Source organism: Salmo salar, chromosome 17, assembly GCF_965601325.2.
Source record: "Salmo salar chromosome 17, fSalSal1, whole genome shotgun sequence".
In the NCBI taxonomy this organism is placed as follows: Eukaryota; Metazoa; Chordata; class Actinopteri; order Salmoniformes; family Salmonidae; genus Salmo; species Salmo salar.
The window spans coordinates 80,115,946-80,184,118 of record NC_138307.1 but is presented as its reverse complement, the minus strand read 5'-3'; the positions used below and the strand labels follow the sequence as shown (position 1 = coordinate 80,184,118).

Sequence of the window (68,173 nt, the reverse complement as noted above, 5' to 3'; positions counted from 1 at the left end):
AAACAAATTGAGACCCTTCATGCAGAATTCTGCAAAAATATCCTCCGTGTACAACGTAAAACACCAAATAATGCATGCAGAGCAGAATTAGGCCGATACCCGCTAATTATCAAAATCCAGAAAAGATACGTTAAATTTTACAACCACCTACAAGGAAGTGATTCCCAAACCGTCCATAGCAAAGCCATCACCTACAGAGAGATGAACCTGGAGAAGAGTCCCCTAAGCAAGCTGGTTCTGGGGCTCTGTTCACAAACACAAACAGACCCCACAGAGCCCCAGGACAGCAACACAATTATACCCAACCAAATCATGAGAAAACAAAAAGATAATTACTTGACACATTGGAAAGAATTAATAAAAAAACTGAGCAAACTAGAATGCTATTTGGCCCTAAACAGAGAGTACGCAGTGGCAGAATACCTGACCACTGTGACTGACCCAAACTTAAGGACAACTTTTACTATATACAGACTCAGTGAGTATAGCCTTGCTATTGAGAAAGGCCACCATAGGCAGACCTGGCTCTCAAGAGAAGACAGGCTATGTTCACACTGCCCACAACATGAGGTGGAAACTGAGCTGCACTTCCTAACCTCCTGCCAAATGTATGACCATATTAGAGACACATATTTCCCTCAGATTACACAGATCCACAAAGAATTAGAAAACAAACCCGATTTTGATAAACTCCCATATCTACTGGGTGAAATACCACAGTGTGCATCACAGCAGCAAGAATTGTGACCTGTCGCCACAAGAAAAGGTCAACCAGTGAAGAACAAACACCATTGTAAATACATTGTAAACATATTTTCCTTTTGTACTTTAACTATTTGCACATAATGGGTCATTTGAAATGTCTTTATTATTTTGTAACTTTTGTGAGCGTAATGTGTACTGTTCATTTTTATTGTTTATTTCACTTTTGTTTATTATGTACTTCACTTGCTTTGGCAATGTTAACATATGTTTACCATGCCAATAAAGCCCTTAAATTGAAATTGAATTGAGAAAGGGAGAGAGAGAGAGACAGAGACAGAGAGAGAGAGATCAATCTACCATGCTCTATCAAGGGCCTCCATCTAGTGGCCTTTCTGTTACATTGCAATGTCAAACATTTACGAGAGAACATTTGCCTTGTCTCATTCTTCCACAACACACTGAGTACTGAACACTCCGTCACTTTAAGTGACCTGTTTCTGAGTGCAAAGCACCTTTGGCCGAGGCCACAGTCATGTGGTCTCACAGGTAGAAGGCAAAATGAGCCTAGGGCAGTGTTTCTCATCCTCGGCACCGGTCCGTACAGGATGTTGCCTACGCCTAGAGGTTATAGGGGCTAGGTGTTAGGTGATAGGGGTTGTTTCTGGACTGGTCCAGAGGTCCAGAGATCCCTTACGTTGAGATGTGTCCCTCAGTGTTATCATATACAGTTCATCTCTAGACAGTATTGTGGCTCAGTTGGTAGAGCATGGTGTGTGCAACGCCAGGGCTGTGGGTTCGATTCCCAGGGGGGCCAGTACAAAAATAAATATATATATTTTTTTAAAGAATGCATGAAATGTATGCATTCACTACTGTAAGTCACTCTGGATAAGAGCGTCTGCTAAATTACTAAAATGTAAATGTTTTGTTGTACATTTATTTGCCCATAATGAACTGGAATAGGATGACAAGGCTATGCAGTACAGACACGCTCAGTATTTCTGGGTGTCAACACAACACTCCTACGCTTTCTACATTGGAATCACAAGGTCACTGACAGACATGTGGGTGGAACAAATACTTTTTAACCATCAGCAATGTGCCAGTTCCCTTATCAGAGCTTGGTTCCAAACTATGTTGATTTAAGTATTGGCATCAGATCCAGTTTATTTCACAGCTGAGGGCTAGCTTTATTGTTTGTTTTCTCATACAAAACTAAATATCAAGCAAATAGTCGTTGGAAATGTACAATATATACGCCTTCGCTGGTAACAGACAACATAAATACCCTCTGGGCTTTCTTTTAACAAACCTAATGCAATGTTAAATCTTAGCACTGGCTGTAGCACTGTAAGTCCAGTGGTGTGTCAGAAATAGTTGTGCTATTTTCACTGCGGGAATTATGGGAGCAGTAGCTGGCGGTGGCGCGAAAGGGTTGAATTTTGATGAATAAATAAGTTGGAGGCTTGACCCCTCACTGGCCAATCAGAACGTGCTCCATGGATAAATATGTGGTTGCTTTGTTCTCATCATAAAGCCAGGACGGTGAATCATTCTAATACGTTTGTTTTTTAATAAAATTAATCGAAAAACTAGCAATCTGTTTTTTTCTCTCCGCAATATGCAAAAATGTAAATGTATGGATGTTCACATAACTTGAGTCTGATAATTATCTGTACAAAACAGCTAATCTGATAATACTTGTGGAATATAAATATATCGCTATATGTTTTCCAGTTTCTTGAAATACTTTGCAAATGCAACTTATTGCTACGTGAAAGCTGAGATGGTCTACTCATTCCTTTTCCAATTTAGTAGACACAATTATCCAGAGCACCTTACAGTAGAGAGTTGTCATGACGTTGCCCTCTTTGAGTACAGGGAGGACAGTTGACCCCCTCCCCCTTTCACCATCCCCTAACCTACCTCCCCCCACCCAGGCCCTGTGTGAAGGGGTTGTAAAATTCTAGGAGGAGAATCTCCTACCACATGGCCCAGTTGAGACACAGAGGGGTTTCAAAGAGAGACACAGGAAATTCTTCCAACTCACAGAATTGGGGAACCGAACGACATTTATGTTCTGGAGAAGGTATGGAAGATTGGTGAAGAATCCAGCTACGAACTGGTCCGCTTGGTACAATTTTGTGATACTCAGAAGAGACAATATAGCCATATTACCATAAAACTGTTTATATAATAGCCTCAGCTATGGGACTTGCATCCAAATGGTTGTATAGAATGTATTAATAAGGATAAAGCTATTTTGTGATACATTGAGATGCTGTGTACTGATGTTAATGTGATAGAATGTATTTATGTTCAAAGATTAAATCAGTCATCGGCACGCCCCCAGGGACACAGACAGGACAAGGCGTCATGTGACAAGCCTGTTCTACGTTCACATATAAAACCCCACCTAGAAGTTATTTCTTGAGACCAGGCCTCCACTGCATTGCGAGTTGGCCAATATGTTTGACCATCCAATTCCTCTACTGAAAGTGAACCACGTGGTTAACTTTTAGACTATCGATACCGACAGAATAAGAACAAGTCTTTGATATTAATTATTAGTCTGCAGCTAAGTAAATTATATAATTGAACGTGAAGACCAACGAAACATCCATTCTATAACGACATTAATGAATGTCGCTTTGAAAGATCCATTCTAACCGAGAGAGAGAGAGAGAGAGAGAGAACTCTCCAACAGAACGACTCTCCAACAAGGATCCCGACGACACACTGAGCGTAAATATATATTGATTGCAATTGTTCCCGAATGAGTGAGCATTCATGTGCAAAGGCTTAGTATATCAATTGTTAATATTAATGAACTCTGTGTGCCTTCTCAGCTGACCTTTTATGACCCTTTGTGTAACAGGCCGCCATGCCTGTTTAGCCCACTAGGGCACATTACTCTACCAATCCTTTGTGACGATAATTACTGTTTGTATGCTTTCTGTGAATTACTTAGTTTAGTAAATAAATGATTTTAAGACAATTGATGTATGGATGACTCTTAGTAAAGGCTGGGTTCGTGCAGATACAACAATTTACGACGTTTGGAATGAGACTGGACGCGAGGTAAAATACACCATTTAAACCAGAAGATAATCGGCCTATACTATAATAGAATATAATATATAATGTTATAATATAGGAAAGTTATATTAGGAAAATTATAACTTTGTAATCTGAATATTTTCCTTGGTACCCCGATCTCCTAGTTAATTATAGTTAAACGATTAATCAGTTTAATCGCGTGATAATAATTACAGGGAGTTATTTCGATAAACATGTCTTCAGTTTAATGGTGACCCAAAGACACGACAGAGTGCATCCATTTTCATAATGGTCCATCACGGGCATTAAATCCACCACTCCGGCAGAGCACCATACCAACTGAGCCACGTCATCACATCACATCATCACAAACCGCTTGATGTCTCAATGTGCTCAGTTACTGCACTGTGTTTTTCTTCATGCTGATAGAAAGTCTGCAGGTACAAACCTAGATGACCAGCCTATGTACAATTCACTAACGTACAATTACATTAAGTGGTTTGTAAGGATGGTAAATGAATACTGCACAAAAAATATATTGTTTTTCCATGTTATTTGATCAAGACAACTGTTTCATTTGATGTGTATGTTTTGTCTTAGCCCACAACTTTGCACTTTTTGATGTAAATGTTTGAGAACAGGGTTTTGTTCTTTCTGGATCCCATTAGAATGACAATTGCAGAGAAATGGACAGAGCAACAACAACTTACAATTCCAACTATTGAATCCTGCAAGATACTGTTCTTAATTATACTTAATTAACTACCTTTTTTTAGCCAAAGCAGAGATGCTGCAAAACATGTTTGTCACACCCTGATCAGTTTCACCTGTCCTCGTTATTGTCTCCACCCCCTCCAGGTGTTGCTTGTTTTCCCCAGTGTATTTATCCCTGTGTTTCCTGTCTCTCTGTGCCAGTTCGTCTTGTATGTTTCCAAGTCAACTGGTGGTTTTCCCGTTCGCATGCTTTTTGCAGTCTACTTTTTCTAGTCCTTCTGGTTTTGACCCTTTCCTGTTTCTGGACTTTGTACCCGCCTGCCTGACCAGTCTGCTGCCTTGACCACAAACCTGTCTGCCACTCTGTACCTCCTGGACTCTGATCTGGTTTTGACCTTTTTGCCTGTCCAAGACCATTCTCTTGCCTACCCCTTTGGATTAATAAACATTGTAAGACTCCGATCATCTGCCTCCTGTGTCTGTATTTGGGTCTCGCCTTGATAGTTTGCCCACATTACTGACATCTACAGTGTATTGGTCTGCTAATACTAGTAAAGGTCCAGTGCACTACTTTTGTGAAACAACATTTTGGGGGAAAAATAATATATTTTCAGGGGTTGCTGCAGCACCCATACATCCTGCAGCTATGGGCCTAAACAATATATAGATATAAAGGGACGTTCACTCACTGTTTTTCTGCTCCCAAACTGTATCTTTTACTAGGGCTTTGGTGATTAAGATTTATTTCAAAGCAGTCTGACGAGCCAAACACCTTTATTGATAGGCTTGGCTACATGGAGAACGGATTGGGCAGGACAACAACAAAAACAGCCTTCATTTAGGGGAGCCTATACTTCTGTGAAACCAAATGGGGGGAAAAAATGTTATTGGCACAAAAAAACACATATCCTCTCTTGTTCCATGAGCATAAAGGAGCTTTACATCATGACTGGATAGGGTGGCTTCTGCTCACAAAATCCAAAATGTATTTACGACGGCAAACTTCAATTTACAAACACACAAGAAATGACTGTGTTTTCATCTTTTGAGGTTTTAGTCATGAACTCTATGCAGCCTCTTCAATTACTGTTTACAGCTACTGTTTCATCACAGTTCATAAATTAAACACTCATCATTTTCCTTCAACTCACAGTAGATTTAGGCCTACTCAAATTTGGCGCGCAGGTCCCGTATTTATAGGCACACCCACGGCAAACGCCCCCTGTAACATTCAACAGGAGGGAGAAACCAAACACATCCACATACTGAACGCTCTAAACAAGACATTGGGGAATTTGGCAAAAAACTCTCAAATGAATTAACCAAAACATCTTACACTCACAAGTGTCATGTAGTTTGTGAGCTCTGCAAACAACGTTTCCACTCCAAGAATGAGAACGGTAAAATAAAGTGAAAACATATTTCATGAATGAACAGACAATAGGCTACAAATGTAACTAAACATTAACTGGGAAATGTGATGGGGATTCACAGTAAATTCATTCATGGTGATATATTAAGCAGGGAATTGATAAACATATATACTTTTTAAGTTGTTTGGATTGAGAAACATTTAACAAAGAGCCAACAATTCACACAATTCAAACAATTCACACAATTCAAACAATTAACACAATTCACACAATTCAAACAATTCACACAATTCAAACAATTAACACAATTCACACAATTCAAACAATTCACACAATTCAAACAATTCACACAATTCAAACAATTCACACAATTCAAACAATTCACACAATTCAAACAATTAACACAATTCACACAATTAACACAATTCACACAATTCAAACAATTCACACAATTCAAACAATTCACACAATTCAAACAATTCACACAATTCACACAATTAACACAATTCACACAATTAACACAATTCACACAATTCAAACAATTCACACAATTCAAACAATTCACACAATTCAAACAATTAACACAATTCACACAATTCAAATAATTCACACAATTCAAACAATTCACACAATTCAAACAATTAACACAATTCACACAATTAACACAATTCACACAATTCAAACAATTCACACAATTCAAACAATTAACACAATTCACACAATTAACACAATTCACACAATTAACACAATTCACACAATTCAAACAATTAACACAATTCACACAATTCAAAGAATTCACACAATTCAAACAATTCACACAATTCAAACAATTCCCACATTGAATGAGTCTGAATTTGCGGGAGGAGCATACGCCTAGTGAGAGGAGCCTAGCAACAGGACTACAATGATTTACAAGCTTGTTTAATGTGTGTGAGTTAACAAACAACTATTATAATAGGCTATAACTCTGTCTGGAACCTGAACCCAGCTTTTTCTCTGACCCTCTTTAATTCTGAGATTCACCTCTCCTTGATGTATTGAGTCATTCTCTCTGACTTGAACCTACACTAATGAATGTAAATCAAACAGAATCCACCAGACAAACGCTGAGTGAGTGAGAAAGAGAGAGAGAGAGAGAGAGAGATAGGGAGAGAGTGAGTGAGTGAGAGTGAGAGAGTGAGTGAGTGAGTGAGTGAGTGAGTGAGTGAGTGAGTGAGTGAGTGAGTGAGTGAGTGAGTGAGTGAGTGAGTGACTGAGTGAGTGAGTGAGTGAGTGAGTGAGTGAGTGAGTGAGTGAGTGAGTGAGTGAGTGAGTGAGTGAGTGAGTGAGTGAGAGAGAGATAGGGAGAGAGAGAGAGAGAGAGAGAGAGAGAGAGAGAGAGAGAGAGTGAGTGAGTGTGAGAGAGAGAGGAACATTCCCCCACCAGGTGTGCTATAGTGGAGATGGAGGTACCTGCTACAACCATTCAGTTTGTGTACAATACTACACCTCACTAATCATTGTTTTGGGAGTGGCCTACTGCACGCCTACACACACAGCTACGCAGCATGTTGAAATCACATACATTTTGGGTAGGGTTGCAATAGAGGAGCGGGAGGGTTTGTTCACACTTCAAGGCATTGAAGGGCCAAGAAGGTGAAGAGAAGCATGGAGAGGCCAGAGATAGCCAGGAGAGGCCAGAGATAGCCAGGAGAGGCCAGATATATCCAGGAGATGCCAGAGATAGCCAGGAGAGGCCAGAGATAGCCAGGAGAGGCCAGAGATAGCCAGAGATAGCCAGAAAAAAAGATAAAACGCAACATAGAACAATTCCCAAGATTTTACCGAGTTACAGTTCATACAATATAAGGAAATACATCTATGGATTTCACATGACTGGGAATAAAGATATGCATCTGTTGGCCACAGATACCTTAAAAAAGGTAGGGGCGTGGTCACCATTTTGCCTCATGCAGCGCGACACATCTCCTTTGCATAGAGTTGATCAGGCTGTTGATTGTGGCCTGTGGAATGTTGTCCTACTCCTCTACAATGGATGTGTGAAGTTGATAGATATTGGCGGGAACTGGAACAAGCTGTCATACACGTCGATCCAGAGCATCCCAAACGGGCTCAATGGGTGACCTGTCTGGTGAATATGCAGGCCATGGAAGAACTGGGACATTTTCAGCTTCCAGGAGTTGTGTACAGATCCTTGCGACATGGGGCTGTGCATTATCATGCTGAAACATGAGGTGATGGTGGCAGATGAATGGCACGACAATGGACCTCAGGATCTCGTCATGATATCTCTGTGCATTGAAATTGCCATTGATAAAATGCAATTGTGTTCATTGTCCATAGATTATGTCTGCCCATACCATAACCCATGGGGCACTCTGTTCGCATTGTTGACATCAGCAAACCGCTCGCCCACATGATGCAATACATGTGGTCTGTGGTTGTGAGGCTGGTTGGGGTACTGCTAAATTCTCTAAAATTATGTTGGAGGTGGCTTATGGTAGAGAAAGTAACATTCAATTATCTGGCAACAGCTCTGGTGGACATTATTGCAGTAAGCATGCCAATTGCATACTCCTACAAAACTTGATACATCTGCACATTTTAAAGTGGCCTTTTATTGTCCCCAGCACAAGGTGCTCCTGTGTAATGATCATGCTGTTTAATCAGCTTCTTGATATGCCACACCTGTCAGGTGGATGGATTATCTTGGCAAAGGAGAAATGCTCACTAACAGGGATGTAAACAAATTCGTGCACAACATTCTTGAGAAATAAGCTTTTTGTGTGTGTGGAATATTTCTGGGATCTTTTATTTCAGCTCATGAAACATGGGACCAAGACTTTCCATGTTACATTTATATATCTTTTCAGTGTAAATTGGGCTAAAGAACAGAAGTTGGAAGCAATCCACCAGATAAAGACGTGACAAGAGCGTGGCGAACGGAGAGACGTGGTTATGGACAGCGAGGAAGAAGAAGAAGAGTGGAGAAGATGTGTGTTGAGGAAAAATGGCGCCAATTACGAATCGTATTCTGCTGTCTCTGATGGCTCCAAAATGTAACCTGACGAGAGTGAGGATGAATTACAAGACCTCTGGGTCTGAGCCTCGCCCCAATGGTCATACAAAGGACGATTCGTCCTAGCGGGAGTGACATTTTGGGAGAAAGCCTTTTAGTTGATCCATATGTAGTCTCAGATTGGGTAGAAAATAAGTTGGGTACTTTTAAATCGGTGAAAGTAACTCAAAGTGTCACACGACTAGGGACAAGACCTGTGACTTGCTTTTCTCTCCGGAGCCGGGTGCCTTTGAAAGGAGTGATTACTTGGGTGGGGTTGAGGTGGAGCAACTGAAATCGAAAATTCACCTGTGTCTGTGACGCGCACCGTTTGGTGTGATGCAGACCAGGTGGCAACCGTTGTGAAACTAAGACATTGTCTGTCCTTTTGAGTTTTGAAGCAGAGTCTTTACCTGATAAAGCCATTTTAGGATATGTCAGTTATCCAGTGAGAGCTTTTGTGCCGAACCCACTAAGGTGTTTCAGATGCCAAGCTTATGGTCATGTTGCAGCAGTGTGTGGGAGGGAAATTCCTAGATGTGAGAAGTGTGTAGGAAAGCATGGGACAAAGGAATGTGCTTGGCTTTGCCCACCTTCTTACTTGTTCTGCCCACTATGCTTCATTTGCTGCCACTGTAAACAGATGAGGGTTAGTTATATATATCTTTGGTGATCCCCTACTTGGTGGCAGATTTAAAGTTAATGTCCTGCTATTCTCCACGTCTAGATGTCTAGATGTTTTAGGGACTACAGATGGAAATGTGCTATCTACTAAATCTGGTCTGATATGTTTTCTCAGTGCTCTGTGACTTCTGTATTTGTTGTGTATTGCTCTTGCCAAATAAACTGAATAAATTAAAATGTATAAATACATTGCCATGGGTGTAGAGAAAATGTTCCACATTTCCTGTGATTCTCCTCATTTTGCCATGGGGTGTAGAGAACATTCTGCAGTTTTAAAGGGACAATCTGCAGTTCCTACATATGTAAAAATATATGTTTGTTTACTCCAATGTTTGTAAACAAAGTAAATGTAAACAAACACCGTATAGCCTCAAAACATGTTTCAAACTATACTTTTGATATGATATCATGGATGGTCAGTCCTTGCATCCATAGCTCTGCTATGAATTTGAGAGTGGTTACATTTCTCCTGCCCCATCCATCAGCTTTTTACTGAAACAGTGGTGGGCTGTCCGCTTTGTTATTGTTCCCACTGTGTATTACCCCTCTAAAGCAAATTTCCTGTAATTCTACACATTTTGCCATGACTTATGTCATGTTCATATTATATCTGAGTGAGAGTGACTATCAAAATCAATGGGGGCCCACTCCTCCATGATTACTGCAAGGTTAAGATTGCTGGCTAGACTAACTTACCTAGCAATCCAGGGACACAACTTTAACTGGGGACGGGGGACGGAGACATGTACATCCCCCCCCACACACACATTTTGAAATTGCATTTTTGTCCCCCCATGTTTTATCATTGGAATGTGCTAGAAAACGAGGCAACGGTTGCTTTAGGACCATGCGTCCTCCGGAACACAACCCTGCCAAGCCACACTGCTCGCTTAACCCAGAAGCACCAATGTGTCTGAGGAAACACCGTCCAGCTGGCAACTGAAGTCAGCTTGCAAACACTCATCACTAATGGTGTCTTTTTGTAGGTAATAACAGAGGCTAACTCTGCCATGGCTTATTTTTTAACTTTTTTCAATAAACTCCCGAAAATAAGGTCTGTGGTGAACACAGGCTTAGGAGATCTTATATTTTTTCATCAGTTGACATCACTTTTTAGGAATTTTTTAAGCATTTATGTAATCAAAATAAGCACATAAATCACATAACTGTGTGAGAGTCTTGCATCTCGCTCTTCTCAATATCTGCGGCTCTGCTCATGGCAACATCATTTAGCTGAATCTACCTTTAACTGACTGATATTATCACATAGAACAAAAGCTATAAGATCTCCTAGGCCAGTGTTAACCTCAGACCTTATTGTCGACGTTTAACCCAAAACCCCATTCTTTCCCCATTCATTTCCCCAATAGGAATGGCTGAACGAACCAGAGGTAGAAAACACTTCTGGTTTTTAGGACTACTGTCTGGCGAGCTCTGTTGAGTGACTCTCAGTGATTGACATAACAAGAGGAAAACTGCTGATGCAGAACCAAATAAAACACGTCGCCTACTATCCTTTCTAACAGTAAGTTGAGACTCTGACTTCCTTAGTTTGGTTTGGGGGCCCCCTATCGGCGTCTTCTTATGTCTATTATACCCATAAACTGCACTGGCTTCCAGGTTTCTGCACTGACTGGCCCTGTTGTTGCTCCATTATCTGCCTGCTATCATGTCAGATCTGAGATGGAACTCCTGAATCCCTGACTCACGCAGCCCATGTCTCAGAGAACATTCCCCACAAGGGGTTGTATAGTGGAGGTGGTGGTTCCTGTCACAAGCCATTCAGTCTGTGTACGCTCGCTACACTGACTACACTACACACTGTTTAGGGAGTGGCCCAATGCCCAAAACGCAAACACACACACACACACACACACACACACACACACACACACACACACACACACACACACACACACACACACACACACACACACACACACACACACACACACACACACACACACACACACACACACACACACACACACAGAGACGCCACTCAAAGGAGGGCCAGGCTGAATGCCCTGTTGGAGTGGGTAAACAGGGCTGGACTAATACCTCAACCTCGCCTCAGGTCGTTCTCCCTCCCCTACCAACTAATACCTCAACCTCTCCTCAGGTCGTTCTCCCTCCCCTACCAACTCATACCTCAACCTCTCCTCAGGTCGTTCTCCCTCCCCTACCAACTCATACCTCAACCTCGCCTCAGGTCGTTCTCCCTCCCCTACCAACTAATACCTCAACCTCTCCTCAGGTCGTTCTCCCTCCCCTACCAACTCATACCTCAACCTCTCCTCAGGTCATTCTCCCTCCCCTACCAACTCATACCTCAACCTCTCCTCAGGTCGTTCTCCCTCCCCTACCAACTCATACCTCAACCTCTCCTCAGGTCGTTCTCCCTCCCCTACCAACTCATACCTCAACCTCTCCTCAGGTCGTTCTCCCTCCCCTACCAACTCATACCTCAACCTCTCCTCAGGTCGTTCTCCCTCCCCTACCAACTAATACCTCAACCTCTCCTCAGGTCGTTCTCCCTCCCCTACCAACTAATACCTCAACCTCTCCTCAGGTCGTTCTCCCTCCCCTACCAACTCATACCTCAACCTCTCCTCAGGTCGTTCTCCCTCCCCTACCAACTCATACCTCAACCTCTCCTCAGGTCGTTCTCCCTCCCCTACCAACTCATACCTCAACCTCTCCTCAGGTCGTTCTCCCTCCCCTACCAACTCATACTTCAACCTCTCCTCAGGTCCTTCTCCCTCCCCTACCAACTCATACCTCAACCTCTCCCCAGGTCGTTCTCCCTCCCCTACCAACTAATACCTCAACCTCTCCTCAGGTCGTTCTCCCTCCTCTACCAACTAATACCTCAACCTCTCCTCAGGTCGTTCTCCCTCCCCTACCAACTCATACCTCAACCTCTCCCCAGGTCGTTCTCCCTCCCCTACCAACTAATACCTCAACCTCTCCTCAGGTCGTTCTCCCTTGCACACATTTTAGGGAGGGTTTGCATTGTTTTACATCACATTCTGCTTTTGACCCTTCTGACCCGTTGCTCCTCTGTCTGCCTACCAACAGGCCTCAGCTGAGAGTTGAGATGGACCTATCATCATCTAATCTAATGAGGGTTTACATCTAATCACGTTCATAGGCAGCTGGCCTGGGAAACATCAGAAACCAGCAACAGTTCCTCCCTGAGCCATGACGTCTCTCCTGGGTTATTGGATCTGTGCATATTCCTGGCTAGGTCTCTGTATATGGGGACAGACAGAGACAATGGGTAGGTCTCTGTATATGGGGACAGACAGAGACAATGGGTAGGTCTCTGTATATGGGGACAGACAGAGACAACGGCTAAGTCTCTGTATATGGGGACAGACAGAGACAATGGGTAGGTCTCTGTATATGGGGACAGACAGAGACAATGGGTAGGTCTCTGTATATGGGGACAGACAGAGACAATGGGTAGGTCTCTGTATATGGGGACAGACAGAGACAATGGGTAGGTCTCTGTATATGGGGACAGCCAGAGCCAATGGCTAGGTCTCTGTATATGGGGACAGACAGAGTCAATGGCTAGGTCTCTGTATATGGGGACAGACAGAGACAATGGGTAGGTCTCTGTATATGGGGACAGACAGAGACAACGGCTAAGTCTCTGTATATGGGGACAGACAGAGACAATGGGTAGGTCTCTGTATATGGGGACAGACAGAGACAATGGGTAGGTCTCTGTATATGGGGACAGGCAGAGACAATGGGTAGGTCTCTGTATATGGGGACAGACAGAGACAATGGGTAGGTCTCTGTATATGGGGACAGACAGAGACAATGGGTAGGTCTCTGTATATGGGGACAGACAGAGACAATGGGTAGGTCTCTGTATATGGGGGTTGCTTTGTCAAACAAAGATTGACAAGTTGTACAGAGCAAGGCTTTAACAGGTATAATGGTTGTTATTTCCTGTGGTACAGCTTGTGAGCCTTGACAATGTAATGCATTAGCATCAGGTACAGCTTGTTAGCCTTGATAATGTAGTTCATTAGCAGTAGGTACAGTTTGTTAGCTTTGATAATGTAGTTCATCGGCAGTAGGTACAGCTTGTGAGCCTTGACAATGTAATGCATTAGCATCAGGTACAGCTTGTGAGCCTTGATAATGTAGTTCATTAGCAGTAGGTACAGCTTGTTAGCCTTGATAATGTAGTTCATTAGCAGTAGGTACAGTTTGTTAGCTTTGATAATGTAGTTCATCGGCAGTAGGTACAGCTTGTGAGCCTTGACAATGTAGTTCATTAGCAGTAGATACAGCTTGTGAACCTTGATAATGTAGTTCATTAGCAGTAGGTACAGCTTGTTAGCTTTGATAATGTAGTTCATCAGCAGTAAGTACAGCTTGTTAGCCTTGATACTGTAGTTCATTAGCAGTAGGTACAGCTTGTTAGCCTTGATAATGTAGTTCATCAGCAGTAGGTACAGCTTGTTAGCCTTGATACTGTAGTTCATTATCAGTAGGTACAGCTTGTTAGCCTTGATAATGTAGTTCATTAGCAGTAGGTACAGCTTATTAGCCTTGATAATGTAGTTAATTGGCAGTGGGTACAGCTTGTGAGCCTTGATAATGTAGCTCATTAGCAGTAGGTACAGCTTGTGAGCCTTGATAATGTAGTTCATTGGCAGTAGGCGTAATTAGTTAATTGGACTCAGATGATAATTGTTACTGGCTGATTACACTGATGAACGAGCCAGCAGAGGACTTTGAGAGGTTGGCTGAATTCCAAACCGACCACTATCACCTACTCCCTACTGCCTAGCCACTCCTGTAGATCTGAAATGATTGGAAAGGTGTAAGCAAAATGGTGTAAACTCAACCCAGCCTATCATAAGGCAAGGTGAAGCAATTAACATATTATTGCCATCACCTATCTGATAATTTAACCTATCCAAGAGGGCCTAGGTCACGTGTCAAATTAATTCCACGGAGGGCTGACTGTCTGTGGGTTTTCACGCCTCCCTTGTACTTGATTGATGAATTAAGGTCACTAATTAGTAAAGAACTATCCTCACCTGGTTGTCTAGGTTTTAATTGAAAGGAAAAAACAAAAATCACAAGACAGGAGGACCTCCATGGAATGAGTTGGACACCCCTGGCCTAGGTACTAGAGGTTGATTTGGAATTCATCCCTTTGCCAAATCAAGCCCTTACACCAGGACTTTCCAATCAATCTAATGAAGGAAAATAGCCTATTGTTGTTCAGAAGGCAGGTGATGAGGAGTATACAGAAAGCATATTCAGGGCATGATCCAAACTATTTGCCCAGGATATAGCTGGTGTTGTTTTAGTTTGCATAGTCTATGTTTTGGAGGTCAGTCTGTTTTGGAGGTCAGTCTCTCTCAAGCGAGAGTCAGAACTGCTCAAACTTGAACTAGTCTAACTTTATTTAACTACAAACAGAGGAGGGTGTTTGCTCTGGTATTTCACTATATAGAAGACTGAGAGTCAGGCTTTCAGAGGAGGGTTTTTGCTGTGGGGTCTTTATGTAGGAGACTGTTGGTGCCTGGACTGGACTGAGTAGTCAGTAACCACACCCACAGCTTTTAAATACGGGCTAGAGAGAGGGGACTGGTAGGAGACTGTTGGTGCCTGGACTGGACTGAGTAGTCAGTAACCACACCCACAGCTTTTAAATACGGGCTTGTGAAAGAACCCTCACACACACACGGGCAACACCAGGAACAGAGGAATAGGGATTAACTTAACATTGGTCTGTCACATCACATCTTGCCTGGCTGTTGGAAGGTTAGAAGATGGCTGTGAATAAGTGTATCAAGTACTTGCTCTTCCTCTTCAATCTACTGTTCTGGGTGAGTCCTATGAACCTACATGTTTTACTTTAACTATAGTGTCCTTGATTTGATGTAGGTTTGTAATCGTGTGTGTGTGTGGCTAGTGATGTTTGTTAGTTTAGTGATAAACTAGTAGCCTAGTACACATTGTAATCCATTTTAAAAATCGGTTTACATGTCTGCTATGGAAATGAGATGATATTCAAATTTCTATGGAAACAATGTGTGAACATCACATGACTAACTTTCATGAATCCTTGATGACAAAATAACTCTGACCACTCCCTCCTTTGTATGGTTTCTGCTCCATAGAGCCATACTGGCTTTTTCCATCTTTCTAAAGACATGATCAAATCAATGATAATCCCATCTCGTCACTCTCTCAGCCCGACCAGAGGAAGGTTACAGCCAGGTCATAGCAGGCTAATGTATAGATGCACTTCTCAGATCTAAACCCTTCAAAGAATAATAACATGAATGACTTTCTCATTGGTCTCTGTCCTGAGTTTTACAAGTAGTTTTTTTGGAAGACACGACATGGTGATTTAATCTGTGTGTAGGAAAAAAAGCTTATAGCCATTCACAACTCCCTATCTCTGTTTTACAACTTCTTAAACTAGTCTCCCAATCATAGCCTTGACAGGAAACATACAATAGTCTTCTACTGTTGATGTGGAAAATACCACTTTAAGTGTAGTGCTTCCTGTTTATCTGTCCTCAGCCTGTTGCCAGGACTGGTCCTGAGTTTTTCGTCTGTTTACCGAACCTTAAACAAACCAGAAACAGTAGTTCTAATTCTGTCTCGTCTCTGAAACAGCCCCCCCCCCCCCCCCCCCCAGGGGTATTTAGTGGAGCTCTAAAATATTGGGTAGATATAGAGCCTAAGAAGTATGTCACAAGACTCCATCTAGGTGATCAGATGGAAGGCTGGAGCTACTCGAAGGAATAAATAAATAAAATATACTATTCTGTTGCTTTTTCTAGAGCTGTTATCATTTGTTATACTATTGTTTCTCTATGTCCTGTACATATGTATGTTCAGTAGCCTAGGGGTTGTTTCTAGATGGGGTAGTGTAAAGTGTATTAAAGTCATGTGTTCTTATTAGCTAAACACTTTTGTTATGGGGTGAAGAGGTGCTAACCTGTAGTGGGTACAGCACTGTAATGTAGCATAACAGGTTGGAGAGGTTCATCACTAATGTAATGTAGCATAACAGGTTGGAGACTTGCAGCACTGTAGAGACTCACAGGTTACAGCACTATGTACAGTTGCAGTCCGGAAGTTTACATACACTTAGTGTGGAGTCATTAACTTCTTTTTCAACCACGCCAAAACTACAGTTTGTTAACAAGAAATTTGTGGAAAGTCGGTTAGGACATCTACTTTGTGCATGACAAAAGTAATTTTTCCAACAATTGTTTAGACAGATTATTTCACTTATAATTCACTATCTCAATTCCAGTGGGTCAGAAGTTTACATACACTAAGTTGACTGTGCCTTTTTAAACAGCTTGGAAAATTCCAGAAAATGTCATGGCTTTGGAAGCTTCTGATGGGCTAATTGACATCATTTGAGTCCATTGGAGGTGTATCTGTGGATGTATTTCAAGGCCTACTTTCAAACTCGGTGCCTCTTTGCTTGACATCATGGGAAAATCTAAAGAAATCAGCCAAGACCTCAGAAAAAAATTGTAGACCTCCAAGTCTGGTTCATCCTTGGGAGCAATTTCCAAATGCCTGAAGGTACCATGTTCATCTGTACAAACAATAGTATGCAAGTATAAACGCTATGGGACCACGCAGCCGTCATACCGCTCAGGAAGGAGATGCCTTCTGTCTCCTAGAGATGAACGTACTTTGGTGGAAAAAGCACAAATCAATCCCAGAACAACAAAGGACCTTGTGAAGATGCTGGAGGAAGCATGTACAAAAGTATCTCTATCCACAGTAAAATGAGTCCTATATTGACATAGCAAGGAAGAAGCCACTGCTCCAAAACCGCCATAAAAAAGCCAGACGGGTGGGTCCGCCAAATGGGTCTTCCAAATGGACCATGACCCCAAGCATACTTCTAAAGTTGTGGCAAAATGGCTTAAGGACAACACAGTCAAGGTATTCGAGTGGCCATCACAAAGCCCTGACCTCAATCCTACAGAATTTGTGGGCAGAACTGAAAAAGCGTGTGTGAGCAAGGAGGCCTACAAAAGCTGACTCAGTTACACCAGCTCTGTCAGGAGGAATGGGCCAAAATTCACCCAACTTATTGTGGAAGGCTACCCAAAACGTTTTGACCAAAGTTAAACAATTTAATGCCAATACACTCAGTTAGTATTTGGTAGCATGTAAACTTCTGACCAACTGGGAATGTGGTGATAGAAATAAAAGCTGAAATAAATCATTCTCTTTAATATTCTGACATTTCACTTTCTTAAAATAAAGTGGTGATCCTAAGACGGGGCCTTTTTACTCTGATTAAATGTCAGGAATTGTGAAAAACTGAGTTTAATGTATTTGGCTAAGGTGTATGTAAACTTCTGACTTCAACTCTATTTGCATTAGGCCTGAGGACATGTTTCAGTACATTCCCATACTAATCTGTGTTTGGCCCTGGTCTCATTAACTTATGAAACTGGTGGTAGGGGAGTACTGGGCTAGACTACTACCTCTGACACTTAGTTGTTGGATAGAAGACATTGGTGCAAGTATCACTTAATCACTTAGTCAGTGTTCTACAATGTGCATGTACTGCCCTAACTGGTTTTCTCACTCTCGGGTGACTGGGGAGGAGAACTAATTCTACCTCCCATTGCCTCTGGAAGGTGTTGTCTTTGCGATGATAGCTTAACAAGCCTTCTCAGTTCCCACAGTTAATGCAGGGTCGTATTCATTAGTGCACTCCATAGCTAAACATTTTGCAACATGAAAAAGGAATGTTTCTCAATGGACAAGCCTCTAGCCCTCCCTGATTCGGTCAGTTTTCTTCAGTTTGGTGTAATGAATGCAATCCAGATATATGGCTAAATGTCACCAGGCACAGTGATGTTTAGTGTGTGTGTGTGGTTGGAACTCCAAATTCTATGACTGATGTAGGAAATGTTGCCAGAATTGAATTATGTGAATTGCAGAAGCGTATTCTAAAATGGAACACTTGTGGTGATTGACTCCGCTGTCCTGGCGTCGTGAGGGAGCTTGTTCCACCATTGGGGTGCCAGAGCAGCGAACAGTTTTGACTGGGCTGAGCGGGAACTGTGCTTCCGCAGAGGTAGGGGGACCAGCAGGCCAGAGGTGGATGAAGGCAGTGCCCTTGTTTGGGTGTAGGGCCTGATCAAGGGCACTGTGTAAAGTGGTTGTTCCACTGGATATCATAAGGTGAATGCACCAATTTGTAAGTCGCTCTGGATAAGAGCGTCTGCTAAATGACGTAAATGTAGAATGGGAAGACTTGTTGCTCAGTGTTCCTAGCATAGCACTCACTAGTCATGTATCTAGACATAACTGTACTCTATGGTTTAGACTTGTGATATTTTCAGGCAGCCAATGTTGCCTCACTGCAATAACTGAACGCTTGGCATAGTACGTTTTGTGGTGTTCGTTTACAAAGGGTATTCAGTCTAAGGTGTCACCTGCCCTTTGGACTGGTGCAATTACTATTAGGTGTCCCAAATGGAACCCTAGGATTCCCTATAGTGCACTACTGTTGACCAGAGGGGTATACTACGAAGCAGGATCAGTGAGTTAGCCAGCAACTTTGAGAAACGAACAGAAAAAAGAAAAAAAAATTCTGGTTCATTTAACATTAAGAAGCTAAACCTAGATGTGTGGATGAGGGTATCTCTAATCACATTCCATTTGGGATGATATTCAGGCCAGTTAGCTGGCTAACTCCTTGATCTTGATTTGAAGCATACTACTCTGGGCCAATGGGTAATCAGATACCATTCGGGATGATGTCAGGGCCAGAGAATGACCAGGCCAGTCAATAGCTAGGATCTGCTCACAACCTGTTCTTTGTCAAAGACTTGTGTTTGCTGCCAGTCCAGTCTTGGCAAGGTGACCGTGTCTTCTTTATCTCAAGAATAAAACAAAAGATTTGTTAGGTTGTCTTGAGTTGCTTAGCAGCAATCTGATAGGAAAAGCATTAGGTGGAAATGATACCCACCCTGCATTCTATTATTTGTAATGTGGTCTATTTACACGTCCTGGAAATCTAATTCCATTAAAAGGGATGTAACTGTTCATTGCATTTCCCATAGTTGTCTTACCACTCCATGTATTTGACCAGATGACTGTACCGAGGCTATAGTGTAATATATTAACCAGAGATGACTGTACCCAGGCTATAGTGTAATATATTCACCAGAGATGACTGTACCCAGGCTATAGTGTAATATATTCACCAGAGATGACTGTACCCAGGCTATAGTGTAATATACTCACCAGAGATGACTGTACCCAGGCTATAGTGTAATATATTCACCAGAGATGACTGTACCCAGGCTATAGTGTAATATACTCACCAGAGATGACTGTACCCAGGCTATAGTGTAATATATTAACCAGAGATGACTGTACCCAGGCTATAGTGTAATATACTAACCAGAGATGACTGTACCCAGGCTATAGTGTAATATATTAACCAGAGATGACTGTACCCAGGCTATAGTGTAATATATTCACCAGAGATGACTGTACCCAGGCTATAGTGTAATATATTCACCAGAGATGACTGTACCCAGGCTATAGTGTAATATATTCACCAGAGATGACTGTACCCAGGCTATAGTGTAATATACTCACCAGAGATGACTGTACCCAGGCTATAGTGTAATATATTCACCAGAGATGACTGTACCCAGGCTATAGTGTAATATACTCACCAGAGATGACTGTACCCAGGCTATAGTGTAATATACTCACCAGAGATGACTGTACCCAGGCTATAGTGTAATATACTCACCAGAGATGACTGTACCCAGGCTATAGTGTAATATATTAACCAGAGATGACTGTACCCAGGCTATAGTGTAATATACTAACCAGAGATGACTGTACCCAGGCTATAGTGTAATATATTAACCAGAGATAACTGTACCCAGGCTATAGTGTAATATATTCACCAGAGATGACTGTACCCAGGCTATAGTGTAATATATTCACCAGAGATGACTGTACCCAGGCTATAGTGTAATATATTCACCAGAGATGACTGTACCCAGGCTATAGTGTAATATATTCACCAGAGATGACTGTACCCAGGCTATAGTGTAATATATTCACCAGAGATGACTGTACCCAGGCTATAGTGTAATATATTCACCAGAGATGACTGTACCCAGGCTATAGTGTAATATATTCACCAGAGATGACTGTACCCAGGCTATAGTGTAATATATTCACCAGAGATGACTGTACCCAGGCTATAGTGTAATATATTCACCAGAGATGACTGTACCCAGGCTATAGTGTAATATATTCACCAGAGATGACTGTACCCAGGCTATAGTGTAATATATTCACCAGAGATGACTGTACCCAGGCTATAGTGTAATATATTCACCAGAGATGACTGTACCCAGGCTATAGTGTAATATATTCACCAGAGATGACTGTACCCAGGCTATAGTGTAATATATTCACCAGAGATGACTGTACCCAGGCTATAGTGTAATATATTCACCAGAGATGACTGTACCCAGGCTATAGTGTAATATATTCACCAGAGATGACTGTACCCAGGCTATAGTGTAATATATTCACCAGAGATGACTGTACCCAGGCTATAGTGATGTTTTGACAGTGCGTAGAAGCTCATTTTAAAGTGTCCATGGCTTAAGAACAAAAGTTGGCATTGTTTGCTGAAATTACACTTTACAATAGCGCTCTTGTCGAAGACTACACCCCAGTGTTTATTTTGGAAACGGCCCTCATTGCATTTAGCTTAAGTGCTGTGAGGTTTTTTCTTGCCATTCCAGGCCACATGGGGGGCTGTGTGAATATGGGGACTCATATTTGGAGTTAATCTCAATCAGAATCATTTTTTTTTTTTTTTTTTTTTTAATCTTGAAGGGAATCTTTACACTTTTTGAAAGCCAAAATAATACAAAATTCATAGTCCAGTCATCGCAGAACGTCTTCAACATAAATTTTGGTATACGTTGTAATCTTTCTAAATGAGCGTTCATTCATATGGCCCTGACATTTAACCTGATGTCCACAGGCACATAATGTGTTAGTATGGAATGCTTTCAAACAAATCATTCATCAATGGCTTCAAGTTACTGGCAAAAAAAATGTGTTTAGTCAACACAACTCCAATCAAATATTCAATGTATGTAACCTGTCACTATCAGTTCTGACCATGGGAGAATCTATTTAATTTCCTGGATTCCTCACATCCTCTCCCCTCTGGATTTAAGAGGAGAGGATCTGAAAATCAACTTAATGCAATTGAGATTCTCCCATGTGGTCTAGAGTTTACTGTTAACCCAGTAAAGATGTCTTCATGTGGGGGCTGGATGATGCTGTATCTCCTCCATTGTGGTGGTTCAACTGTAGTTCCTCAGTTGCCACCTGATGTAGCTAGTGTTGTGATTGTTTGAAATGAATCCACATTCATGTTGAGTTGATATGCAACAAGACCTGCTCATTTAATCCCAGTGACATTGAAATGCACAAATTTCTAAAGTTGATTCTAGATAAAACATTCATTTCATCTCATTTTGTTTTCCAGATCAGTGGCTGCATCATTCTTGGTGTCTCCATCTACCTAAAAGTGAGCAAGAATGGAAACGTGGTAAGGAAATGTCCAGTGTGACACTAAATTAATGCCAACACCATCAAAAGCCGTCTTTACACAGTAAAAATAGCAAATGTATACCCACCACCTTGAAACAAATGGATCCAGTCATATAAACCTATTTAGCACATATCTACATGTAAAATGACTGAGTAACTGTCTGTGACCCTCTCTCTCAGATATTGGATCAGGCAGTGCCGTTTGTAGACCTGCTGATAGCTGTTGGTGTCATCATCATGGTACTGGGCTTCCTGGGCTGCTGTGGAGCCATTAAGGAAAACCGATGTATGCTCATTCTGGTGAGGGGGAAACACACTCCCTTACAACAGCCAACGCTCACATTTACATTTAAAATGCTGCATTATTGTACACTGCATAGGTTAATGCTGTCCCAATAGCCAACCACTGAAGCGGTTCTAGGTTCTAACCAAACCAGTCTCTTCATGTGCAGTCGGAAACTATTCAGGCCTATTGACTTTTTCCACATTTCATGCTAGTCTTATTCAAAAATGGATTGATGGAGAAAAAAGTTAATCTACACACAATACCCAATAATGACAAAGCAAAAACAGGATGACATGTTTTTGCAAATGTAATATAAAAAAAAATCACTGTTACATAAGTCTTCAGACCCTTTACTCAGTACTTTGTTGAAGCACTTTTGGCAGCGATTACAAACTTGAGTCTTCTTGGGTATGACGCTACAAGCTTGGCACATCTGTATTTGGGGAGTTTCTCCCATTCTTCTCCGCAGATCCTCTCAAGCTCTGTCACTTTGGATGGGGAGCGTTGCTGCACAGCTATTTTCAGGTCTCTCCAGAGATGTTTGCTCGGGTTCAAGTCCGGGCTCTGGCTCGGCCACTCAAGGACATTCAGAGACTTATCCGGAAGCCACTCCTGCATTGGCTGTGTGCTTATGGTCGTTGTCCTGTTGGAAGGTGAACCTTTGCCCCAGTCTGAGGTCCGGAGCGCTCTGGAGCAGGTTTTCATCAAGTATCTCTCTGTACTTTGCTCCGTTCATCTTTCCCTCAATCTGGACTAGTCTCCTTGTCCCTGCCACTGAAAAACGTCCCCCACATCATGATGCTACCCCCACCATGCTTCACCATAGGGATGGTGCCAGATTTCCTCAAGATGTGACTCTTGGCATTCAGGCCAAAGAGTTTAATCTTGGTTTCATCACACAATAATTTTTCTCATGGTCTGAGTCCTTTCGGTGCCTTCTAGCAAACTCCAAGCGGGCTGTCATGTGCATTTTACTGAGGACTGGCTTCCGTCTGGCCACTCTACCATAAAGGCCTGATTGGTGGAGTGCTGCAAAGATTGTTGTCATTCTGGAAGGTTCTCCCATCTCCAGAGGAGCTCTGTCAGTGACCATCGGGTTCTTGGTCACCTCACTGACCAAGGCCCCTCCCCAATTGCTCAGTTTGGCCGGGAGGCCAACTCTAGGTTGAGTCTTGGTGGTTCCAAACGTCTTCCATTTAAGAATGATGGACGCCACTGTTCAACGCCACGTTTTTTGGGCTATCCTTCCCCAGATCTGTGCCTTGACACAATCCTGGATCGGTGCTCTACGGACAATTCCTTCAACCTCGTGGCTTGGTTTTTGCTCCGACATGCACAGTCAACCATTGGACCTTGCATAGACAGGTGTGTGACTTTCCAAATCATGTCCAATCAATTTACCACAGGTGGACTCCAATTAAGTTGTAGAAACAAATCAAGGTAAACAAGATGCTCAATCTCGTCTCATAACAGTCTGAATACTTTTGTAAATAAGATTATAGTTTTTTAAATAAATTAGCACAAAATTCTAAACCGGTTTTCGCTTTGTCATTGTGGGGTGTTGTATGTAGATGTAAGAATGTGGAATATGTAAAGGCACTGTACCTACACACAATCATTTATTTAACCTTTTTATACATGTCAGAGATGGCATCTCTTTTGCAAGAGTGACAAGTATGAGACGGTTTCCCAGTTCACTCATTGGAAAAGACTTGTATGGCCAGTTTTTCACAACTTTTAATCTGGATCAGAATGATCCAGAGTCTGTAAATGATCTGATCCCGGATAGCAAAAACAGACAATCTGGCTGTTTTTGAGACATCTTTTTCCCCCTCCAGAAAATAATTGGATAGATGCCAAAATATCAAAATCACAGAATCCAGATTTTCAGTGGTTTGAACTGGCCCACACCACGCCAATGTAATGGACAGCTTGGGGTACTACTTCACTATTACAGGGACACAGATGAGTAAACTATATTAATTAAAATAAGTCAAATTTAAAATGGAGCCTGCAAATCCCTTATACTGTACCTTCAGAAAGTATTCATGGGGGGTGGATACTTTGGTAAATGTGATTTCTCTACTTCATTTTCAATAAATGTCTAGAACATATTTTTGCCATTATGCAGTATTGTGCATAAATGGGGGAGGGAAATATGTTCACTCCATCTTGAATTCAGACACACAAATTGGGTAAATATGTTTTCGGTATCAAAAATAGCCTCTTCACTTGAATCCTGATTTTTAAAAGGTGATATTGGATTACCAAATCTGTATCTGAAGGATCAGAGTATCATTTCAGTTTGGAAAACCCCAAATCAGATTAAAATGTTAGATATGTTAAATCCAGATAACTGTCCCCTGGGCTCGATGGGACTTCATGGACAAATATCATGTGAGCGGTTATTGTTTTGTTTCAGTTCTTCATCGGGCTGCTCCTCATCTTCATCCTCCTGTTGATCGCCGGAATCCTGGGAGCTGTCGGAGAGAAGAAGGTAAGAAGGAAACCCTCACTGGTTGAATCAACGTTGTTTCCACATTTCAATGACATACGTTGAACCAACGTGGAATAGAAATTGCATTCTGTGCCCAGAGGGATGTCTCACACACCCACTGTTAGTGAGGGGAAGGTAAGGAGGATGTCATCACCCATGATGACACTTGGTGCGATCAGATTTTTACATTTTATTCATTTAGGAGATACTTTAATACAGAGCGACTTACAGGTGCAATTAGGGTGCCTTGCTCAAAGGAACAGCGACAGATTTGTCCCTTGGTCGGCTCGGATTCTAACCTTCGACCTCTCGGTTACTGGCCCAACGCTCTTAACCGCTACTGTACCTGTTGGGACAATTGAATTCCTACCATTTTAAGCCCCTCGTATACCGTCAGTAGCTTGACACTTCTTGAATGTGGTAATAAAACATGCTTTCCACACCTGTTTCATGTGTGACTCCCCTACTGTTCAATGACTGTAAATTGCCTCTTCCAGTCTCAGGTGTGGGTGAAGGAGAGTCTGGCGAAGCTGCTACCACTGAGGGACCAGAAGCCTGAAGTTCAAACGGACATTCAGAAACTGGAAGTTGAGGTACCGTAGAGAATTATGTATAAAGAAAATCTGTCCAATTATGGTGTCTGTGAACACACAGGCAATGCCGTTGAGGTACTCGCTGTTTTGATGTAGTACACTTCATCACAAGTTAAATGAGTTCTTTGATCTCTCCTGATGACCAACAGGGCCATCAGGAGAGATCAGCCAATGAAGTTGAAATCCCCCCATAATTCAAAACTCCTCAATGCCACTACCATGATAACACAGGCTTTTGGACTCAAGTTTTCTATCCATTTCTATCCATGTAACAAGGCAAGTCAGTTAAGAATAAATTCTTATTTACAATGGCAGCATAGGAACAGTGGGGTCACTGCCTTGTTCAGGTGCAGAACGACAGATTTTTTTATTTTTTATCTTGTCAGCTCGGGAATTTGATCTAGCAACCTTTCAGTTGCTGGCCCAATGCTCTAACCACTAGACTACCTGCCGCCTCCGAAAAGTGGTGGTTTCACAGGTCCCAAGATGAATCACCTGGACATAGGATGCGCCACAAATTGTACCAATTCCCTGTAGTGAACTACTTTTGAGCAGGACCCATAGGGCTTTGGGGTGCAATTTGGGATGTAGAAATTGATGGTCCTGTCATGAATGTATGAATAATTATTGGTTTAATTAGTCGGGTCCAGATTAATTGTTCTAATCGGCAACGAATGTTATTTGATAATTTTGTCGACTAACTGAATAACATTAATAAAATGTTAGATGGGCTGCAACCTAAACAGATTGTAGTAAAATGTTTTGCAATGGGAAAATGACAGTGTGCCTTTATTGAACACAACCCCTGTGTTGGTGAGAGGGAGGGTTAACTCCTTTGTTTTTCAGGCAAAGTGCTGTGGACTGATCAACGGACCCTCTGACTGGGGCTCCGCTGTCCCCAGCTCCTGTAACTGTGTTGACACCACTCAGGTGTGCCAAAGTGCAGGAGGACGCCAAGTGTACACAACGGTAAGCAGAGAAACACTAATAAAATACTATTTAGAAAACTCTTTCAAGGAAGGTGGATTTACTTGATATGAAGGAAACATCAATAAATGCACACTACATTACCGCTGCACTACACTACCATTCCACTACACTACCATACACTACCATTCCACTACACTACCATACATTACCATTCCACTACACTACCATACATTACCATTCCACTACACTACCATACATTACCATTACACTACACTACCATACATTACCATTACACTACACTACCATACATTACCATTACACTACACTACCATACATTACCATTACACTACATTACCATTACACTACACTACCATACATTACCATTCCACTACAGTCCTATAAACAGAACCTGTACAGGGAACTGATCTACAGCACATGAAACCATAGAGGGTTCCAGGATGATACAACCATGAACCTCCAAGTAGCGTCTTCATACAATTAACTTGACCTGGTGTTCACTAGTGTTGACTGTTTGCTTTGTCCTCCACAGCCTTGTGTCACATTTGTGACTTCCTTCATTGAGAAGCACGCGATTATCGCACTGGGGATTGCATTTGGTATTGCAGTCTTGATGGTAAGAATCCAAAAGTCCAATCTCTATAACAAAGACTCTATTAATACATTATATTATGCACTGTACTGGTCATAGAAATGGAATACATTTTTATTGTTCTAGTCACTGTTCAGTACTGGTCTGTTTCATCTTCACTAACTCTTACTTTATGGCTGTTGTCATTGACATTAAGATGGATATGTGCAATTCACTGTTCAATACTTAGTGAATGTATCCTGGTCCCAGATCTGTTGGCACCTTCTTGGCGACGCCGATGGCTGTTTGTCATTGCCAATTAACAACCTGTTGGCAAGACTGTACAAATGGATCTGAACCAGGCTAGACACCACAAACTGATGTGGGCCTGGGCTATAGCCTGGTAGTTAATGGGTTGTGACGTACCTTTTTTTTGTGTTTCAGCTCTTTGGAATGGCCTTCGCCATGACCCTGTACTGCCAGATTGGGAAGAAGGACGCCAACACTACCTAATGCAGCAACACGTGATACACTTGATCTAGGGTTGTGGTCAAGTTGAATTGGAAGTCATCAATTCAGGAAGTCAACTGAAATTCCAATACAATAATTGAAAAAAACAGGATCTATTTTCAATGATTTCTCAAACTGAAAAGCAGAAGTTATTTATTCCAAGTTTTTACATTAGCAATGTTAAATACAATTCACTTCCTCAATTGACTGACTTCAATTCAAATTGACCCCAATCATGACTTGATCAAAAGCTGGCTTTGACATATCCCATACAGCATGCATTCAACATGTACTTTATACTGAAGTTCAGGGTTCAAATCCAGTCAATTCAGGAAGTACACTGAAATTCCAATTCTCTTCAATGAGGAACATGTGGAATGGAATTAGGTCTGCTTTGTGAATTGACTGGACTGGAAATGGAATGGACCCCCAACCTGCTGAACATCACTATGGACCGCATTGCATCATGCGTTTCTCGATCATATACCTGCATCAAACGATGCTCTTATTTGGGTTTCAGATCTTTTTAAATTACGGCAGTTTCTTCACTTGTGAAGTTGATTGATCCATATCTCATTGAAAATGAATTTGTGTATTTTTTTAAGGACCTCTGTTTCATTGTCTACTGCTCTACGTCTCTCTCTGAAGTAGAGGGCTTTGCTGTCCATACACTGAACTTGGTATTATTCATGCTAAAATGTTTAACATTTATCCCGTTATATTGCTATCTTCTCGTAGATATTAAAGTCTGATGGTAATATTGATCACGCTGTATATACATTTCCCTGTTATATATTTGAGTTGTATAATGACTGCAGTACATGTCAGAATGTCTTCTGTTCAAGGCCTGTGACCAAAGTCTTTATTGCTGTTCCCCTTTTTGAGTCACATCAGAAATAAAGATGTAGTAATTCACTTGGTTGCCTCATTTGCTTCCCTGCCTCCAGCCCGCCTCTTCAGAGAACAACTTTGACTCATTACTTAAACACTTTTTTTCCAGCTCAGACTCATTAAGAAATCCGGTCCCATATTCATAAAGCCTCAGAGTAGGAGGGCTGATCTAGGTTCAGTTTTGTAATAGATCAGATTACATGGACGGTGGTGGGAGATCTGTTCCTAGGTCAGATTACATGGACGGTGGGGGGAGATCTGATCCTAGGTCAGATTACATGGACGGTGGTAGGAGATCTGATCCTAGGTCAGATTACATGGACGGTGGTGGGAGATCTGATCCTAGGTCAGATTACATGGACGGTGGTAGATCTGATCCTAGGTCAGATTACATGGACGGTGGTGGGAGATCTGATCCTAGGTCAGATAACATGGACGGTGGTGGGAGTTCTGTTCGTGGGGTCATGGACTGTAACACAACCTTATGAATCAGGAACAGTGCTGGGTTGTATTCGTTAGGCACCAATCTGAAGACATAACAACCTGGGAGGGACTAACTGAACCTGTCCAATAAGAAACACTTTTTTCTATGATGTGCACCAATGAATACCATCCTGATGTCTGAGGAACTCAGTAAAATCACTGTCAAGACACCTGTCAGTTACAGGAAATGACATAAAACCCAGAGTTCTTCTTTCAATGCACATTCTCTCAGAGAGCGAGTCAGAGGTGAGACCAGAGCTACAACGTGTTCCTGCTCTGCTTGAGGCTGGCTGCTTTTCTTCACAATCCTACAAGTGATAATGCAACACTTAAATATCATGTTATTGTATTGTATTGTATTTTAATCAATCTATAACGGACACTTAAAAAAATTATAAAATTCGTGTCCAATATTATGAATATATTTAGTTTATAATAGTTTTTCTCCCTAAATTAATTTTTCTTCAGATTGATGGCATGAGTTTCATTGTCACCCCTTGGAAGTATTACAGGAGTAGTGAAAATGTAAGCAACATTTTCTAACCTGATATTTTCATCTTGTAATAACTGTATTGTAACAAACTACAAGTGTTGATTTCACTGTGTGTTAATGTTGAAGGACCTAGATGAACGTCTGTCTCCAGTCAGATGGGTGTGTGTTAATGTTGAAGGACCTAGATGAACGTCTGTCTACAGTCTGATGGGTGTGTGTTAATGTTGAAGGACCTAGATGAACGTCTGTCTCCAGTCTGATGGGTGTGTGTTAATGTTGAAGGACCTAGATGAACGTCTGTCTCCAGTCTGATGGGTGTGTGTTAATGTTGAAGACCCTAGATGAACGTCTGTCTACAGTCTGATGGGTGTGTGTTAATGTTGAAGGACCTAGATGAACGTCTGTCTCCAGTCAGATGGGTGTGTGTTAATGTTGAAGGACCTAGATGAACGTCTGTCTCCAGTCAGATGGACTATCTTCACAGCAGGTGTGGTCTCCATTATCCTTGGCATCACGGGTCTGCATGGAGCTCGTAAGAAGAACAAGAACTTCCTGATCATGGTACGTTCAGTTCTTAAAGGGGCAATCTGGGATTCAAACATTGCCATCATCCTGCTGCTATTTTGTAAACCGCTGAGGGATGGGGCTTGAAAAATGTAACCACACTCAAACCCTAAGATGGTTGAACTAAGCTCATGAGGCCTTTATAAATTACATTCTTCAAGAATAAATAGCTACATATCATTAATTTGAAAGTCCAAAATCTGGTTTATCAATCCCAGATATCCCCTTTAATAAAGCCCAAATTTCATTGGTAATGTCAACAAATGAAATACTTTATTATTTGACCCATTTATAACTAAGACCAAGTCATGTATATGACAGTGTACAGTGTATTTCCCCCAATATGTTTATTATTTACTTTATTCATTGGGTGATGTAGTATTCAGCTGGATCTTGTCTTCGATGCATTGGACTCGGGTTATTGGCCTACTACCTTCCACCACAATTAGGACAGAATTACAAGTTCATGTCCATAAAAATGTAATTAAACTAATATTTAAAAACATTGGTATTTATTGAATCTCCAGCTTCCAAATATGATGAAAGCCTGGTATGAAGAGTACATCCCATTGCACACAAATGGAAGAGATTTGGTACAAGAACTGACAGACCTGCAAACCATTGTAAGTTATTTTCTAACAGGATGTGGTTTTATATGATCAGTTAAGTTGTCCTGCCCAACGCTTCACCGTGGGCAAACTGCCTGCCCTCCAGGACACCTACAGCATCCAATGTCACAGAAAGGCAAAAATAATCATCAAGGACAGCAACCACCCGAGCCACTGCCTGTTCACCCCGATTCCATCCAGAAGGCGAGGTCAGTACAGGTGCATTAAAGCTGGGACTGAGAGACTGAAAAACATCTAACTCAAGGCCATCAGACTGTTAAACAGTCATCACTAGCACAGAGGGGCTGCTGCCTACATAGAGACTCAAATCACTAGCCACAATAATGGTATCACTAGTCACTTTAAATAATGCCACTTTAAAATTGTTTAGATATCCTACATTACTCATCTCATATGTATGTACTGTACTCTAATACCATCTACTGCATCTTGTCATCTTGATGTAATGTATCACTAGCCACTTGAAATAATGCCACTCTAAAATTGTTTAGATATCCTAAATTACTCATCTCATATGTATATACTATATTTTATACTATCTACTGCATCTTGCCTATGTCGAATGGCCAGTTCCACAGAGGGGCTGGTTCAATTGTAGTTCCTCAGAGTTGCCACCAGATGTAGCTAGTGTGTTTTTTGTGATTCTTTGAAATGAATCCACATTCATGTTGAGTTGATATGCAACAAGACCTGCTCATTTAATCCCAGTGACATTGAAATGCACAAATTTCTAAAGTTGATTCTAGATAAAACATTCATTTCATCTCATTTTGTTTTCCAGATCAGTGGCTGCATCATTCTTGGTGTCTCCATCTACATCAAAGTGAGCAAGAATGGTAACGTGGTAAGGAAATGTCCAGTACAACATTACATAAAAGCCATCGCCATCAAAAGCCCTCTTTGCACAGTAAAAATAACACATGCATACCCATCACCTTGATACAACTGGATCCAATCATCAAGACCTAAAATGGTTACAGAACACCCGCAGCATATCTTAGTAAATATAAATATTTAGATGTTGTGGCACAGTTGGTAGTGCATGGTGTTTGCAACACCAGGGTTGTGGGTTCGATTCCCACGGGGGACCAGTATGAATTTTTTTAATAATAATTGAAAAAAAAGAAATGTATGAAATGTATGCATTCACTACTGTAAGTTGCTCTGGATAAGGGCGTCTGCTAAATGAGTAAAATGTAAAACATTTAAAATGTCATATCTACATGTAAAATGACTGAGTAACTGTCTGTCCCCCTACCTCAGATAATGGATGAGGAAGTGCCGTTTGTAGACCTGTTGATAGCTGTTGGTGTCATCATCATGGTACTGGGCTTCCTGGGCTGCTGTGGAGCCATTAAGGAAAACCGATGCATGCTCATTCTGGTGAGGGGAAACACACTCCCTTACAACGGCCAACCCTCACATTTACATTTAAAATGCTGCATTATTGTACACTGCATAGGATAATGCTGTCCCAATAGCCAACCGCTGAAGCACCAAACACATTCAGTAGAGGCGGGAGGCAGCCACAGTCAGCCGCAGGTTAGCAGTCAGCTGCTTCCCAAATTGCACCTCATTACCTTTATAGTGCTCTACTTTTGACCAGGTCCATAGGGCTCTGGTCAAAAGTAGTGCACTATCTACAGTGCATTGAGAAAGTATTCAGACCCCTTGACTTTTTCCATATTTTGTTACGTTACAGCCATATAAAAAAAAATATATGAAATAGTTTTTACCCTCAATCTACACACTTTCGCATAATGAAAAAGCAAAAACTGGTTTCGAGATTTTTGCTAGATTATTAAAAATAAAAAACTGATATGACAAGAATCCTTTACTCAGTACTTTGTTGGAACACCATTGGCAGTGATTACAGCCTTGAGTCTTCTTGGGTATGACGCTACAAGCTTGGCACACCTGTTTTTGGGGAGTTTCTCCCATTCTTCTCTGCAGATCCTCTCAAGCTCTGTCAGGTTGGATGGGGAGCGTCGCTGCACAGCTATTTTCAGATCTCTCCAGAGATGTTCAAGTCCGGAATCTGGCTGGGCCACTCAAGGACATTCAGAAACTTGTCACGAAGCCATTCCTGTGTTGTCTTGGCTGTGTGCTTAGGGTTGTTGTCCTGTTGGAAGGTGAATCTTCACCTGAGTCTGAGGTCCGCAGCGCTCTGGAGCAGATTTTCATCAAGGATCTCTCTGTACTTTGCTTTGTTCATCTTTGCCTCGATCCTGACTAGTCTCCCAGTCCCTGCCGCTGAAAAACATCCCACCACCATGCTTCACCGTAGGGATGGTACCAGGTTTCCTTCAGACGTGGAGCTTGGCATTCGGGCCAAAGAGTTCACTCTTGGTATCATCCGACCAGAGAATCTTGTTTCTCATGGTCTGAGAGTCTTCAGGTGCCAGGACTCCAAGCCGGCTGTCATGTGCCTTGTACTGAGGGTTGGTCTTCGTCTGGCCACTCTAGCATAAAGGCCTGATTGGTAGAGTGCTGCAGAGATGGTTGTCCTTCCGGAAGGTTCTCCCAGCTCCACAGAGGACCTCTGGAGCTCTGTCAGAGTGACCATCAGGTTCTTGGTCACCTCCCTGACCAAGACCCTTCTCCCCTGATTGCTCAGTTTGGCCGGGCGGCCAGCTCTAAGGAGAGTCTTGGTGGTTCCAAACTTCTTCCATTTAAGAATGATGGGGGCCACTGTGTTCATGGACCTTCAACGCTGCAGAATATTTTGGGGTACCGTACCCCAGATCTGTGCCTCGACACAATCCTGTCTTGGAGCTCTACGGACAATTCCTTTGACCTCATGACTTGGTTGTTGCTCTGACATGCACTGTCAACTGTGAAACCTTATATAGACAGATGTTTGCTTTTCCAAATCATGTCCAATTAATTCAATTTACCACAGGTGGACTCCAATCAAGTTGTAGAAACATCTCAAGGATGATCAATGGAAACACGATGCACCTGAGTTCAATTTTGAGTATCATAGCAAAGGGTCTGAATACTTATGTAAATAAGATGTTTCTGCAACAAAATATATATATATATATATATATATATATATATATAAACATTTCTAAAAACCTGTTCACTTTGTCATTATGGGGTATTGTGTGTAGATACATGAAAAACATTAAATGAATCCATTTTATAATAAGGCTGTAACATAACAAAAAGTCCAGTGGTCGGAATACTTTCCAAATGTGTGTCATTTGGGCTGAAATGCCTGTAAAGGGAAGAGGAGCAGTTAGCTGCAGGATGTGGGGGAGGTCTTGTTATTTGTCCCATTGTAGGTCAGTGGTGTTTTAATCTTCATGTTTAGGGTGTGGTTTGGCCCCTGTGGGTTAGTGGCTTGTCCCATAGTAGGACAGTCATGTTTTAATCTTCATGTTTAGGGTGTGGTTTGGCCCCTGTGGGTTAGTGGCTTGTCCCATAGTAGGACAGTCATGTTTTAATCTTCATGTTTAGGGTGTGGTTTGGCCTCTGTGGGTTTAGTGGCTTTAGAAATGTTCTGTGACACTTTCACTCAGTGGACCTTTAGTTCTAGGATCTCACAAAACCAGTCTCTTCATATACAGTGGACCTTTAGTTCTAGGATCTCACCAAACCAGTCTCTTCATATACAGTGGACCTTTAGTTCTAGGATCTCACAAAACCAGTCTCTTCATATACAGTGGACCTTTAGTTCTAGGATCTCACCAAACCAGTCTCTTCATATACAGTGGACCTTTAGTTCTAGGATCTCACAAAACCAGTCTCTTCATATACAGTGGACCTTTAGTTCTAGGATCTCACCAAACCAGTCTCTTCATATACAGTGAGGGAAAAAAGTATTTGATCCCCTGCGGATTTGTACGTTTGCCCACTTACAAAGAAATGATCAGTCTATAATTTTAATAGTAGGTTTATTTGAACAGTGAGAGACGGAATAACAACAAAAAAATCCTGAAGAACGCATCTCAAAAATGTTATAAAATTATTTGCATTTTAATGAGGGAAATAAGTATGTGACCCCTCTGCAAAACATGACTTAGTACTTGGTGGCAAATCAAAGAGGTCAGACGTTTCTTGTAGTTGGCCACCAGGTTTGCACACATCTCAGGAGGGATTTTGTCCCACTCCTCTTTGCAGATCTTCTCCAAGTCATTAAGGTTTCGAGGCTGACGTTTGGCAACTCGAACCTTCAGCTCCCTCCACAGATGTTCTATGGGATTAAGGTCTGGAGATTGGCTAGGCCACTGCAGGACCTTAATGTGCTTCTTCTTGAGCCACTCCTTTGTTGCCTTGGCCATGTGTTTTGTGTCATTGTCATGCTGGAATACCCATCCACAACCCATTTTCAATGCCCTGGCTGAGGGAAGGAGGTTTTCACCCAAGATTTGACGGTACATGGCCCCGTCCATCGTCCCTTTGATGCGGTGAAGTTGTCCTGTCCCCTTAGCAGAAAAACACCCCCAAAGCATAATGTTTCCACCTCCATTTTTGACGGTGGAGATGGTGTTCTTGGGGTCATAGGCAGCATTCCTCCTCCTCCAAACACGGCGAGTTGAGTTGATGTCAAAGAGCTCCATTTTGGTCTCATCTGACCACAACACTTTCACCAGTTGTCCTCTGAGTCATTCAGATGTTCATTGGCAGACTTCAGACGGGCCTGTATATGTATTCTTGAGCAGGGGGACCTTGCGGGCGCTGCAGGATTTCAGTCCTTCACGGCGTAGTGTGTTACCAATTGTTTTCTTGGTGACTATGGTCCCAGCTGCCTTGAGATCATTGACAAGATCCTACCGTGTAGTTCTGGGCTGATTCCTCACCGTTCTCATGATCATTGCAACTCCACGAGGTGAGATCTTGCATGGAGCCCCAGATTGAGGGATATTGACAGTTCTATTGTATTTCTTCCATTTGTGAAAAATGCATCAAATGTTGTCACCTTCTCACCATGTTGCTTGGCGATGGTCTTGTAGCCCATTCCAGCCTTGTGTAGGTCTACAATCTTGTCCCTGACATCCTTGGAGAGCTCTTTGGTCTTGGCCATGGTGGAGAGTTTGGAATCTGATTGATTGATTGCTTCTGTGGACATTTGTATTTTTTACAGTTAACAAGCTGCGGTTAGGAGCACTCCCTTTAAGAGTGTGCTCCTAAGCTCGTTACCTGTATAAAAGACACCTGGGAGCCAGAAATCTTTCTGATTGAGAGGGGTCAAATACTTATTTCCCTCATTAAAATGCAAATCAATTTATAAAATTTTTGACATGCGTTTTTCAGGATATTTTTGTTGTTATTCTGTCTCTCACTGTTCAAATAAACCTACCATTAAAATTATAGACTGATCCTTTCTTTGTCAGTGGGCAAACGTACAAAGTCAGCAGGGGATCATATACTTTTTTCCCCCACTGTACAAGCAGAAATAATGTATTCCAAGTTTACACTTCCTGAATTGACTGACTTCAATTCAAATTGACCGCAATCATGACTTGATATAAAGGTGGCTTTGACATATCCAATACTGCATGCATGAATGCAACATGTACGTGATACCGAATGTCAGTATTGGGGTTCAATTACAGTCAATTTAGGAAGTCAAATTCCAATTCTCTTCAACGAGGAACATTTGGAATGGAATTTGGTTTGCTTTGTGAATTGACTGGACTTGAAATGGAATGGACCCCCAACCTGCTGAACATCACCGCATTGGATCATGGCAGCTTGTTAGCCTTGATAATGTAGTTCATTAGCAGTAGGTACAGCTTGTTAACCTTGATAATGTCGTTCATTAGCAGTAGGTACAGCTTGTTAACCTTGATAATGTAGTTCATTAGCAGTAGGTACAGCTTGTTAACCTTGATAATGTAGTTCATTAGCAGTAGGTACAGCTTGTTAACCTTGATAATGTAGATCATTAGCAGTAGGTACAGCTTGTTAGCCTTGAAAATGTAATTCATTAGCAGTAGGTACAGGTTGGGAGCCTTGATAATGTATTTCATTAGCAGTAGGTACAGCTTGTTAGCCTTGATAATGTAGTTAATTGGCAGTAGGCGTAATTAGTCGATTGGATGATAATTGTTACTTGCTGATTACTCTGATGAATGAGCCAGTAGAGGACTTGCCTTCACCTATATGGTCATTTAAAATATCCAAGAGGGCCTAGGTCACGTGTCAAACTCATTCCACGGAGGGCCGAGTGTCTGCGTATTTTCGCTCCTCCCTTGTACTTGATGAAGGTCGCTAATTAATAAGGAAGTCCCCTCACCTGGTTGTCGAGGGCTTAACAATTAAAACCAGCAGACACAAGGCCCTCCATGGAATGAGTTGGATACCCCTGGCCTAGGTACTAGAGGTTGATTTGGAATTCATCCCTTTGCCAAATCAAGCCCTTACACCAGGACTTTCCAATCAATCAAATGAAGGAAAATAGCCTATTGTTGTTCAGAAAGGCAGGTGATGAGGACCATACAGAAAGCATCTTACATTTACATTTACATTTACGTCATTTAGCAGACGCTCTTATCCAGAGCGACTTACAAATTGGTGCATTCACCAGTGGAACAACCACTTTACAATAGTACATCTATATCTTTTGGGGGGGGGGGGGGGTAGAAGGATTACTTTATCCTATCCCAGGTATTCCTTAAAGAGGTGGGGTTTCAGGTGTCTCCGGAAGGTGGTGATTGACTCCGCTGTCCTGGCGTCGTGAGCTTGTTCCACCATTGGGGTGCCAGAGCAGCGAACAGTTTTGACTGGGCTGAGCGGGAACTGTGCTTCCGCAGAGGTAGGGAGGCGAGCAGGCCAGAGGTGGATGAACGCAGTGCCCTTCTTTGGGTGTCGGGACTGATCAGAGCCTGAAGGTACAGAGGTGCCGTTCCCCTCACAGCTCCGTAGGCAAGCACCATGGTCTTGTAGCAGATGCGAGCTTCAACTGGAAGCCAGTGGAGTGTGCGGAGGAGCGGGGTGACATGAGAGAACTTGGGAAGGTTGAACACCAGACGGGCTGCGGCGTTCTGGATGAGTTGTAGGGGTTTAATGGCACAGGCAGGGAGCCCCGCCAACAGCGTGTTGCAGTAATCCAGACGGGAGATGACAAGTGCCTGGATTAGGACCTGCGCCGCTTCCTGTGTAAGGCAGGGTCGTACTCTGCGAATGTTGTAGAGCATGAACCTACAGGATCGGGTAACCGCCTTGATGTTAGTGGAGAACGACAGGGTGTTGTCCAGGGTCACGCCAAGGCTCTTAGCACTCTGGGAGGAGGACACAATGGAGTTGTCAACTGTGATGGTGAGATCATGGAACGGGCAGTCCTTCCCCGGGAGGAAGAGCAGCTCCGTCTTGCCGAGGTTCAGCTTGAGGTGGTGATCCGCGAATCGCAGAGATGCGATTCGCCACCTGGTTATCAGAAGGGGGAAAGGAGAAGTTTAATTGTGTGTCGTCTGCATAGCAATGATAGGAGAGACCATGTGAGGATATGACAGAGCCAAGTGACTTGGTGTATAGCGAGAATAGGAGAGGGCCTAGAACTGAGCCCTGGGGGACACCAGAGGTGAGAGCACGTGGTGCGGAGACGGATTCTCGCCACGCCACCTGGTAGGAGCGACCTGTTAGGTAGGACGCAATCCAAGAGTGAGCCGCGTCGGAGATGCCCAACTCGGAGAGGGGGGAGAGGAGGATCTGATGGTTCACAGTATCAAAGGCAGCAGATAGGTCTAGAAGGATGAGAGCAGAGGAGAGAGAGTTAGCTTTAGCAGTGTGGAGAGCCTCCGTGACACAGTGAAGAGCAACCTCAATTGAATGACCAGTCTTGAAACCTGACTGATTTGGATCAAGAAGGTCATTCTGAGAGAGATAGCAAGAGAGCTGGCCAAGGACGGCACGCTCAAGAGTCTTCAGGGCATGATCCAAACCATTTGCCCAGGATATCAAATAAAATAAAATTTTATTAGTCACATGCTCCGAATACAACAGGTGTAGACCTTACAGTGAAATGCTTACTTACGAGCCCCTAACCAACAGTGCAGTTTAAAAAAATACGAATGAGAATAAGAGATAAAAATAACATGTCATTAAAAAGGAGCAGTAAAAATTAACAATATATACCGCTTGGGTGCTGGTACAGAGTCAAGGTCCGGGGGCACCGGTTAGTTGAGGTAGTATGTACATGTACAGTTGAATTTGGAAGTTTACATACACTTAGTTTGGAGTCATTAAAACTCGTTTTCAACCACTACTCCACAAATTTCTTCTTAACAAACTATAGTTTTGGCAAGTCGGTTAGGACATCTACTTTGTGCATAACACAAGTAATTTTTCCAACAATTGTTTACAGACTTATAATTCACTGTATCACAATTCCAGTGCATCAGAAGTTTACATACACCAAGTTGACTGTGCCTTTAAACAGCTTGGAAAATACCAGAAAATTATGTCATGGCTTTAGAAGCTTCTGTTAGGCTAATTTACATCATTTGAGTCAATTGGAGGTGTACCTGTGGATGTATTTAAAGGCCTACCTTCTAATTCAGTGCCTCTTTGCTTGACATCATGGGAAAATCAAAAGAACTCAGCAAAGACTTAAGTCTGGTTCATCCTTGGGAGCAATTTCCAAACGCGTGAAGGTACCACGTTCATCTGTACAAACAATAGTACGCAAGTATAAACACCATGGGACCACGCAGCCGTCAAACCGCTCAGGAAGGAGACCCGTTCTGTCTCCTAGAGATGAACGTACTTTGGTGCGAAAAGTGCAAATCAATCCCAGAACAACAGCAAAGGACCTTGTGAAGATGTTGGAGGAAACAGGTACAAAAGTATCTATATCCACAGTAAACGAGTCCTATATCAACATAACCTGAAAGGCCGCTCAGCAAGGAAGAAGCCACTGCTCCAAAACCGCCATTAAAAAGCCAGATTACGGTTTGGAACTGCACATGGGGACAAAGATTGTACTTTTTGGAGAAATGTCCTCCGGTCTGATGAAACAAAAATAGAATGGTTTGGCCATAATGACCATCGTTATGTTTGGAGGAAAAAGGGGGAGGCTTGCAAGCCGAAGAACACATCCCAACCGTGAAGCACGGGGGTGGCAGCATCATGTTGTGGGGGTGCTTTGCTGCAGGATGGACTGGTGCACTTCACAAAATACGTGGCATCATGAGGAAGGAAATTGATGTGGATATATTGAAGCAACATCTCAAAACATCAGTCAGGAAGTTAAAGCTTGGTCGCAAATGGGTCATCCAAATGGACAATGACCTCAAGCATACTTCCAAAGTTGTGGCAAAATGGCTTAAGGACAACAAAGTCAAGGTATTGGAGTGGCCATCACAAAACCCTGACCTCAATCCTATAGAACATTTGTAGGCAGAATTGAAAAGCGTGTGCGAGCAAGGAGGCCTACAAACCTGACACAGTTACACAAGCTCTGTCAGGAGGAATGGCCCAAATTCACCCAACTTATTGTGGGAAGCTTGTGGATGGCTACCCGAAACGTTTGACCCAAGTTAAACAACTACCCCCAGGTTAAAGGCAATGCTACCATATACTAATTGTGTGAATGTAAACCTCTGACCCACTGGGAATGTGATGAGAAATAAAAGCTGAAATAAATCATTCTCTCTACTATTATTCTGACATTTCACATTCTTAAAATTAAGTGGTGATCCTAACTGACCTAAGACAGGGGATTTTTACTAGGATTAAATGTCAGGAATTGTGAAAAACTGAGTTTAAATGAATTTGGCTTAGGTGCATGTAAACTTCCAACTTCAACTGTAGGTACAGTTAAAGTGACTATGCATAGATGACAACAGAGAGTGGCAGTGGTGTGGAGAGGGGAGGGGGGCAATGTAAATAGTTTGGGTAGCCATTTGACTAGATGTTCAGGAGTCTTACTGCTTTGGAGTAGAAGCTGTTTAGAAGCCTCTTGGATTTAGACTTGGCGTTCCGGTACCGCTTGCCATGTGGTAGCAGAGAGAATAGTCCATGATTAGGGTGGCTGGGGTCTTTGACAATTTTCAGGGCCTTCCTCTTACACCGCCTGGTATAGAGGTCCTGGATGGCAGGAAGCTTGGCACCAGTGATTTACTGGGCCGTTCGCACTACCCTCTGTAGTGCCCTGTGGTCAGAGGCTGAGCAGTTGCCATACCAGGCAGTGATGCAACCAGTCAGGATGCTCTCGATGGTGCAACTGTAGAACCTTTTGAGGCTATGAGGACCCATGCCTTTTCAGTTTCCTAAGGGGGAAAAATGTGGTTGTGCCCGCTACACGACTGTCATTGGACCATGTTAGTTTGTTGGTGATGTGTCCACATCACCAAAAAGGAACTTGAAGGAACCAAGGAACTTACAGCTCTCAACCTGCTCCAAAGCAGTCCAGTTGATGAGAATGGGGGCGTGCTCGGTCCTCTTTTTCCTGTAGTCCACAATCATCTCCTTTGTCTTGATCACGTTGAGGGAGAGGTTGTTGTCCCGGCACCACACGGCCAGGTCTCTGACCTCCTCCCTATAGGCTGTCTTGTTGTTGTCGGTGATCAGGCCTACCACTGTTGTGTCAATGACACATGTAATGATGGTGTTGGAGTAGTGATCAGGGAGTACAGGAGGGGACTGAGCACACACCCCTGAGGGGCCCCTGTGTTGAGGATCAGCATGGCGGATGTGTTGTTATCTACCCTTACCACCTCGGGGCGGCCCGTCAGGAAGTCCAGGATCCAGTTGCAGAGGGAGGTGTTAAGTCCCAGGGTCCTTAGTTCAGTGATGATTTTTGAAGGTACTATGGTGTTGAACGCTGAGCTGTAGTGAATGAATAGCATTCTCACATAGGTGTTCCTTTTGTCCAGGTGGGAAAGGGCAGTGTGGAGTGCAATAAAGACTGCATCATCTGTGGATCTGTTGGGGCAGTATGCATATTGGAGTGGGTCTAGGGTTTCTGGGATGATGGTGTTGATGTGAGCCATGACCAGCCTTTCAAAGCACTTCATGGCAACAGACGTGAGTGCTACGGGTAGGTAGTCATTTAGGCAGGTTACTTTCGTGTCCTTGGGCACAGGCACTATGGTGGTCTGCTTAAAACATGTTGGTATTACAGACTCGGACAGGGAGAGGTTGAAAATGTCAGTGAAGACACTTGCTAGTTGGTCAGCGCATGCTCGCATTACACGTCCTGGTAATCCGTCTGGCCCTGCGGTCTTGTGAATGTTGACCTGTCTAAAGGTCTTACTCACATCGGCTGCGGAGAGATTGATCACAGTCTTCCGGTACAGCTGGTGCGCTCATGCATGTTTCAGTGTTATTTGCCTCGAAGCGAGCATAGAAGTAGTTTAGCTCGTCCGGTAGGCTCGTGTCACCTGGCAGCTCTCAGCTGTGCTTCCCTTTGTAGTCTGTAATGGTTTGCAGGCCCTGCCACATCCAACGAGCGTCAGAGCCGGTGTAGTACGACTCGATCTTAGTCCTGTATTGACGCTTTGCTTGTTTGATGGTTTGTCGGAGGGCATAGCACGATTTCTTATAAGCTTCCGGGTTAGAGTAACATGAAAGCGGCAGCTCTAGCCTTTAGTTCAGTGTGGATGCTGCCTGTAATCCATGGTTTCTGGTTGGGGTATGTACGTACGGTCACTGTGGGGACGATGTCATCGGTGCACTTATTGATGAAGCCAATGACAGATGTGGTGTACTCCTCAATGCCATTTGAGGAATCCCGGAACATATTCCAGTCTGTGCTAGCAAAACAGTCCTGTAGCTTAGCATCTGCTTCATCTGACCACTTTTTTATTGATCTAGTCACTGGTGCTTCCTGCTTTAATTTTGCTTGTAAGCAGAAGGATAGAATTATGGTCAGATTTGCCAAATGGAGGGTGAAAGAGAGCTTTGTATGCATCTCTGTGTGTGGAGTATAGGTGGTCTAGAGTTATTTTTCCTCTGGTTGCACATTTAACTTGTTGATATAAATTAGGTAAATCTGATTTTAGTTTCCCTGCATTAAAGTCCCCGGCTACTATGAGCGCCACCTCTGGGTGAGCGTTTTCTTGTTTGCTTATGGCAGAATACAGCTCATTCAATGCTATCTTAGTGCCAGCCTCTGACTGTGGTGGTATGTAAACAGCTACAAAGAATATAGATGAGAACTCTCTCGGTAGGTAATGTGGTCTGCAGCTTATCATGAGACACTCTACCTCAGGCGAGCAATGGCTCGAGACTTCCTTAGATATTGTGCACCAGCTGTTGTTTACAAAAATACATAGCTGTTGTTTACAAAAATAGATAGACTGCCGCCCCTTGTCTTACCAGACGCCACTGTTCTATCCTGCTGGTACATCGTACAACCAGCCAGCTGTATGTAGATAGTGTCGTCGTTCAGCCACGACTCCGTGAAGCATAAGATGTTACAGTTTTCAATGTCCCGTTGGTAGTTAAATCTTCCTAATAACTCGTCCATTTATTGTCCAAAGATTGCATGTTTGTGGGCAGAATTGAGGGGAGTGGGGGTTTATTCGAGCGCCTCCGTCTCCTCAGATGGCAGCCTGCCCTCCGGCCTCCCTTTCTCCGCCTCCTCTTCGCGCAGATCACTTGGGTCGGGGCCTGTTCCTGAGGGAACCGTATATCCTCCACCTTGGGCTCATCAGAGTCGTGAAAGAAGAAAAAGGATTCTGCTAGTCCGTGGTGAGTCATCACAGTCCTGATGTCAAGAAGTTATTTTCGGTCATAAGAGACGGTAGTGGCAACATTATGTGCAAAAATAGTAAAAACATTAATTACAAACAATAGCTGGTGGTGTTGTAGTTTGCATAGTCTATGTTTTGGCGGTCAGTCTGCCACTGTTTCACCCTGTGCTCTGAGTAAATTGTGCCTCTCAAGCGAGAGTCAGAACTGCTTGAACTAACTTTAACTACAAACAGAGGAGGGTGTTTGCTCTGGTGTTTCACTATATAGAAGACTGAGAGTCAGGCTTTCAGAGGAGGGTGTTTGCTGTGGGGTCTTTATGTAGGAGACTGTTGGTGCCTGGACTGGACTGAGTAGTCAGTAACCACACCCACAGCTTTTAAATACGGGCTAGAGAGAGGGGACTGGTAGGAGACTGTTGGTGCCTGGACTGAGTAGTCAGTAACCACACCCACAGCTTTTAAATACGGCTAGAGAGAGGGGACTGGTAGGAGACTGTTGGTGCCTGGACTGGACTGAGTAGTCAGTAACCACACCCACAGCTTTTAAATACGGGCTTGTGAAAGAACCCTCACACACACACGGGCAACACCAGGAACAGAGGAATAGGGATTAACTTAACATTGGTCTGTCACATCACATCTTGCCTGGCTGTTGGAAGGTTAGAAGATGGCTGTGAATAAGCGTATCAAGTACTTGCTCTTCCTCTTCAATCTACTGTTCTGGGTGAGTCCTATGAACCTACATGTTTTACTTTAACTATAGTGTCCTCGATTGGTTTGATGTAGATTTTGAATCATAAATGTGTGTGTAGTTAGCGATGTGTTTGTTAGTTTAGTGATCAACTAGTAACCTAGTACTCATAGTAATCAATGCTATGGAAATGAGATGACATTCAAATGTCTATGGTAAAAATGTGTGATTATCACATGACTAACTTTCATTAAGCCTTTGACTCTGACTCTGGAAGGTGTTGTCTTTTCGATGATAGCTTAACAAGCCTTCTCAGTTCCAGGGGTTTTATTCATTAGTGCACTCCATAGCTAAATGTTTTGCAACCTGAAAAATTGCCACAACCTTTACTGCATGGGCATGCCACTCCAGGCCACATGGGGGGGGGGGGGGGGGGCTGTGTGGATATGTGGACTCATATTTGGAGTTAATCTCAATCAGAACCTCAAAGTTATTTTTTTTAATATTGAAGGGAATCTTTCAACTGTTTGAAAGCCAAAATAATCATCAAATTCATAGTCCAGTCATCACAGAACGTCTTCAACATAAAAATGTGGGTATACGCTGTTATCTCTCTAAATAATGAGCATTCATTCTTATTGCCTTCGGCAAAGTTTTTTCAATCAAATATTCAATGTGTGTAACCTGTCACTATCAGTTCTTAGACCACGGGAGATTCTCTAATTTCCTGGATTCCTCGCATCCTCTCCCCTCTGGATTTCCCATGTGGTCTAGAGTCCACTGTTAACCCAGTAAAGATATCTTCATGTGGGGGCTGGATGATGCTGTATCTCCTCCATTGTGGTGGTTCAACTGTAGTTCCTCAGAGTTGCCACCTGATGTAACTAGTGTGTTGTGATTCTTTGAAATGAATCCACATTCATGTTGAGTTGATATGCAACAAGACCTGTTCCTTCAATCCCAGTGACATTGAAACGCACAACTTTCTTAAGTTGATTCTAGATAAAACATTCATTTAATCTCATTTTGTTTTCCAGATCAGTGGCTGCATCATTCTTGGTGTCTCCATCTACCTCAAAGTGAGCATGAATGGAAACGTGGTAAGGAAATGTCCAGTGTGACACTAAATTAATCCCAACACCATCAAAAGCCGTCTTTACAGAGTAAAAATAGCAAATGTATACCCATCACCTTGAAACAAATGGATCCAGTCATATAAACCCATTTAGCACATATCTACATGTAAAATGACTGAGTAACTGTCTGTCCCCCTACCTCAGAAAATGGATGAGGAAGTATCGTTTGACCTGCTGATAGCTGCTGGTGTCATCATCATGGTACTGGGCTTCCTGGGCTGCTGTGGAGCCATTAAGGAAAACCGATGCATGCTCATTCTGGTGAGGGGAAACACACTCCATTATAATGGCCAACCCTTACATTTACATTTAAAATGTTACATTATTGTACACTGCATAGGATAATGCTGTCCCAATAGCCAACACCTGAAGTGGTTCTAGGTTCTAACCAAACCAGTCTCTTCATATGCAGTGCATTCGAAAAGTATGAACACATATGTAAATAAGATTAGATTTTTTTTTATAAATGAGCAAAAAATTCTAAACCTGTTTTCTTTTTGTCATTATGGGGTGTTGTATGTAGATGTTAGTGTGGAATATGTAAAGGCACTGTACCTGCACACAATCATTTATTTAACCTTTTTATACATGTCAGAGATGGCATCTCTTTTGCAAGAGTGACAATTACAAGTATATGATGATAAGGCTTTTGGTGAATCTAATGGTTTCCCAGGTCACACATCGGAATAGACTTCTATGGCCAGTTTTTTTTTAGACTTGATCACAATAATCCAGAATCTGTAATTGTCTTTTCTGCTATCCAGGATCAGATCCATCTGCCTGTTTTTCAGACATTTTTTTCCCTCCAGAAAATAATTGGATAGGATCATTCTGATCCAGATGCCAAAATATCAAGGTCACAGAATCCAGGTTTTCAGTGCATTGAACTGGACCACACCTCACCATCTAATTGAGAGCTTGGGGTACTACTTCACTATTACAGGGACAGAGAGATGAGTAAACTACATGAATTAAAATAAGTCAAATTTTAAATGGAGCCTGCAAATCCCTTATAAGGTGCCTCAGAAAGTATACATTGGCGGGAGGGGGTGGATAAATGTGATTTCTGTGTTTCATTTTCAATAAATGTGCAAATGTTAACATTTTTTACTTTGCCATTATGCCGTATTGTGCATAAATGGGTGGGGGATCTATTTAATCCATTTTGAATTCAGGCTGTAACAAAAAATGTGTAAATATTATTTCGCTATCAAAAATAGCCTCATCACTACATTTGAATCCTGATTTTTTTTTTAAAGGTGATATTGGTTTACCAAATCCTTATATGAAGGATCAGAGTATAAATTCAGTTTTGAAAAACCCAATTCTAACACTTTAATCTGATATGTTAAATCCAGGTAACTGTTCCCTGGCCTCAATGGGACTAACTGGACAAATAACATGTGGTGGGCATATCATGTGAGCGTTTGTTTTCTTTCAGTTCTTCATCGGGCTGCTCCTCATCTTCATCTTCCTGTTGATCGCCGGAAACCTGGGAGCTGTCGGAGAGAAGAAGGTAAGGAGGAAACCCTTACTGGTTGAATCAACGTTGTTTCCACATGTCAATGAAATTACATTGAACCAATGCTTTTAGTGAGAGGTCTAATGGTTTAATATTTAATCATTTCTGCCTTACGAATTCATATTTGTTATATAAATAGGCCCTTTAAATTTTGTCTGGCTTGCCATTCCAAATAAAATTTAATATTTTTTGTTCATATAATTTAAAAAGCAGGTCACTAGGTGTAGGCAAAACCATAAACAAATAGGTAAACTGTGATATGACTAAAGAGTTAATCAGGGTGATTTTTCCACAAATAGACAGGTATTTTCCTTTCCATGGTAGCAAGATCTTATCTATTTTTCTAACTTTCTATAAAAATATATACTTAGTATGTCCACATCTCCGTCAGACCATTTAATTGGTAAACTACACGGTAATGTACAATTTGAATTATGTTTGTGATCCAATATGTAATATAGTACACATCATAATTTGGTTTTAATCCAGAGAGGATAGCAAAAGTATCTAGATCGTCTATGAGAACGTGGAGAGATTCTAATTGTGGTTTTAAAAGAAAACAGGAATCATCAGTATACAATGACTCCTTAGTTTATAATCCCTTAATATTATTGTTTGATCTAATTTTAACAGCTAACATTTTGATGGCAGTAATAAGTAGATATGCCGATAGTGGACAACCTTGTTTTACTCCTCTAGATAGTTAAAAACTTTCTGAGATGTAGCCATTATTTACTATTTTACACCTAGGGTAACTATACATAACTTTAACCCATTTTATAAGTGATTCCCCAAAATTGATATATTCTAGGCATTTATATATAAACTCCAGTCGTACTTTATCAAAAGCCTTTTTAAAATCAGCTATGAAAACCAGGCCTGGTGTCCCCGATATTTCATAGTATTCTATTGTTTCCAGTACTTGTCTTATACACTGCTCCAAAAAATAAAGGGAACACTTAAACAACACAATGTAACTCCAAGTCAATCACACAAATCAAACTGTCCACTTAGGAAGCAACACTGATTGACAATACATTTCACATGCTGTTGTGCAAATGGAATAGACAACAGATGGAAATTATAGGCAATTAGCAAGACACCCCCAATAAAGGAGTGGTTCTGCAGGTGGTGACCAGAGACCACTTCTCAGTTCCTATGCTCCCTGGCTGATGTTTTGGTCACTTTTGAATGCTGGCGGTGCTTTCACTCTAGTGGTAGCATGAGATGGAGTCTACAACCCACACAAGAGCCTCAGGTAGTGCAGCTCATCCAGGATGGCACATCAATGTGAGCTGTGGCAAGAAGGTTTGCTCTGCCTGTCAGCGTAGTGTCCAGAGCATGGAGGCGCTACCAGGAGACAGGCCAGTACATCAGGAGACGTGGAGGAGGCCGTAGGAGGGCAACAACCCAGCAGCAGGACCGCTACCTCCGCCTTTGTGCAAGGAGGAGCAGGAGGAGCACTGCCAGAGCCCTGCAAAATGACCTCCAGCAGGCCACAAATGTGCATGTGTCTGCTCAAACGGTCAGTAACAGACTCCATGAGGGTGGTATGAGGGCCCGACATCCACAGGTGGGGGTTGTGCTTACAGCCCAACACCGTGCAGGACGTTTGGCATTTGCCAGAGAACACCAAGATTGGCAAATTCGCCACTGGTGCCCTGTGCTCTTCACAGATGAAGGCAGGTTCACACTGAGCACATGTAACAGACGTGACAGAGTCTGGAGACGCCGTGGAGAACGTTCTGCTGCCTGCAACATCCTCCAGCATGACCGGTTTGGCGGTGGGTCAGTTATGGTGTGGGGTGGCATTTCTTTGGGGGGCCGCACAGCCCTCCATGTGCTCGCCAGAGGTAGCCTGACTGCCATTAGGTACCGAGATGAGATCCTCAGACCCCTTGTGAGACCATATGCTGGTGCAGTTGGCCCTGGGTTCCTCCTAATGCAAGACAATGCTAGACCTCATGTGGCTGGAGTGTGTCAGCAGTTCCTGCAAGAGGAAGGCATTGATGCTATGGACTGGCCCGCCCGTTCCCCAGACCTGAATCCAATTGAGCACATCTGGGACATCATGTCTCGCTCCATCCACCAATGCCACGTTGCACCACAGACTGTCCAGGAGTTGGCGGATGCTTTAGTCCAGGTCTGGGAGGAGATCCCTCAGGAAACCATCCGCCACCTCATCAGGAGCATGCCCAGGCGTTGTAGGGAGGTCATACAGGCACATGGAGGCCACACACACTACTGAGCCTCATTTTGACTTGTTTTAAGGACATTACATCAAAGTTGGATCAGCCTGTAGTGTGGTTTTCCACTTTAATTTTGAGTGTGACTCCAAATCCAGACCTCCATGGGTTGATAAATTGGATTTCCATTGATTATTTTAGTGTGATTTTGTTGTCAGCACATTCAACTATGTAAAGAAAAGTATTTAATAAGATTATTTCATTCATTCAGATCTAGGATGTGTTATTTTAGTGTTGCCTTCATTTTTTGAGCAGTATATTATCTCCAATGTATTGTCCATGTAAAAAACCTGTCTGATTAGGATGAATAATATCTGACAATACTTTTTTAATTCTACGCGCCAACATTTTGCTAGGATTTTTGCATCACAACAGTGAAGTGTAAGAGGCATCCAATTTTTTAAATGGACTGGATCTTTATATATACTGCTTGGGTCCTGTTTCAGTAATAATGATATCAGACCTTCTTGTTGCATATCTGATAATCTACCATTTATATAGGTGTGGTTAAAACATGCTAATAACGATCCTCTGAGTATATCAAAAAAAGTTTTGTATACTTCCACTGGTATGCCATCCAGCCCTGGAGTTTTCCCAGCCTTAAAGGCTTTGATTGCATCAAGAAGTTCCTCCTCTCTATTTTGGCCTTCACATGAGTCTTTCTGTACAGATGTTAATTTTACATTATTATTAGGAAAAAAGCAATACAATTAGTTTCAGTAAATTGTAAATTGCCTCTTCCTGTCTCAGGTGTTGGAGGACGGGAGACTGACGGAGGACCAGAACTATGAAGTGAAGGTACAGTGGGGGGAAAAAAGTATTTGATCCCCTGCTGATTTTGTACGTTTGCCCACTGACAAAGAAAGGATCAGTCTATAATTTTAATGGTAGGTTTATTTGAACAGTGAGAGACAGAATAACAACAAAAATATCCAGAAAAACACATGTCAAAAATGTTATAAATTGATTCGCATTTTAATGAGGGAAATAAGTATTTGACCCCCTCTCAATCAGAAAGATTTCTGGCTCCCAGGTGTCTTTTATACAGGTAATGAGCTGAGATTAGGAGCACACTCTTAAAACCTGTTGGGGATCTTATCCCGATATCGGGATTCATTGTCAAGAGACCATGGCGGGAAATTCAAAAACTGCAAGAATCTAATAATTTCAATTTCTCAAACAATCAACTATTTCTCACAATTTGAAAGATAAACATCTCCTAAATCCAACCACATTGTCCGATTTCAAAGAGGCTTTACGGCGAAAGCATAAAGTTAGGTTATGTTAGGAGAGTACATTGAAAATAGCTGTGTGTAATGTTTTGTCAATTCAAAGACAGGCGTCACCATAAGCGGATAACCAGCTAGAATTATGCACCAACCTTTGACAATCTTCCTCAGATGACACTCCTAAGACATTATGTTACACAATACATGCATTTTTTGTTCCATCAAGTTCATATTTATATCCAAAAACAGCATTTTACCGAAGCGGTGAAAATCTGATTTTTTTTTTCTCTCAAATGCTTCCGGTGAACAACGTTACAAATCACAAAATTACTATTCGATAACATTGGTAAATTATATTATTGTCATTCAAATATTCATAGTTTAACATTTCGTAAATGCTACTGCAATGCCAGATTTCAAAATAACTTTACTGGGAAATCACAATTTGCAATAAACCGGGTGCTGTGCTAAGAACAATAGGCTAGGCTATACAGGTTAGCACCATCTTGTAACCATGTAATATCAAAATTACTATTGTCAATATTCCCTTACCTTTGATTCTCTTCATCCATTGGCAATTCCACGCATCCCAGGTCCACTGCAAATGTGGTTTCTTTCAACAAAGTTCATAATTGATGTCCCAATAACTCCAAGTTGTTAGCGCTTCGGTAGGCTACTAAAAAGTAGCGCGGGGGGGGGGAGTCACGGCGAAAAGTAAAAAAAAATAATCTATTTACATTGTTCAAACATGTCAAACGTTGTTTAGCATCAATCTTTAGAGCCATTTTTAACGTGAAACATCAGTAATGTTTCAACCCGACCTCTCCTGTGTCTTGAAAAACGTCTTTGAAAAATGTATCGCATCACATGATTGCGCAGGTGCAGCCAATAATGAAGTGACGACATCCCAGGGAGGTCAACTTCTCTTCCTTGTCATCCGGTCTCTGTTCATCATAGACGCTTCAAACAACTTTATAAAGATCGTTGACATCTAGTGGAAGCCGTAGGAGTTGCGAAATGAATCCTTTCTCACTATGGTATCTATAAAACAATGACACTAAATAGTACAGTCACAAAATTCACATTTTTTTTGATCTATTTTTCACAGGTTTTTGCCTGCAATATGAGTTTTGTTATACTTACAGACACCATTCAAACTGTTTTAGAAAATTCAGAGTGTTTTCTATCCGAATGTGTTAATAATATGCATATCCTAGCTTCTGAGTGTGTGTAGGAGGCAGTTAAAAATGGGCACATATTTTTTTCAAAATGTCTCAATACTGCCCCCGAGCCCCAACAGGGAGTGCTCCTAACCGCAGCTTGTTAACTGTAAAAAAGACAAATGTCCACAGAAGCAATCAATCAATCAGATTCCAAACTCTCCACCATGGCCAAGATCAAAGAGCTCTCCAAGGATGTCAGAGACAAGATTGTAGACCTACACAAGGCTGGAATGGGCTACAAGACCATCGCCAAGCAGCATGGTGAGAAGGTGACAACATTTGATGCATTTTTCACAAATGGAAGAAATACAATAGAACTGTCAATATCCCTCGACCTGGGGCTCCATGCAAGATCTCACCTCGTGGAGTTGCAATGATCATGAGAACGGTGAGGAATCAGCCCAGAACTACACGGGAGGATCTTGTCAATGATCTCAAGGCAGCTGGGACCATAGTCACCAAGAAAACAATTGACAATTGGTAACACACTACGCCGTGAAGGACTGAAATCCTGCAGCGCCCGCAAGGTCGCCCTGCTCAAGAATACATATACAGGCCCGTCTGAAGTCTGCCAATGAACATCTTAATGACTCAGAGGACAACTGGTGAAAGTGTTGTGGTCAGATGAGACCAAAATGGAGCTCTTTGACATCAACTCAACTCGCCGTGTTTGGAGGAGGAGGAATGCTGCCTATGACCCCAAGAACACCATCTCCACCGTCAAACATGGAGGTGGAAACATTATGCTTTGGGGGTGTTTTTCTGCTAAGGGGACAGGACAACTTCACCGCATCAAAGGGACGATGGACGGGGCCATGTACCGTCAAATCTTGGATGCAAACCTCCTTCCCTCAGCCAGGTTATTGAAAATGGGTCGTGGATGGGTATTCCAGCATGACAATGACCCAAAACACACGGCCAAGGCAACAAAGGAGTGGCTCAAGAAGAAGCATATTAAGGTCCTGCAGTGGCCTAACCAGTCTCCAGACCTTAATGCCATAGAACATATGTGGAGGGAGCTGAAGGTTCGAGTTGCCAAACGTCAGCCTCGAAACTTTAATGACTTGGAGAAGATCTGCAAAGAGGAGTGGGACAAAATCCCTCCTGAGATGTGTGCAAACCTGGTGGCCAACTACAAGAAACGTCTGACCTCTGTGATTGCCAACAAGGGTTTTGCCACCAAGTACTAAGTCATGTTTTGCAGAGGGGTCAAATACTTATTTCCCTCATTAAAATGCAAATCATTTTATTACATTTTTGACATGCGTTTTTCTGGATTTTTTTGTTGTTATTCCGTCTCTCACTGTTCAAATAAACCTACTATTAAAATTAGAGACTGATCATTTCTTTTCCCCCACTGTACGTACCATAGATTTTCTTTATACATCATTCTCAAAGTCCAATAATGGTGTCTGAACACACGGGCAATGCCGTTGAAGTACTCGCCATTTTGAAGTAGTACACTTTCTTCCTCACAAGTAAAATTAACTGGCTGATGACCTGGTTGGACATGACTCCAACAGGGCCATCAGGAGGGATCAGCCAATGAATTTGAAAGTCCCCCCACCCCCAATTCTAAATGGAGATCTCAATTGCGCCACTCATGCTTTAGGTCACTAGAGTCTTCTATCCATCTCTATGGGAGGTACCGAGATGAATCACCTGGACATAGGATGTGCCACAAACGGCACCAATTCCGTATAGTGACCTGCTTTTGAGCAGGACCGTAGGGCTTTGGTCCAAAGTAGTGCACTACAAAGGGAATAGGGTGCAATTTGGGACGCAGATATGATGGTCCTGTCTTGAATTTGTGAATAATTGTTGGTTGCAGACTCAGATGTGCAAAAATGCAGGAGGACGAAAAGGGTACTCAACGGTAAGCAGAGAATCACTTATTATTAAAATACTATTTAGAAAATGGTTTTCAAGGAAGATGGCTTTACATGGTATAAAGGAAACAAATCAATGAACGTACACTACACTGCCACTACCGCTACACTGCATTACTGCTATATTACCACTACTTTACATTACCACTACATTACAGTACCAGTACACTACCACTACCATTACACTACATTACACTACTCTACATCAAAGTCCTATAAACAGAACCTGTACAGGGAACTGATCTACAGCCACATGAAACCATAGAGGGTTCCAGGATGATACAACCATGAACCTCCAAGTAGCGTCTTCATACAATTAACTTGACATGGTGTTCACTAGTGTTGACTGTTTGCTTTGTTCTCCGCAGCCTTGTGTCAAGATTTCCAAGAAGATCGTGCCTGGGACTGCTTTTAGTATCGCAGTCTTGATGGTAAGAATCCAAAAGTCCAATTTCTATAACAAAGACTCTATTAATACATTATATTATGCACTGTACTGGTCATAGAAATGGAATACATTTTTATTGTTCTAGTCACTGTTCAGTACTGGTCTGTTTCATCTTCACTAACTCTTACTTTATGGCTGTTGTCATTGACATTAAGATGGATATGTGCAATTCACTGTTCAATACTTAGTGAATGTATCCTGGTCCCAGATCTGTTGGCACCTTCTTGGCGACGCCGATGGCTGTTTGTCATTGCCAATTAACAACCTGTTGGCAAGACTGTACAAATGGATCTGAACCAGGCTAGACACCACAAACTGATGTGGGCCTGGGCTATAGCCTGGTAGTGAATGGGTTGTGACGTACCTTTTTTTTGTGTTTCAGCTCTTTGGAATGGCCTTCGCCATGACCCTGTACTGCCAGATTGGGAAGAAGGACGCCAACACTACCTAATGCAGCAACACGTGATACACTTGATCTAGGGTTGTGGTCAAGTTGAATTGGAAGTCATCAATTCAGGAAGTCAACTGAAATTCCAATACAATAATTGAAAAAAACAGGATCTATTTTCAATGATTTCTCAAACTGAAAAGCAGAAGTTATTTATTCCAAGTTTTTACATTAGCAATGTTAAATACAATTCACTTCCTCAATTGACTGACTTCAATTCAAATTGACCCCAATCATGACTTAATCAAAAACTGACTTTGACATATCCCATACAGCATGCATTCAACATGTACTTTATACTGAAGGTCAGGGTTGGGGTTCAAATCCAGTCAATTCAGGAAGTACACTGACATTCCAATTCTCTTCAATGAGGAACATGTGGAATGGAATTAGGTCTGCTTTGTGAATTGACTGGACTGGAAATGGAATGGACCCCCAACCTGCTGAACATCACTATGGACCGCATTGCATCATGCGTTTCTCGATCATATACCTGCATCAAACGATGCTCTTATTTGGGTTTCAGATCTTTTTAAATTACGGCAGTTTCTTCACTTGTGAAGTTGATTGATCCATATCTCATTGAAAATGAATTTGTGTATTTTTTTTAAGGGAGCTCTGTTTCATTGTCTACTGCTCTACGTCTCTCTCTGAAGTAGGGGGCTTTGCTGTCCATACACTGAACTTGGTATTATTCATGCTAAAATGTTTACAAATTTTCCCATTTTATTGCTATCATCTGGTAGATATTAAAGTCTGACAGTAATATTGATCATGCTGTATATACATTTCCCTGTTATATATTTGAGTTGTATAATGACTGCAGTACATGTCAGAATGTCTTCTGTTCAAGGCCTGTGACCAAAGTCTTTATGGCTGTTCCCCTTTTTGAGTCACATCAGAAATAAAGAAGTAGTAATTCACTTGGTTGCCTCATTTGCTTCCCTGCCTCCAGCCTGCCTCTTCAGAGAACAACTTTGACTCATTACTTAAACACTTTTTTCCAGCTCAGACTCATTAAGAAATCCGGTCCCATATTCATAAAGCCTCAGAGTAGGAGGGCTGATCTAGGTTCAGTTTTGTAATAGATCAGATTACATGGACGGTGGTGGGAGATCTGATCCTAGGTCCGATTACATGGACGGTGGTGGGAGATCTGATCCTAGGTCCGATTACATAGACGGTGGGGGGGAGATCTGTTCCTAGGTCCGATTACATGGACGGTGGTGGGAGATCTGATCCTAGGTCCGATTACATGGACGGTGGTGGGAGATCTGATCCTAGGTGTGATTACATGGACGGTGGGGGGAGATCTGATCCTAGGTCCGATTACATGGACGGTGGGGGGTGAGATCTGATCCTAGGTCCGATTACATAGACGGTGGGGGGGAGATCTGATCCTAGGTCCGATTACATGGACGGTGGGGGGAGATCTGATCCTAGGTCCGATTACATGGACGGTGGGGGGAGATCTGATCCTAGGTCCGATTACATAGACGGTGGGGGGAGATCTGATCCTAGGTCCGATTACATGGACGGTGGGGGGAGATCTGATCCTAGGTCCGATTACATGGACGGTGGGGGGAGATCTGATCCTAGGTCAGATTACATGGACGGTGGGGGGAGATCTGATCCTAGGTCAGCACTCCTACTCAGAGGCTTTATGAATATGGGCCCAGCTCCCTTTTACATTGTGTTGATTCCTCTACCCATATAACCTGTATAGAATCCATCTGTATTTTGTATGCCTTCGTGGGGTCATGGACTGTAACACAACCTTATGAATCAGGAACAGTCCTGGGTTGTATTCGTTAGGCACCAATCTGAAGACATAACAACCTGGGAGGGACTAACTGAACCTGTCCAATAAAAAAACACTTTAGTTTTTTCTATGATTTGCACCAATGAATACCATCCTGATGTCTGAGGAACTCAGTAAAATCACTGTCAAGACACCTGTCAGTTACAGGAAATGACATAAAACCTAGAGTTCTTCTTTCAATGCACATTCTCTCAGAGAGCGAGTCAGAGGTGAGACCAGAGCTACAACATGTGTTGTTCCTGCTCTGCTTGAGGCTGGCTGCTTTTCTTCACAATCCTACAACTGGTAATGCAACACTTTAATATGTTATTGTATTTATTTTAATCAATCTATAACGGATACTTTTTTTTTTATCTAAAAGTGGTGTCCATTATTTTGAATATATTTATTTTATAATAGTTATTCTCCCAGAATGTCCTTCAGATTGATGGCATGGGTTTCATTGTCACCCTTTGGATGTCTTGCAGCAGTGAAAATGTAAGCAACATTTTCTAACCTGATATTTTAATCTTGTATTAACTGTATTGTAACAAACTACAACTGTTGATTTCACTGTGTGTTAATGTTGAAGGACCTAGATGAACGTCTGTCTCCAGTCAGATGGGTGTGTGTTAATGTTGAAGGACCTAGATGAACGTCTGTCTCCAGTCTGATGGGTGTGTGTTAATGTTGAAGGACCTAGATGAAAGTCTGTCTCCAGTCAGATGGGTGTGTGTTAATGTTGAAGGACCTAGATGAACGTCTGTCTACAGTCTGATGGGTGTGTGTTAATTTTGAAGGACCTAGATGAACGTCTGTCTCCAGTCAGATGGGTGTGTGTTAATGTTGAAGGACCTAGATGAACGTCTGTCTCCAGTCAGATGGACTATCTTCACAGCAGGTGTGGTCTCCATTATCCTTGGCATCACGGGTCTGCATGGAGCTCGTAAGAAGAACAAGAACTTCCTGATCATGGTACGTTCAGTTCTTAAAGGGGCAATCTGGGATTCAAACATTGCCATCATCCTGCTGCTATTTTGTAAACCGCTGAGGGATGGGGCTTGAAAAATGTAACCACACTCAAACCCTAAGATGGTTGAACTAAGCTCATGAGGCCTTTATAAATTACATTCTTCAAGAATAAATAGCTACATATCATTAATTTGAAAGTCCAAAATCTGGTTTATCAATCCCAGATATCCCCTTTAATAAAGCCCAAATTTCATTGGTAATGTCAACAAATGAAATACTTTATTATTTGACCCGTTTATTACTAAGACCAAGTTAAGTATACTGTATCACTTAGTACAGTGTATTTCCCCCAATATAATGTTTATTATTTACTATATTCATGTGGTGTCACGTCCTGACCAGCAGAGGGAGGTAGTGTATCAGTTGTGGTCAGGATGTGGCAGGTGGTTTGTGTTTGTTAAATGTTGTGTGGGTGATTGGACTCCCAATTGAAGGCAGGTGTGTTGAGTTGCCTTTGATTGGGAGTCCTATATAGGAGTGTGTGTTTTTCTTTGGGGTTGTGGGTAGTTGTTTGTGATCACTGCTTGTTTAGCCTGTCACACTGTTGCTGTCGTCAGTATTGTTTTGTTGGTTTTCATGTGGATGCTCTACTTGTTTCTCATCAATAAACATGAGTATCCACATTCCCGCTGCGCCTTGGTCCATTCGTAACGACGGTCGTTACATGTGGTGATGTAGTATTCTGTTGGATCTTGTCTTGGATGCATTGGACTCAGGTTTCTGGCCTACTACCTTCCACCACAGGTAGGACAGAATTACAAGTTAGGCCATAACATTTTTATTAAACAAATATTTAAAAACAATGTTGGTATTTATTTAATTCTGTGTCCCATCTCTCCTTCCTAAAAATCCTCAGCTTCCAAATATAAAAGCCTTGTATGAAGAGTACATCCCATTGCACACAAATGGAAGAGATCTGGTAGGACTGACGGTACTGCAAACCATTGTAAGTTATTTTCTAACAGGATGTGGTTTTATATGATCAGTTAAACTGGTCTAAACTAGATCTTAACAAACCGTCCACAGCCATGTAATTAAATGTTTCACTTTAATCAACCACAGCAAACAATCAGAAAAACTGAAAAGTTCTCCTGAAAGTACTTTTCAAATACTTCTGTTAAATATTTAATGAAACGTGTATTGCCTTGCCGTTTGTCTTGTTTCACTCGTCTGAACAGGGGGGATGCTGTGGATTGGTCAACGTGTATGAAGATTGGGGTTCTAAATGCTATCCTCTCTGACTAGAGTCCTGTGTTCTTACTGAGGTCAGACTGGGTCTTACATGTACAGAAATTACACTAGGACTGTCTGTACATTCACTTTATACTTGTATGGACTGAACACTGAAATGCATGTATTTTCTCCCTGTATACAGTATGGCTATGTGTACAAACAAGTGAGTATTGGTTTTCCTGTACATACAGTAGTCTAGTTATTCTAATTTAACAGCTATACATAGAGCTGTTGGTGTTATTATTCATTTTTGTAATTCCTTTGTTGGTATTATTTCAGCCTTGTCTTGATCTAGTTGTGAAGATTTACATGAATATTGTGAGGAGCATCTATATTTGCCATGTGGTCTTCACAGTGAGTGCTGGACTTGTACCGTAGAAAAACACCACCATTGTTCTCCCTCACTTCACATGGATCAAATCCACCATATTGAATCAGTGATTTAGTGCTCAATTTCAGAACTCTAACGCAATGGTCAATCTAAGCGTAGGTGTTAGCGCTATAGGTTCAATGACACAGTTGCTGGGTTTTGATGAATTAACAAGTCTTGCCTTGGAATCATCTCCAATTCCAATGTCTAAATACACTTACAGGCACAATATAGTAAATTCAGAAAGTGTTCAGATCCCTTGACTTTTTCCACATTTTATGTTACAGCCTTATTAAAACATGGATTAACCCCCCCTCAGCAATCTACACAATACCCCATAATGACGAAGCAAACAGTTTTTTACACATTTTTACAATAATAAAAAAAATCTAAATGAATGTATTCAGACCCTTTACTCAGTACTTTGTTGAAACACCTTTGGCAGCGATTACAGCCTAAAGTCTTCTTGGGTATGACACTACAAGCTTGGCACAACTGTATTTGGGGAGTTTCTCCCATTCTTCTCTGCAGATCCTTTCAAGTTCTGTCAGGTTGGATGGCGTCACTGCACAGCTATTTTCAGGTCTCTCCAGAGATGTTCAATTGGAATCAAGTCCGGGCTCTGGCTGGGCCACTCAAGGACTTTCAGAGACTTGTCCTGAAGGTACTCTTGCATTGTTTTGGCTGTGTCCTTAGGGTTGTTGTCCAGTTGGAAGGTGAACCTTCACCCCAGTCTGAGGTCCTGAGCACTCTGGAGGAGGTTTTCATCAAGGATCTCTCTGTACTTTGCTCCGTTCATCTTTCCCTCGATCCTGACTAGTCTCCCAGTCCCTGCCGCTGGGAAACATCCCCACAGCATGATGCTGCCACCACCATGCTTCACCGTAGGGATGGTGCCAGGTTTCATCAAGACGTGACGCTTGACATTCAGGCCAAGAGTTCAATCTTGGTTTCATTAGATCAGAGAATCTTGTTTCTCATGGTTTGAGAGTCTTTAGGTGCCTTTTGGCAAACTCCAAGCGGGCTGTCATGCCTTTTACTGAGGAGTAGCTTCCGTCTGGCCACTCTTCCATAAAGGCATGATTGGTGGAGTGCTGCAGGGATGGTTGTTCTTCTGGAAGGTTCTCCCATCTTCACAGAGGAACTCTGGAGTTCTCTACTTTATTGACGGTCTTGACTAGCTTTCTTAATTACATTGGGCAGGAAAAAAAGAAACAGCCTTCACTCCAGAGTGACCATCGGGTTCTTGGTCACCTCCCTGACCATGGCCCTTCTCCCCGATTGCCCAGTTTGGCCGGGCAGCCAGCTCTATGAAGAGAAACATCTTCCATTTAAGAATGATTGAGGCCACTGGGTTCTTGGGGACCTTCAATGCTGCAGAATTTTTTTGGTACTCTTCCCCAGATCTGTGCCTCGACACAGTCCTGTCTCGGAGCTCTACAGACAATTCCTTCGACCTCATGGATTGGTTTTTGCTCTGACATGCGCCGTCAACTGTGGAACCTTATAAAGACAGGTGTGTTCCTTTCCAAATCATGTTCAGTCAACTGACTCTACCATAGTTGGACTCCAATGAAGTTGTAGAAACAGCTCAAGGATGATAAATGGAAACAGGATGCACCTGAGCTCAATTTTGAGTCTAATAGCAAAGAGTCTGAATACTTATGTAAATAAGATATTTCTGTTTCTTTTTTTTCATTCATTTTCAAAAATGTCTAAACCTGTTTTCGCTTTGTTATTATGGGTATTAAAACAATTTAATAAACTTTAGAATAAGGCTGTAACGTAACAAACTGGTGAAAAAGTCAAGGGGTCTGAATATTTTCCGAACACACTGTAATTGCTCCCTGAGCTGAACAAGGTAGAAATCTGTCGTTTTGCCCCTGAACAAGGCAGTTAACCCACTGTTCCTAGGCTGTCATTGAGAATTTGTTCTTAACTGACTTGCCTAGTTAAAGGTAAAATACAAATAAATACAAAATAACATTAAAATAACGTAGACTACGGAGAGTTTTGTTCACAGTAGCTGGACAAAGATCCAATATAAAGAGAAAGGGAGAATGTCCACTCACACTAATACTGCTTCCAAATATAATGTTTTATAGACATATCTTGTTACAGATCTCATTCACACTTCTCCATGCACGCCACGGATATTCTCACCCTAATACTGCTTCCAAATATAATGTTTTATAGACATACCTTGTTACAGATCTCATTCACACTTCTCCATGCACGCCACGGATATTCTCACCCTAATACCAGGACAGTGAATCATTCTAATAAGTTTGCTTGTTTTTTGTAGAATTTGATTAAAACCAATTTAAAAAATCATTTCAACAACAATAAATACATGTAAAATGTAGCCAAATGATGTCATAAAATGTCTGTTGAACCAGCCTTTGTTATAGTAGGCCTAAGGTCAGGGGTTTTTGACTTTTTAAATATGAAATGGTTAATAAACAAGAAAAATAACTTCTAAATAGAGGTGGTATTCACCAAGATGTTCATCTGTCGTTTCATGATGGGCAATGACACGTGTAGTCTACATCATGGAGGGGGTTTTACACACGTCCAAAACAGGAGCTGCAGTGCTAAAATAATGTAGACCTGCCTTACAACACATAGATACACAGGTAATGTCACTGTTCTGCTCCTCTCAAACTTGATATTGTAATGAAGCTTTGATGATGAAGAATAATTTCCAAGTAGTGTCACGAGCTTGACTAGCCTACTTGATTAGCAGGATAAAAAGGAAACAGCCTTCATTGAGAGGAAGGGAAGCTATGCTTGGTTTATAATAAAATAAAATAAAGGGGGGGGGGGGATTGTTCTGTTTCTAAATATGAAGTATACAGGCACCAAATCACATCTTGTTCCATACACATGTTGGCAGTGTGCGTCCGGCTGGATAGGATGCGTTTCCTGCGTTACCGCTAAAATATTGCCACCCCTCCCACCTGAGCGCAAGCTATCATGATGTTAGACGTGGAAATAGCTGAACCTGGCGTTAGGGCTGGAAAATGCCAGGGCGACAGTTTTTACATGGCGGAATTACAAACTAAAATGCATTTGACACTAGCAATGCCTTAAAGGAAAATTCCAGACAAAAACGATATTTTGATATTTGTTTCATTTGTCCTTTGTTGACATAGTCACAAAAATGTTTTGCATATCAGCTCTCATGTTAAGATATGTAACTTTCAAAATAGAGAAATCATCCCCTTACGATGCATATCTTGAAAACTTGAGTGCTTTATCGCCAGCCGAAAATAGACCCCCATAGTGGATATATTGTGTCTGTTCTTTGAATACTGCTTAGGCAATGAGTATTAAATAAAACCTTTGCTTAAAATATACAAGCCATGTCTCATCGGTTAAATATAAAACTAATTTCATTGTCTCTTACTTGCAGGCCATTGAAATGCTTCTGGCGTTGGTAATGACCCGTAGAATCCAAAAAGCCTCCTCGGCTGAGGTGACCGTGGCTCTTACTTATAGAAACGCAACCAACATGGAAATGGCAACTACTCCTCATCTTTACACCAGCGCTTATTATCCACCACCTCCGTACCAGTACGATGGGAAAACTAGAGGGACGTGACTGACCAGTGAACCCATGTTGAATTTCCTCATTGGTAACGGCTGGACTAGGGCTGGGTTTAAGACTAGGGGTAAAGTTAGGGTTGGGGTCAGTTTTAGTGTTTTCCTTCTTCAGACTGCCAATGTGTTGCACTCCAATATGCCTTAATAAAGGCTGAGCACTGCTGTTTAATGTGAGACAATGTAGAAGTTTGTGGGTTCTGGAAATAACGTGGCCGAGGGAAGGGGTCCATTACATTGTCAAACAATCACCCACGTGAAGCACCAGTTTTCCTGTCTGGTAACTCCAATAACATCAAATAAACTTGGTCTCATCTTCTAAAGTTCTAAACTCTAATGTTTAATTCAGTTAATCATTTGTTGGCTTTCAGTGATGTGTATAAAGGGTTAATTCTTTTTTTTCTTGTGGAGGTTGTCAGGGCTGCTTTGTAATTTCCCATCATCCTGTTCCAACAGTATTATGCCTCGCATGCACGTATACACAGTACGTGCAGATCAGTGCTGTAAAAAATACAAAACCACAGTACAGCACATTGTTTTCAAAGGAATGGAAAACTATGCTTGTCGTGAGAATTGTAACCACAAGAGTGTAGATGGGACACACTTCCAACTATTGAAAAAGCCCCTTTGTTTTTACTCTGTTTAAATGTAAGACTGTATAACTGAACTGCAACCTGGCGGAAGTGATTACTGTGGTCATACTAAAATGCAGGTGTCACGTCCTGACCAGTAAAAGGGGTTATTTGTTATTGTAGTTTGGTCAGGGCGTGGCAGGGGGTGTTTGTTTAGTGTGTTTCAGGGTTTTGGTTTATGTTCTATGTTTTCTATTTCTATGTGGTTTTTCTAGTTTTCTATGTCTATGTTGTGTTTTTTCAATGACCTCCAATTAGAGGCAGCTGGTTGTCATTGTCTCTAATTGGAGGCCATATTTAAGTGTGTTTGTTTTCACTTGTGTTTGTGGGTGGTTGTTTCCGGTTTAGTCTGTGCACCTTACTGGACTGTTATTGTCGTTATTTTGTTTAAGTGTGTTTACCTTCAATAAATACGAAGATGAGCAATATAACCGCTGCATATTGGTCCGATGATTTCTCCTCTTCAGAAGAGGAAGAATATGACAGCAGGGCTGCATCCTAAATTGTACCCTATACCCTACATAGTGCCCAATGGGCCCTGGTCAAAAGTAGTGTACTACAAAAGTATTTGATCCCCTGCTGATCAGTCTATCATTTTAATGGTAGGTTTATTTGAACAGTGAGAGACAGAATAACCACAAACAAATCCAGAAAAACGCATGTCAAAAATGTTATAAATTGATTTGCATTTTAATGAGGGTAATAAGTATTTGACCCCATCTCAATCAGAAATATTTCTGGCTCCCAGGTGTCTTTTATACAGGTAACGAGCTGAGATTAGGAGCACACTCTTAAAGGGAATGCTCCTAATCTCAGCTTGTTACCTGTATAAGACACCTGTCCACAGAAGCAATCAATCAATCAGATTCCAAACTCTCCACCATGGCCAAGACCAAAGAGCTCTCCAAGGATGTCAGGGACAAGATTGCAGACCCACACAAGGCTGGAATGGGCTACAAGACCATCGCCAAGCAGCATGGTGAGAAGGTGACAACAGTTGGTGCGATCATTCGCAAATGGAAGAAACACAAAAGAACTGTCAATCTCCCTCGGCCTGGGGCTCCATGCAAGATCTCACCTCGTGGAGTTTCAATGATCATGAGAACAATGAGGAATCAGCCCAGAACTACACGGGAGGATCTTGTCAATGATCTCAAGGCAGCTGGGACCATAGTCACCAGGAAAACAATTGGTAACACACTAAGCCGTGAAGGACTGAAATCCTGCAGCGCCCGCAAGGTCCCCCTGCTCAAGAAAGCACATATACATGCCCGTCTGAAGTTTGCCAATGAACATCTGAATGATTCAGAGGACAACTGGGTGAAAGTGTTGTGGTCAGATGAGACCAAAATGGAGCTCTTTGGCATCAACTCAACTCGCCGTGTTTGGAGGAGGAGGAATGCTGCCTATGACCCCAAGAACACCATCCCCACTGTCAAACATGGAGGTGGAAACATTATGCTTTGGGGTGTTTTTCTGCTAAGGGGACAGGACAACTTCACCGCACCAAAGGGACGATGGACGGGGCCATGTACCGTCAAATCTTGGGTGAGAGCCTCCTTCCCGCTGCCAGGGCATTGAAAATGGGTCGTGGATGGGTATTCCAGCATGACAATGACCCAAAACACACGGCCAAGGCAACAAAGGAGTGGCTCAAGAAGAAGCACATTAAGGTCCTGGAGTGGCCTAGCCAGTCTCCAGACCTTAATCCCATAGAAAATCTGTGGAGGGAGCTGAAGGGTCGAGTTGCCAAACGTCAGCCTTGAAACCTTAATGACTTGGAGAAGATCTGCAAAGAGGAGTGGGACAAAATCCCTCCTGAGATGTGTGCAAACCTGGTGGCCAACTACAAGAAACGTCTGACCTCTGTGATTGCCAACAAGGGTTTTTCCACCAAGTACGAAGTCATGTTTTGCAGAGGGGTCAAATACTTATTTCCCTCATTAAAATGCAAATCATTTTATAAAATTTTTGACATGCGTTTTTCTGGATATTTTTTGTTGTTATTCTGTCTCTCACTGTTCAAATAAACCTACCATTAAAATTATAGACTGATCATTTCTTTGTCAGTGGGCAAACGTGCAAAATCAGCAGGGGATCAAATACTTGTTTCCCTCACTGTACATTGGGAATAGGATGTCATTTTGGGTGCAGGTGTAGTCTTCGTGTGACCTAGATGAGCATTTGCATGTTTTCCAATAAAGAAGGAAGTGGTTGGAATGTTGACTGTCGTCTCGCTCAGGGTGAAGTTTCCCCTAGGTACAGATCTAGGATCAGCTCCCCCTCCCCCAATCCTAACCTTAACCATTGGTGAGGAAAATGCTAAACAGACCCAGGATCGGAGTCTCGAGGTAACTTCACCCTACAGCCTGTAATCTCTATGAGGGGCACACTCCAACACTCCAACATCATTTACATACAAAGCCTTTGTGTTTAGTGAGTCCACCAGATCGGAGGCAGTAGAGATAACCAGGGTTGTTCTCTTGATAAGTGTGTGAATTGGACCATTTTCCTGTCCTGCTAAGCATTCAAAATGTAATGAGTACTTTTGGGTGTCAGGGAAAATGTATGGAGTAAAAAGAACATTATTCTCTTTAGGAATGTAGTGAAGTAAAAGTTGTCAAAAATATAAATAGCAAATGTGAAGTACAAAAAACAACTTAAGCAGTACTTTAAAGGGTTTTTACTTTTATATTTTATATTTCTCCTTTATTTAACCAGATGGGCTAGTTGAGAACAAGTTCTCATTTACAACTGCGACCTGGCCAAGATAAAGCAAAGTAGTGTGACACAAACAACACAGAGTTACACATGGGATAAACAAGTGTACAGTCAATAAAACAATACAAACAAAAAAAGAATAAAGTCTATATACAGTGTGTGAAATTGTGTGAGGAGATAAGGCAATACATAGGCCATAGTAGCAAGTAATTACAATTTAGCAAATTAACGCTGGAGTGATAGATGTTCAGATGATGATGTGCAAGTAGGAATACTGGTGTGCAAAAGAGCAGAAAAGTAAATAAAAACAATATGGGGATGAGGTAGGTAGATTGGTTGGGCTATTTACAGATGGGCTATGTACAGCTGCAGTGATCAGTTAGCTGCTTGGATAGCTGATGTTTAAAGTTAGTGAGGGAAATATAAGTCTCCAGCTTCAGCGATTTTTGCAATTCGTTCCAGTCATTGGCAGCAGAGAACTGGAAGGAAAGGCGGCCAAAGGAGATGTTGGCTTTGGGGATGACCAGTGAGATACACCTGCTGGAGCGCGTGCTACTGGTGGGTTTTGTTATCGTGATCAGTGAGCTGAGATAAGGTGGAGCTTTACCTAGCAAAGACTTATAGATGACCTGGATGGAGCCAGTGGGTCTGGCGACAAATATGTAGCGAGGGCCAGCCAATTAGAGCATACAGGTCGCAGTGGTGGGTGGTATATGGAGCTTTGGTGACAAAACAGATGGCACTGTGATAGACTGCATTCAGTTTTCTGAGTAGAGTGATTGAGGCTATTTTGTAAATGACATCACCGAAGTCGAGGATCGGTAGGATAGTCAGTTTTACGAGGGTATGTTTGGCGGCGTGAGCGAAGAAGGCATTGTTTCGGAATAGAAAGCCGATTCTAGATTTAATTTTGGATTGGAGATGTTTAATATGAGTCTGGAAGGAGAGTTTACAATCTAGCCAGAGACCTAGGTATTTGTAGTTGTCAGGGAATCAGGGAATCACCCACAGCAAGAGCAACATTGTTGATATATACAGAGAAAAGAGTAGGCCCGAGAATTAAACCCTGTGGTACCCCCATAGAGACTGCCAGAGGTTCAGACAACAGGCCCTCCGATTTGACACACTGAACGCTGTCTGAGAAGTAGTTGGTGAACCAGGCGAGGCAGTCATTTGAGAAACCAAAGCTGTTGAGTCTGCCGATAAGAATGTAGTGATTGACAGAGTCGAAAGCCTTGGCCAGGTCATTGAAGACGGCCGCACAGTACAATCTTTTATTGATGACGGTTATGATATCGTTTAGTACCTTGAGCGTGGCTGAGGTGCACCCGTGACCAGCTCGGAAACCGGATTGCACAGCGGAGATTCGAAATGGTCAGTGATCTGTTTATTAACTTAAGTTAGCTTTGCAACCAACATGGAAATGGGAATTATTCCTAAAGCTCCTCCCATGCTGCCTTCAACACATGCTCCTCCCTACGCCAACGTTTATCACCCGCCACCTCCTCCGTACCAAGATGTCGGGAAAAACTAAAGGGACATGACTGACCAGAGAACTAATATTGAATTTCCTCATTGGTTTAAAATTAAGGTAGGGTTTGGGGTTAGGAAGTGTCACATGTTTCCCAGTGGAAACAGTTTGCGCATATATAATGACAACATTTTGTTACGTTTCTCTTCTTTTTGGTGTTTGGCAGGGATTTTTTCCGGCTGTACAGGCACACAACATTTTTTCTTGAGGCAAGTTGAAGTTCGGTAGCCGAAGTCTACGCCCCTTCATTGGTGATTGGTCAGCAGTAGTACTCCTAGTAGGAGTGGATGGGATTCCTCAATTAAGTGTTTGTTGTCATTTACGGAGTGATGGCTAGTTTTCATGCACATTTTTTCATTGAGAAATACTGCAACAAACATCTTAGATAGATGTAAAATTGTGTGACTAAGACCTCTGCAAAAATGTCTAAATGCATTACAGATTTCTTGGCTATGAGTCAGAAAGTTACAGGCACACAAATATCATAGCCCCAAGACATGCTAACCTCTCACCATTACAAAACTCGGTTAGATCTTTTTCAGAGCTGATCTGAAAGGTCAAAAGCATTGGGCTGCCTGTGTAAACACACCCAAAGTGCTGCAGTGGCCTTGACTAATCTTATCCCACCCCTACACATACTCTCAAAGAGGTGTCTGTCTGCACTTGTGGCGTTGATCCGGAAAAATCTAAAACTTCACTTCAATGCTACTGAATTTGGCTACTATGACTGAAATATGAATCTTTTAGAAAATAATTAAATTGAAGGGTGTTTATGTTTCTGTTTAATGGCAGTGCCTTGACTTGGACGTCTGATTACAAATGACATTCCTATCTGAACTCGTCAGCTCATTGTTATGCTGTGCAGAGCAGAGTGAAGGATCCAGCTTCTTTACAGAGTACGGTACTGGACTTGTATATCCACTGAAAACAAATATTTGCTTTTTCAACTTACTATTTTAAGTTATTGTGCTGCATCATGTATTCTGAGTTATATCAACTTTAAATGTTCAGATATCCTAACCTACACCACATTTAGTTTGATTAATATAGAGTACCAGTCAAAAGTG

At 42.1% G+C, this 68,173-nt stretch overlaps 2 protein-coding genes and 1 long non-coding RNA gene across 3 annotated transcripts; 2 read left to right on the top strand and 1 right to left on the bottom strand.

Annotated features, from left to right (window-relative positions):
* The first annotated feature begins 15,185 nt into the window (after positions 1-15,185).
* Positions 15,186-27,948, top strand: LOC145861436 (tetraspanin-8). The gene is made up of 8 exons (XM_082964243.1): positions 15,186-15,461; positions 22,175-22,237; positions 22,420-22,539; positions 24,948-25,022; positions 25,520-25,615; positions 26,462-26,584; positions 27,096-27,179; positions 27,579-27,948. Exons 1-8 carry the CDS (start codon positions 15,405-15,407, stop codon positions 27,645-27,647), a joined length of 687 nt encoding a protein of 228 aa, XP_082820369.1. The 5' UTR covers positions 15,186-15,404; the 3' UTR covers positions 27,648-27,948.
* A 15,851-nt stretch (positions 27,949-43,799) lies between these two features.
* LOC106597042 (tetraspanin-8) lies at positions 43,800-55,106 on the top strand. Its single transcript, XM_082964242.1, has 8 exons — positions 43,800-44,075; positions 45,080-45,142; positions 45,323-45,439; positions 46,620-46,694; positions 49,697-49,744; positions 53,230-53,274; positions 53,656-53,718; positions 54,118-55,106. The coding sequence occupies exons 1-8, from the start codon at positions 44,019-44,021 to the stop codon at positions 54,184-54,186; spliced, it is 537 nt and encodes a 178-aa protein (XP_082820368.1). The 5' UTR covers positions 43,800-44,018; the 3' UTR covers positions 54,187-55,106.
* On the bottom strand, positions 45,731-51,377 carry LOC145861435 (uncharacterized). The gene is made up of 2 exons (XR_014381240.1): positions 50,728-51,377; positions 45,731-46,677 (listed from the first exon to the last, which is right to left on the bottom strand). It is a non-coding gene; the product is annotated as an uncharacterized LOC145861435 (long non-coding RNA).
* Positions 55,107-68,173: the final 13,067 nt, after the last annotated feature.

Excerpts from the sequence above, each read along its gene's own strand:
- LOC106597042 (XM_082964242.1), top strand. The coding sequence starts at position 44,019 with ATGGCTGTGAATAAGCGTATCAAGTACTTGCTCTTCCTCTTCAATCTA. Across the intron at positions 45,440-46,619 it reads ACCGATGCATGCTCATTCTG|TTCTTCATCGGGCTGCTCCT; the intron begins GTGAGGGGAAAC and ends GTTTTCTTTCAG. Across the intron at positions 46,695-49,696 it reads GAGCTGTCGGAGAGAAGAAG|GTGTTGGAGGACGGGAGACT; the intron begins GTAAGGAGGAAA and ends TTCCTGTCTCAG.
- LOC145861436 (XM_082964243.1), top strand. The coding sequence starts at position 15,405 with ATGGCTGTGAATAAGTGTATCAAGTACTTGCTCTTCCTCTTCAATCTA. Across the intron at positions 25,023-25,519 it reads GAGCTGTCGGAGAGAAGAAG|TCTCAGGTGTGGGTGAAGGA; the intron begins GTAAGAAGGAAA and ends TGCCTCTTCCAG. Across the intron at positions 26,585-27,095 it reads GACGCCAAGTGTACACAACG|CCTTGTGTCACATTTGTGAC; the intron begins GTAAGCAGAGAA and ends TGTCCTCCACAG.